Below are 72,089 nucleotides of genomic sequence, written 5' to 3'. Positions count from 1 at the left end.
ATAAAATCAGGACTGTCACAGTGATACGACAATGTGTTTACAGATAATGTACAATCGTACAACAAAGATTAATAAGAAAGAAATAGGTCTTACAGGAAGTTTACTACCAAAATATGATGAAGATTGCCAATGCAGAAGTACCAGATTTATATTGGTAAAATACTAAACCCACTTAGACGATAACGTTCACTTGCACAAACAAATGAAGCCGGAGCAGAAACAAGGTTACAAGATCGATATTTCTGAAGTTTTAATTCTTATAGAGGAATGAGGGGTGTGCGTTAATTGTACCTAGGTAATACATAGAGCTGGCAACTGTGCATAATTTCAGTAACCCGCCAACTAGTGTGTTAGTTGTAGGTAAACACAAATGGCGACTCGTTAGGATAATTGGCCTCGTTTCGAACACTGCTCAGTTATTCGATTATTGTGGGCGAAAGATGTTACCGCGCCTGATATTCACCGGCCGTTGATAGAGGTCTACGGAGAGACTGTAACGTTATCTTCCTTCATGACAATGTGCGCCCACATAAAACCCAGAAGACCACCATGCTGTTGAAGCAATTTCACTGGGACATCATCGACCATCCTCCTTACAGCCTGGACCTCGCTCCAAACGACTTTATCTTGTTGCCGCACTTGAAGGAGCACCTAAGAGGTTATCGCTTCCCTTCAGACGAGGAGCTAAAACACTTCGTGACAACGTGGCTCAACACACAAGCACAAAATATTTACCAACAGGAAATCTTCAAACTCAACCCATGATGCTACATATGCCTCAACCAATATGGAGGTTAAGTAAAAAATAACCTAATGTATGCATTATCTGTTAGCTGTATTGCTTGTATGAAATAACATATATACGTTTCACTGTAAGCTTTGTAATCCTACTTTTCGATCACTCCTCGTATAATTCGTTTGCACGACTTGAATATAAAGGATAGTAAGGATTTTTATGAACTATTAGATATATAGTCAAATTTTCTATATGGAGTATTTTAAGGCATAATTACTATGTGGAATTAACGGCTATGTGGAACTAATCAACACGTACATACTCGAAACACATTACTGTCCTTTTGGCTTCGCTGTACTCGGGTAAAAAGATAGATGAAACGTTCGATTACGCTACATAGTATAAAACACTTTCATTAAATGCGAATCGATTACGATTCTTGTGTAATCTTATTGACTAAGGCTATTCATTTAGGACATATCACAAAAATTAACATTGAAGTTCTTAAGAAGACATAATCAAACAGCAAAGCCAAATGAAGAAAAATAATACATTTAAACAAGATATCAAGAAACCACAGGTCAGTCAATGTTCAAATTCGAAGAAAGAACCAGCAGCACAATTGACAACAAAGTAAAAGGAACCCAAAAGAAACAAAGGAATACAAATAAGAATCAACGAATAACCCTAAAACACACAAAGAACCCCACCCCTAACAGCGTAATTATATACCAGGCAAATGCCTATCATGTTCCCTCATGTACATGGAAATGTGTCCAGTATGTGCCTTATGTACCTCTGAGAGTGAAATATCATGGATGGCAAGTGATAGTCAAAGTCTATGTCCGCCCTAGGCACATGCCAGACATGTACCTGGGGAACATGCCTGGTATGTTCTAGGCATGTTTCTCATGCCGTAAGCGTCAATGAACCACAAAATTATTCCTCCAAAATGTTAAATCCCCTATATGCGTAATGTGTTTACAATAAGATGAGTCCAAAAGCAAGTAAAAGAAATGTAGCTACCTCAGGGTGGGCGTAAACCGTCAACCTTTGGATTACTAGCCGCGTACCCTTCCGACTCGGTCACGGAGGCGATGAAAAGAACGACGTTTGTAGAGGGATAAATTGTTGAAGTCTTTTGAATTTGGCTAACCAGAGTGCTCCTTTAACCACGTATATTCGACGATAACCGTTTGGGACCAGATATAATCTGTTCGCCATTTAATTTTATAACAAAATGACGAGTGTCTATTTACCTTCTTCCACATTCACTTTCAAATGATCGGCGACAGTTGCCATCTAATAAAGATGATGCGTTTGTTCCTTCTAGTACTCAATCGCGTAGAAAAAGAAGCAACAAATGCATCAAATTCGGGAGTTGAATTTAGAACACCGTAATAGCGCATGCCTAGCATATCTTGTGCTGTTAGGGTATATGAAACAGTATGTACCTAAAGGACGTACCTAGAACATCTTTACCGACCTCCAGAGTCGGTAAAACAGTCGGAAAGCCCTCTTTCCGACCCTTTGCCGAGTCCTTATGCCGGTCTCTTTTCGACGGCGGCGCCTGCGCATTTAATGCTCATTTCAGGCTGTTTGCCGACTGCTCGGCGAGGCAACTATTCGTTGCGGTCGAAAATCGCACGGAAAGACGCCGGTGTCCGACGCCTTCAATCCGACCACGGCATCTGGTCGGCATGGAAAAATTGTTCGACTGTAGGCGGCAGGATCCTGATAGGGCAGTATCCATATTGACATTAACAAATGTATTATCTGTCCACAGGCTACCAAAGAAAAAAACGTGTATGTCAGTCGTTGGAAGGAAAAGTATTCTTCATGCTGCTGAAATAAGGAAAGATGTACTTAGAATTTATTACATTTGACAAACTAGTGTGTATTATTGTTACAAATATATTACATATCATAGTAACAACGATATTATTGTTACATGTAACTGCAATTAAAATGCATTACAAAGAGGTGTCGGTGTCATTCGAAGATTTCCCTTTGCGTATTGTTTTGCAACTGTGATAAACTTCGGGAAAATATGTCCAAGACCATAGAATACTGATGTCCAGGATTTCTTAAAATCTTCAGAATTAAGAATTCTATGATCCAAACAAAATTCTCAATTCAAAATAGACTCAAGAGTCAGTACTCTTGCACCTCATTGCACACTTGTTTCGTATAGCTTCAGCTAACTGACCAACACTTAGCTTGGAAGAATAAACAAAACTAGGTTCATTTTATCTGACCGGATTAGAAATTGTATATCAGGTCCAGAAGATTTTAGCAGATAAAGTTTGACTTCCTTGTTTGTTACCTTTGTTTCCTGGTTTATTTGCTCACGTTTTTCAGGTAGTGTCAAACCATTACCTTTATCTAGAATATCTTTAATTAATGGAAAAACATCTTACAGCATTTCTTGTGTGTTGATTACTTGTACTGACTTTTCTTTATTTTCATTTTCTTTCTGCTTTGCTCTGTACTTTATAATGTAAGTTTCAAGGCTTATCCTGTGATAGGACAGGTCAGCTCTAAAAGCAGATGTTTCATCTTCAAAGTCGCAACAAATGTTTCCATCTTCCAAGTATATACATCATCTTTCATACAGAAAGTTGCTTCAAGAAATACTGAAGCTCTCTGGAACTTTCACAAATACGATATTTTTCTTTGATACCGCCATGCGTCTTAAAAACCACATACTACAGAATTCATTTCAAATGGATTTATGTTTAGGGATGGGTTTTCTCGAGATGTGATATCTGATCGAGTTTTTTCTCTTTCCTGCTCAATATTATAAAGTCCATCAACACCATCTTATCCTTCTTCTCCAATTAAATTTTAATCGAACTTAAGCAATCTCCTTTAAAGTGTACTCTTTGTAACATGTATTACTGCAATCATAAATAAACTCTCCTGGTTGCAGAATCAGTGCAGAAATTCTTTGATAAACTATATATTTCCTTATTTCTGCAGCATGAAGAATACTTTTCCTTCCAACGACAGACGTACATGATTTTTTCTTTTGTGGCCCGTGGACATATAATACACTTGTTAATGCCAATATGGATCTAGTTTCGTGTTTGATTCTTTCTGCTCCCAATTTAATTCCGACTAATGAATGGGATAAATAGGGTTTTGATGCCATAGTACAGGATAATTATGATAGTTACAAGTACAGTATTTCATATAACCTGAAAGAAAGAAACATATAATTAGAATTATTGGAATATATATTAGCTGAATAAATAATATTAAACATAAATTGCGTCTCTCGCCTCATTCTGAAAATGGAAATAGTACCTTATAAATGTCAAAAGAAATTCCTAACTCCAGTAGCAATAATATTAACACGTTGGCTGCCGCGTCGGGCACGTATGCCCGATTCTAAAAAATCACTCCCAGCCGCGTCGGTCACAGGTGACCGACGCAACAATGGTTTCTTTATTTATTTCAACAATGGAACTGAATTCCACAAACTTTAAACTTGTTTCTGAGTACACACCATGGATTGTAGAAAAAAGTGCACTACGAAACTTTTCCCCCAATTATTAATTTGGCTCTCAAGAAGACAATAAATTCCGGAACGGTGTATTCATATTTTCCATACATTATTCAATATACAAATATTGTTTTAGATATTTTATTGACATACCTGTACTTGAAGCAATATTGTGTTACATAATGCTCACATAAAATTGATGTAATACTTGTGTACATGGTCCTATATGTGATAACACGAGTTATATTATATTGCGGTTCGATAATGATTTTTGATTGAATAGATTGTGGTGGACAAAATTTGATACTGAACAATACATGTTACATTTTCTGTGAATTTCATTCAAAACTTATATTTAAAAAAAATCATTTTTATATGAAATTCATAGAAAATATAACATATTGTTTAGTGTTTCTTTTATCCACACAAACTGCTTCAGATAATGTGTAAGCTTTCTGAAAATTGTCAATTAGCAAATCAATCAGACCCTGAATTTTACGAAACCGGTCTGCTGGAAGACACGCATTGTAGTTGTCAGCAAACTGGATCATACGAAGCAGCATTTCGAATCTGTTCCTCGACATGATAGAAGGAACGATACTGTTTCTAAGCATGTCTTCCTAGTTCCAATAATCTGGCAAGGATGGCATTTTCACTACTCTCATATCCAACGAGACCTAGAAAATTTCCAATTTCATTTTTGTCAGTTGGTACCCAATCGTGTAATCTTGAACAGGGTCCTACATCACAGATACTTGTTAATACCTGAGTGGCATATAGGGCTACACTGGTCTGATCTACTATCATATTTATCATCTTATCCACCATTCAAGAAAATAACTCACCAGGCTCACTCTGTGCTAAAGCTGCAGCACAATTTGGGTTCACACCTTCGTTTTCCATAAATTGCATTACTTGCGTGAGAATGTGCAATTGTTAGGCGCTAGATTGCGTATATTTTCTCCTTGAGACATAGAGGGAGAGGAGGAAAGACCACAGCTATGGAGAGCAGAAATATGTACTTTCTTCTTCACGTTGCTATTTATATTAGCACTTTCAGCTTCGCTGCCACTTGATATACACCAAGAATTCCCGAAACACTTTTGTATATAAGCGAAATCATTATCGGAAGATAATCAAAGTTCTCATCACACATGTCCTCATAAAATGTATCTTCAATTTTTGATGCTGATACAGACCCTTATCCACAGGGGACTGGGGGGTCGGGATCCCCGAAACTTTTACTGGTCCAAAAAACTTTAAAGAGAGGCTTGAAAATGAACTTTATAATATGGTGATGAACTATAATATGGTTTGATCGGGCCCCCTTACTTCTACTGGGCCCTCCCTACAATTTAGGGCTGGCTACGGGACTGTGGTGATACAAACAATTTGCGCAGATTTACTGTGCTTTTTAGTTTAGGCATATTGCAGTTTTATATATAACACACTATAATTCGAGCAAGCTAAAAAAGGTATCTCCATATCAACCAATAAATTCTTGGTGAAAAAGACAAAACTAATACTTCAATATTTTCTACATACCAGGTGACAGTAACAACATAAAGAAAAAAATCATCACAACCCGTGAGTTATTGAATAAAATAATGAATGTGCAAATCGGGACGGTGACCGACAGCCTGCCCGACGGGGCGCAGTCAAAAGAATTTTAAGTTCTACGCCGCGTCGGGCACAAGTGACCGACACTCAAAAGAATGTTTTTTTCTTCGTAATGGCCACTCTACATGAATAAATAAGATAACAAATAAATGTTTTAGAAGGAATGGGAATTTGTGGGAATAATGGCCTGAATGGAAAGTATCCATCGGAAGGCTTGGCAGTCAACGTGTTTTAATATAGACCTGAAAGAATGTAAAGAGATTAGTTTATTCTAAATATCGCGTTATTTTTCAGAAAATAATAATAGTTATGTCAGAATGCCGAATAAGTCATGGGTACTCTATGTTTCGGAGCGCAGTGTATTTTTTAGGAATTACAGCCGAAATTCGAAGGTAACTAAGACTAAAAGGCATTTAAAAAGGTTGGAAATGGTTAATCTTTTAAACATCTCTAACCGAACCTAATTTTGATTTTCGAGTTTTGCGGCTTAGTCGTTTAATGCTATTCTCAACCTAACCAACCCAACCTTACATCTCGTTTCCAAGGCAAATCTATTTCTAAACATTTTTGCAAACCTTACTTCTCGGAATTGTAGGTCTGGAACTGAAAGTTCATAGCGCCGATATCTATGCATACAATTTTAATACTTCTAACTTACTGAAGAAAATTTTACACTTAACCTAACATAAAATTGAATATCTCCGTTATTAATTGAGACACATCAATGATTTTAGTCGCGTTTGAAAGCTATTGGAATGCTCGATAACGTTTGTTTCAAAGTGGTTTTCCTTAAACATAGGCGTTTGAAAGTTATTTGGCATAAAATTTTTAAAATGATGTGAAAATTATCATTTCTCTGGTTTGAGCTGCCATATTTAAAAATGGCTTCATTAGTAGGCAAACTTTTATAATTACAATAAAAGCCCAATATATTCTCTGATAAATAAAAGAAGAAGGTAGTTTTCATTTTGAATAGTAAGAAAGTTATAAAATTTTAAATTTGGTAAGTCGAAATTCGTTGGTAGCCATATTGATGACGTGATAGAAAAATACCCGGAATTCAGAAAGTCTATCCAAGTTTTTTTTTTTTTTTTTTTTTTTTTTTACTTGTTTTTCATTGTAGATACCGGATCCGGAGAGAACAGCTCTCAGACATGCCGTTACTACGGTACCAATGGCCAGGGCCCGTACTACATTTAAAGAAGGGCGTGATCAAGTACATAACGAAGAACGATGTGGGCATTCATCTGTAATTTCTGATGAACTGATGAGTGCAGTAGAATAAAGGATTAAGAACCACCATAGATTTACTATTAATACTCTTAGTCTTGAATTTCCACAAGTTTCACGAAAAGTACTTTACGAGATTTTTAGTGAAAAACTTTTCACACGTTGGGTGCCTAAACTTCTTACTGAAAAACAAAAAAAACAACGGATGGGCAGCGCACTTGATTTTCTGACACGTTATCATGATGAAAGAACTTTTTATCGTAGATAGTCACGGAGGATGAAACTTCATTGCTCATGATACCGCTGAAACAAAATGGCAATCCAAGGAATGAAGGCACACTTCGTCCCCAACAAAGGTTAAACCAAAGTAATTCTTGACATTCCCAAAAGTCATGTTCACAGTGTTTTGGGACAGACAAGGCATTTTACTGATTGCATCTTTACCATGATTTCCAACAATCAATAAAAATGTTTATTGCGAGACGCTAGAGAAATTGCGCCGTAGAATACAGAACAAGCGCGGAGGTATGCTCTCAAAAGTTGTGGTTTTCATTCACTACAACGCCAGACCATACACTGCGAATATAACCAAAGAACTCCTTGAATGCTTTGGCTGGGATGTTTTTGACCATCCTCCGTTCAGTCCGGACCTCGCTCCTAGCGACTTCCATCTCTTTCTGCATCTGAAGTCTTTCTTTGGTGGTAAGCGCTTTAATAACAACGAAGAATTAAAAGACCGTATTACCACGTGGTTGACAACACACGCGGCAACAAACTATCACCACGCTATGAAAAATACCTGGAAAATTACGGGAGCTATGTGGAAAAGTAGTGTCAGTGCTATTGATATTTATGCAATACATTGCTTTCTTTATCTGTACTCAATTTCTTTTTTTATTACCAAAGGGAACTTACTTTCCAAACGAACTTCCTAATTATCAATGAAATACTACAGAAACATCTTTAAAACAAAATACACAACGTATTCCTATGAAACAAAGAAACGCATATAAATATCAACGAAATACACAGACAAACACATGTGAAACAAAATAAACAACGTATTCGTATGAAACAAAGAAACAAATACAAATATCAATGAAATACGTAGACAAATATGCCTAAAACAAAATACACGACGTATTCCTATGAAACAAAGAAACGCATATAAATATCAACGAAATACACAGACAAACCCTTGTAAAACAAAATAAACAACGTATTCGTATGAAACAAAGAAACAAATACAAATATCAATGAAATACGTAGACAAATATGCCTAAAACAAAAGACACAACGTATTCCTATGAAACAAAGAAACGCATATAAATATCAACGAAATACACAGACAAACCCTTGTAAAACAAAATAAACAACGTATTCGTATGAAACAAAGAAACAAATACAAATATCAATGAAATACGTAGACAAATATGCCTAAAACAAAATACACGACGTATTCCTATGAAACAAAGAAACGCATATAAATATCAACGAAATACACAGACAAACCCTTGTAAAACAAAATAAACAACGTATTCGTATGAAACAAAGAAACAAATACAAATATCAATGAAATACGTAGACAAATATGCCTAAAACAAAATACACGACGTATTCCTATGAAACAAAGAAACGCATATAAATATCAACGAAATACACAGACAAACCCTTGTAAAACAAAATAAACAACGTATTCGTATGAAACAAAGAAACAAATACAAATATCAATGAAATACGTAGACAAATATGCCTAAAACAAAATACACGACGTATTCCTATGAAACAAAGAAACGCATATAAATATCAACGAAATACACAGACAAACCCTTGTAAAACAAAATAAACAACGCATTCGTATGAAACAAAGAAACAAATACAAATATCAATGAAATACGTAGACAAATATGCCTAAAACAAAAGACACAACGTATTCCTATGAAACAAAGAAACGCATATAAATATCAACGAAATACACAGACAAACACTTGTAAAACAAAATAAACAACGTATTCGTATGAAACAAAGAAACAAACACAAATATCAATGAAATACGTAGACAAATATGCCTAAAACAAAATACACGACGTATTCCTATGAAACAATGAAACGCACATAAATATCAACAAAATAGATAGACAAACATCTGAAAATAAAATACAGAACGTATTCGTATGCAACAAAGAAACGCATATAAATATCAACGCTATATAAAGAAAAAAATATTTAAAACACACTAAACAACTTTCTTGTAAGAAACAAATAAATCCATAATAAATAAGTCAACAGAAAACACTAGACAAACACACCTAAAACATAATGCAGAATGTGAACGGAGGAAACAAAGGAACATTGATGAAAAGCCCTCTACAAACTTCTCTAAACCATATCAATCAACATACCCGTAAAACATCCAAGAGTCTAGGTGAAACTTCAAGAGAAAGAGAAAATAAATCACTCTATACAAAGACACGGGGAATCTACTTTTTTTTTTTTTTTTTTTTTTTAGCAAACATTGAAGAAAAGAAATAAACAAGACACTAAGGTTCTGCTGTCATCTATGAAACAAACGGTTCGGGTTCGAACTCTGTCATTTCGCCATTGTACAAAAATAAAATTCAAATATTACAGGAAAAGCTTAGTACAATTTCGAAAACTTCAATTGAAGGGTATTTAAAATTCTAGATTTAACGATTGTACAATGATATATTGTATTTTTAATATATTCTTTGGGCAAAATGTTGGATCTTGTCTATAAAATATGCACTAGCCAGTTAGGTTAAGAGTAACAAGGAAAGAAAAGATATATTATAAAATCAATGTATTAAATAAATGTTATGTGTTGTTGTTATCACCAAGACAACATATTTGGATATTGCTAAGGAAACAGAAGAAAGGTTAGAGATAACGTTAACTACCTTGTAAGGATCATAACGTTTATAAAAAGGAAGTATACAATAAACGATATTTTTGCATTATGTCAATGTAGTATATTCATTGTGTGGCTCAACAACGATAATAATATCGTTAAGGATCAGGAGGTGACAGTTATAATGGTATTAGGTTATTGACTGTTATTAAGCATAATGTACACAATCACTTATGATGTTACAATGAAAGGTTGTTTGTTATATATGTTAGTAACAGGTTCACTTTAATTTGATAGCAAGATTTCGAACCTGTAGATGTTGACCAGAAATAATTTTTTACCTAAACAAGAGCCATTTTGCTCGAATACTTCAGAAACACATAAGATTCAACTTTAAGCACGACAATTGGCTCCTATCTTTGAGAGTTATCGGTTGACATAAATGCCTCATATGTGAACATATTTTTCGTTATGCTCTTAGTGTTGTCCTATTGTAAAATACTTTGCAGAACAGTACTATCTTGTTAAAACAAGAATTTAAGAAATAGTCCAAAGAATTACATCAAAAGATTGCGATCTTGACCAATAATTACTTTTTGATTCACACACCTAAAAAATTTTTGAACGGTCCCTAAATCGACTTTTCGTATTTTCCACAGAATAAGGACATCGTACTGATATGTAGTTCTCCAGATATAAGCAGTACAAGATTTTGTTTTATAATAAAATATATTGGATCTTATGATATCCTCCCTCCTCCCCCCAAAAATGGCCATCAACTCCTCTTACAAAATCCTTGCACTCTTAACTACAGTTCGAATTAAATCAAACGAGTGTGGATTTTCTCTGGTAAATAGCAATTTGTATACTTACAGCCAAAGTATTTAAATTTCCTACTTAGAGTTGTCAGTATACTGCATATTAAATCAACGTAGGTGGGCAAGATCTTTTTTGAACAAGACCGGACCTTAATATATGAAGATAACATAACATAATTACTCAGGAGCCTGAGTGTGAGGAAAGATTTTACCCGAGTCATGACCTAAATTCATCTCTGTTTCTGACACCATGTTAATTTTCTATATAAAAAGCAGTTAAAATATATTTATTTATTTTTTACTTCATTCAGGAAATTAATATAATATAGAATAAAAACCAACATACGGTACGTGTGCTTTTTTATGTTAATATATAAAAAAATAATTATTTTCTGAATTCATTTGCTTGGGATCTCTTTCATAATTATTCAAATCTATTATAGAAACTAACATGACAGTCCGTAGAAGTGATGTAAATCAATACTAAATTGAATGCGTGTTTTTCACCAACCTATGTTCAACACATATTTTAAATTCACCTACGGGAATTAAGCTCATGTATTCTGATAACGAATTTCCAGTGTCAGAGCTTCCATATATGTCAGTCATATGTTTATATAGATATACCTTATCATACTATATGCCGTTCCATCCGAAAAGTCTTTATTTGGTGCAGATTTACATTGTGTTTGCAGAAATTTCCTATTTTTACTGCTCAAATGTATTATTTCTAATTAAGTATGCGGGTCATGAAGCTCAATGTTAACGAGTTCACCATTAGTGCCTCGGGACCAATAAAGTCATTTCAGATTTCACAGAGGAGGGAAGATAGTCTACCTACATAAGAGTTTAAACTTTTTTTTATTAGCATTTATATTATTATACATGTTGTGTGTCCCAACTCAGGGGAGCGGTAATTGTCCAAATTGCGGGGCTGAATTTGGGTTTAAACGGCATTGAAAGTGTTACTGTTCATCTCGGCGACGGGAGGGGGAACGATATATAAAAATGATTGAAAATGGCCAATATTTGTGTCGAATCCATAGCTTTCGGGGTCACTGAGATGAACAGTCATACTTCCGTGCCGTTTAAATCCAATTCAACCCCGCAAATTGAGGGAGAAGAAGGGGGATATATTTAAAAAAAAAAATGATTGAAAATGGCCGATACTAGTGCCGAATCCATAATTTTTATGGTCGCTGAGATGTACATTGACACTTCCGACACCGTTCAAATCCAAATTCAGCTCTGCAACTTGGGGGAGCTGGATGGAGAAATACACAAAAATTTTCGAATATGGCCGATATCAGCGCTTCAGTAATAGTAAAAAGTGACTGAATAACGAAATATATTACTATTTTTTCTTATTTTAACCCATTCAAGCGGGTAAATGACGCTTGTATAAAATAATTCGCCAGTGATAACAAAATTAGTTTTAAACTTTACCGTTATCTTTCATTTTAAATCTGGAAGGAATATTATTTTAGTGATCATTAATAAGATATGTTACTGAAACCTAATTGCAATCTGCGTTCCATGCAAATCAACTGATGAATATCTAACATTGATTGGAAGCCAGCCTTGCCGTCAGAACTGGTGCAATATTAATGCGGTTACTTGCTTAATTATTGAGGTGTAAATGACGTGTTTGCCATCATGAATATTAGATGTTATTTTCTAGTAACAAATGTGCGTTCTGTACAGAATGTTATGTGATGGTATCCAATAGTGTAGACGCAGTAGCTTTTCTATATCAGTAGAATTAAGTTTTTAAGAATTTTACTATCATTATATGTTTCCTCTGTTATTTCACATTTTGTTTATTTTATAACCTTTCGTGTTTAGTTGTACAATATTCTAAGCCAGTGGTTCTCAACCTATTTCCTATTACGAGCCACATTTTATCACATCCTCTTACCACTGACCCGCTTATAATTTCTGGTTTGTAATAAGCTTGTGTTGGTTATTGCGGAAACCTCGTGATATCCATCTATTTCTATAATAGTATAATACATTTCCTGTATATAGTGGATACAGTGATTTCCCTAAAAGCGAATGAATTAAAACCAAATTTGGCCAGCTTATTCATATTACAAATATCGAATCCGATCTATCATACTGCTTCAAAATGGAGGCCGTTTGAAAATTTTAAAACTTCATAACTCACTTAATTTTGGGTCATTGATAAAAAAAAATAAAATAAAAAAATAAAGTGATTTGTAATTTTGGTTTAATAAACTTGGATAATGGTTAAAAAATCTTTTGAGTATTTTAAATTACTTGATAATCTGCGTCCCAAAGATTGAACCGGACATTGGCGCACTAGTGAAATCAAACCATGCCCAGGTATCTCATTAGCTTTCAATTTTAAATTGTATTTCAATATGTAGGTTTCGTTCCATTGGTATTTTTCTGGTGTTTCAATATGCACTCTCATTCGTTTCATATCGAACTTCTTTCATTTAAATTCATCTTTAAAGAACTCTGCATCTGTTGAAAATGTTTAATGCACCTATTTTTTATTGTTCTTAACAGTATGTATAAATATAAAAATGTGCCTATCAGAAAAAATCAAAATAATATTTAAAAATATTTTGCAGTGTTAGATTCTAATTACATTTATTTCTTCCACTTACCTTCCCAATCCTCATAAAACCCTCTCGTGATCCCCTAGGGGTCGCAACCAGCAGGTTGAGAAACCTTCTTCTAAGCTTTGAAACGAATGTGATTGTTTTTTCAAAAAACGTGATACATATCAATCGAAAGATCTCAATAAGTTCAGCAAAATTATATGGGCGAGGACAAATTCTTCATGCGTAGTTTTTTTTTAACAAAATCGAGAAAATCTGTTTTGAAGCAAATAATTGATTATGTATGATAATTAACTCTAACACTTACTAAAATTCAACTGCTACCGAACTACACCCTAATGAAAGTTTCCATTCTAACTCTAGGAAGAAGATACCACGCAGTATAATTGTTTAGATATAGCGAAAAATCATTATTAAATCTTAATCTTTAATTTCCGTTCTACTCTTGGGAAGCAAGGGAGTCAGCGGTAGAACTTTTACTTCTGGTACGTGAAGTCCCTGGTTCCAAACTTGATCACCTATAAGCTTCTAGTAAACAATATCGTGTTTCATGGATTTTCTAGTGGTACTCCCGTTTCCTCCCATGTTTGCATTCCACCCATTATTCCATCATTTTTCAAAGTGTTTATCCATCCCAAAGCCAGCTGGTGAGAGCTGCCATCGAACTAGGGTTCCCAAACAAAGGCGCCATTTAGGGAGGACAGGGAGACAATTACCGCTCCTCTGAGTTTGAGACACACAACTTGTATACTAATATATATGCTAATAAAAAAAACGTGAAATTCTTATGTAGGTGGACCATCTTCCCTCCTCTGTAAAATCTGAAATGACGTTAGTGATCCCGAGGCACTAATGGTGAACGCTTTAATACTGAGCTTCATGCCCCGCATATTTAATTTGAAATAACACATTTGAGCAGTAAAAATAGGACATTTCTACAGACACAATGTATATCTGCACCAAATAAAGACTTTTCGGGTGGAACGGTATAGACATGATAAGATATATCTATACAAATGTATGACTGACACATATGGAAGCTTTGACACTAGAAATTCGTTATCAGAATACATCAGCTTAATTCCCGTAGGTGAATTTAAAATATGCATTGAACATTACGTTGGCGAAAAACACGCATTCAATTTAGTATTGATTTACATCACTTCTACGGACTGTCATGTCAGTTTCTATAATAGATTTGAATAATTATGAAAGAGATCCCAAGCAAATGAAGTAAAAAAATAATTATTTTTTATATATGAACATAAAAAAGCACACGTACCGTATGTTGGTTTTTACTCTATATTATATTAATTTCCTGAATGAAGGAAAAAATAAATAAATTGAGTTTAACTGCTTTTTATATGGAAAATTAACATGGTGTCAGAAACAGAGATGAATTTAGGTCATGACTCGGGTAAAATCTTTCCTCACACTCAGGCTTCTGGATAATTACGTATATTATTGTCATATATTTGAGTACAGCCTTGTTCAAAGAGATCTTGCCCACCCACGTTGGTTTAGTATTCAGTATACTGTCAACTCTAAGTAGGAAATTAAAATACTTTGGCTGTAAGTATACAAATTGCTATTTACCAGAGTAAATCCACACTCGTTTGATTTAATTCGAACTGTAGCTAAGAATGAAGAGGAGTGAATGGAAGTTTTATTTTTTTTAAATCAGAAGATCCAATATAAAATTTTCTTGTACCTTATATCTGGAGAACATATAGTGTAGCCAAACCCAAATTATCACTTAACTCAGTACGATGTGCTTATTCCGTGGAAAATACAAAAACTCGATTTAGGGACGGTTCAAAAATTTTGAGCCACCTGATGTAAAAAGTAATTATTGACCAACATCGCAATCTTTTGATGCATTTTTTCTAACACTACTTACATTCTTGTTTCAACAAGATAGTACAGTTCTGCAAATAGGACAACACTATTAGTTCAACAGTAATATCAAAGCATAACGAAAAATATGTTCACATATGAGACGTTTATGTCGACCCATAATTCTAAAAGATCGGAGCCAATTGCCATTCTTAAAGATGAATTCTATGTGTTTCTGAAGTTTTCGAGCAAAATGGCACTTGTTTAGATAAAAAAAAAATAATTTCTGGCCAACATCAACAGGTTCAAAATCTCGATATCAAATGAAGATGAACCTGTTACTAACATATATTACAAACAAAGTTTCATTGTAACATCATAAGTAATTATGTACATTATGCTTAATAAAATTCAATAACCTAAAATCATCATTAACTCTAGAATTTTAAATACCTTTCAATTGAAGTTTTCGAAATTGTACTAAGCCTTTCCTGTAAAATTTTAATTTTGTTTTTCTACAATGGCGAAGTAACAGAATTCGAGCCCGAATCGTTTGTTTCATAGATGACAGGAGAATCTTAGTGTCTTGTTTCTTCTTTTTCTCCCATGTTTGCTAAGAAAGTATGTCTTTGTATAGTGTGATTTATTTTCTCTTTCTCTTGAAGTTTAATCTAGACTCTTGGAAGTATCACGGGTATGTTGTGTGTTATGGTTTAGAGAAGTTTGTATAAGGCTTTTCGCCAATGGAGACAGACCACCCATGGATGAAAAGCTTGTAAAAATGGCCCATTTTGTTGTTACACTAATTTTGCTAGAAAAGGTTCAATATGAAATATTTTGTTTATTGTAAAGAGGGTGCTTGTTATTGTTGAAAGTAGTGCGTAGAATCAGGGTTGGCTGGTTTAAACCAAGGTGGTTTAAACCAAAAAACGAAAAGTGTCCGTAAAAGTGTAACTATTCGTAAAATCTTGATGAACACACATTTGTAAGTTATCACGTTTCACTCCCACATATTATTCGTACTATATTCAGACCTAAATTCCCCATTCTTTACTCAAAGAGATTATATTACAAAAGCAACTTTTTTTTTAATGTAACTTTATGGATGTTGTTTCTTTTGTGATTTTTTTTTATAGTTTGTTATTATTGTCATGCAACCAAAGGAAAATTATAAACATTGTTTCGTTTTAATAATGTTTACTATTGATAAAATACATCGAAATGCCGTACTTTTTGGGGAGGGGGTCATACAAACACCACGAGAGGCAATTATTGAAATAACAAGAAACTTTGGTAACTATTTATTTATAAATGGGTCAGAGCCAAAGTAGACTCAAATAATTCGTATCTTTATTCACTTTTCTTACTGATATGCAAAGTAAATCGTTATATTTCTTTAACTTGGACTAATAAAAGTCGTAGTGAACTGACTTGGACAAAATTAGTTCTTCTGTACTCTGTAGTACTTTGAAATTGTCCATATGTAATTCTGTATAATGGATCCACTTGTGCAATTATTTATCTTTTTGCCCTTCTGTCCTAATGACTCTTGACGATTATATTAACAAATATGTAAAGATCAGTCAACGTATTTTTATCAGGAGTCCTTCGTGAGTGAGTCGGCAGATTCCACTTTAAGCTTATTAGTATTCAAACAGTGTGATTAATTGATGAGAATGCTATAATTGAATGTAGGGATGTTTGATTGAGTCCTCCAATTGAACCCATAACTAAAGATAGGGTTAAGGTTAAGTAGATTAGATTTTTAGGATATGAGCTATAGGAAAGTAAACCAAGAGGGGCAAATTTTTGCCATGTTACTAGAATAACAGTTTACCCAGAACACAGCTTCTATTACTTCTGGTATTTAAAAGTGAAGGGGGGCAGCCCCTATTTTAAATAGGAGACAGATGGAGATTAGGTAATATGTACTTTGCAGTCCTATGTAAAGTAAAATGATTGCTATTAAGAGCAAGGCTGATCTTGCAATGGCTTAAACTATAAAATATATATATATATATATATTTTAGAGCAGATTCGGTATGACGTTGATTGTTGGTCTTTGAAATCAGGGGGATGAATAATAGAAGATTAATTTCAAGACCAATCCAAGTACCAAATCATGATGAAAGGGGAATAAGGGTTCCTAGGATGAGTGTTGTAGGGAATAGCAGAGTCTTAAGGGGGTAGACTACTAAATATTTTTGAAAAACTAATAATTTTTCTTTTGCCCGTTTTCCGTAAGTGGAAAGAGGTAAATAAAATGTAACTTACCACAATAATAGACAATGTTATTGTACACCCGAAAATATGAATCGGAAGAATTTTCAGTGTTGCCATCCATAGAAATTACAGTGTGACCAGAATTTGAATTACTCAAAAATCTAGGTAAAGGCAGCGACCAGAAAAATGAGCTCAACGATAATTGATGACATATCATGCTGTCTATGTTCCTTGTTTACTACTTTTTAAAACACGTTTCTATTTATTTTGTAATAACTTATTTATTTTGTAATAATTTATGTAAGTTTTATAAAATAAACAGAAATATTATTGAAAAAGTAGTAAACAAGAAAGCTAGACAGCATTATAAGTCATCAATTACCGTTGAGTTCATTTTTTTAGTCGCTGCCTTTACCTAGATTTTTGAGTAATTCAAATTCTGGTCACACTGTAATTTCTATGGATGGCAACACTGAAAATTCTTCCGATTCGTATTTTCGGGTGTAGAACAACATTATCTATTATTGTGGTAAGTTACATTTTATTACCTCTTTCCACTTACGAAAAACAGGCAAAAGAAAAATTATTAGTTTTTCAAAAATATTTAGTAGTCTGCCGCCTTAAGATTAGTGAGCATTAGAAAAAGAAGAGTGAATCTTCATATCCCACTAGCTTATCTTAGCTTATCTTTCTACATCTTGGTGTACGGCGCACCTTGATTTTTGATGTCAAAAGCGAAAGTTTGATTCTTTTAGATGCAATAAGAGTATGTTAAAATACTTGATTTATCCTATCACGATAACTCTTTAATCAGGCATCTTATTTAATTATTATTTAAAATGGTAAATGAGAATTTAAGAAGATTAAGGTTATGATAATAAGGAATACTATATATGAATAATAAATAAAACTTAAAAATCTATGAAATCCTATTTACTAGCCTGAAATACCGGCTAGAGGTACGAAACCAAAGGATACGAATACCTATTCGGAAATTAAGCCAAATTAGAAAATGCATGCATAAGCCTAACAACATTAAATTCCACTCCGCAATTTCAAACTAATTGATTCATTATAAGTAGTGATCTTTTGTTATATCAACTTAACCGGAAATACATAGAGCAACACTTAAATTCAAACTGTACTATGAATGCTGTTGATCTATGGATTTGTAAAAGAATACTACCGTATACTTGTCTTTTATCTCTGGATTTCTTACATGAAGTTCAACTGTTAAATCACTTTCTCTTATAAACAATTATGTTAGGAAAATGTTTATTTCTTATAAGGTTTCAATTTTGACGACCATTTGCTATTGTAATTTATTATATAATATGTATTCCGGCTTCAGTTTGAAAATTTACTTTTATAAAGGTATTATCTAGTGAAACTATATTTAAGTATCCATTCATTGGAATACCTTAAGTGTTGTGATTGCTCTTTGTATTAAGTTAGTTGTTTTATCCAAGGAGCTTTCGACATCTAATAGGTCAGATACGTATCTCAAGACACGGTGCTTAATCTGTTCAATGGAGTGTGATGTCAGAACTTTAATCGGTACTACATATACATTCCTCCGAACCAAAATCAGCGTTCTATTTCGCGGTTTTCTACACGCAGTGGCGAGTTAGAACTAACGCGAAACTTAGAAATACCTTTTCCGTTGCGAAATTGCCACGCTGTCGTTGAAGATTTGAAGGAACCTTCTTGTATCTGCTTTAACAAACCTGCTTCATATCTGCTTTGTATCAACCTATTAACACGATTCTTTGAAGAAGACAAGAGCACTACAATCTACTACATAACCTAACCTATTCCATACTCGAACTTACTATCTAGTCTTACCTTAAATAACCTAACCTTAGAAAAAGAGATGTTGGAGTCCTAATCTGATCTAGCCTAACTGTACTGAATCTAACCTAACTTAATCTATTACCAATGCTAATTTACTATCTAATCATAGCTTACCTAACCTATCCTTTATCTTACCTAAGCTAGTCCTAACCTGATCTAGAGTACAGTAACAGTACTGAATATTGACTAACCTACTACCTAACCTAACATATTCCAACCTATTAACTAATCTTATCTTACTTAACCTTACTATTGTATCATAGTTCGGAGTCCTAACTTAATCTAGCCTATAACTTATCCAACCATCCAAACTTACTACCTAATCTCATTTTATCTAACCTAACCTAACAAAACGCCATGTTATTGTATAATATTTCTGTGTCCTAACGTGATCTATTCTATGCTGAATCTAACCTAACCTAACCTTCACTATTGCAATGTCTAATAAATAACGAGACAAAAGGCATTATTGTATCTTAGATGCGTCGTGTTATTTACATTGACGCACTTAAGCGGAAGACAGTAAGCAGGAATGAAGGGTAGTGATTGGTTGCGTTATATGACACTGATTTTACGAGTATATTGCGAGTTGAAAATTATTCCAATTATGATCTCCTTCTGTACACCATTCTCTTAACCTTCTGTAACAAATATATAACAAGTAGACTCGGATTTGATTTTAACGTTTTCATCTTATTGTGTTGCTATAATACACTGTATGCAATTTCGCTAAGGTGGAAACATGATAGGGAGAAAGAAAATTGTGATGTTTAATTATACCGTTTTTTCTTGTGTTTCCTTTAGAAATTTCAGGAGAAATTTACATGAAATTATTTCAGGCTTTTGAATACAGGCAATTGAGACAACTGGGTGTTTCAAAGAGTTTGAATCAGTAGCCTACTCAGCATGATAGATATGTAATAACCAGACATTGGAAAAAAGCGATCAGGGTTTGTAGATGTTTACATTAAAAGAATGCTCAAATAGTACGCGCTTTTGGGACGTATTTTCAACTTTAAAGTGGGTTTTCTCGGCTTCAGTGATTCTTGACTTCCATAATTTTTCTCTGAACCCTATATTTGACTCAACCTACTTAATACCTGCATACATTTCTTTGCTATCACCTAGTTTACTTTAAGGAATTGTTGTTATAGTCTAGGCCAGTTTTTCTCAACCTGGGTGTCCTGAAGATAAGCGGAAGAAATAAATATAATTATAATCTAATATCGGAAAATATTTTTTTAAATATTATTTTGAATTTTGATCTGATAGGCATATTTTTTTATTTTATACATGCTGTTAAGAACAACAAAAATAGGTCTACTAAACACTTGCAACAAGTGCAGAGTTATTTAAAAATCAATTTAAATGAAAGAGGTTCGATATGAAACTAATAAAAACTGCATATTCAAATACTAAAAAAAATACAAATGCAACCAAAGCTGCATATTGAAACACAATTAAAATTGAAAGTTAATGAGAAACCTGAACATGGTGTGATTTTACTAGCGGCAATGCCCAGTTCAATCTCCATGACGCACATTATCAAATCATTTTAAATACTCAATATCTTTTTAATAAGTTTCCAAGTTTTTAAACAAAAATTAGAAATCACTTTTTTTATCACATGACCCTTTAAAACTCAAGGGAGTTCTGAAATTTTAAAATTTTCAAACGACCTCTATTTTGAAAGTATGACGGATCGAATTCGATGTTTGTAATATAAATGAACTGACCAAATTTAGTTTTAATCCATTTGCTGTAACTAATAGTTTACTGTATATACTATACACATGAATTGGATTCTACTATTATAGAAATAAATGGACATCGTGAGATCTCCACAATACATATATTAAAATTCCCAAGAAAAGCTCATTGCAAACCAAAAAAATATAAGGTTGTCATGATTGAGAATCACTGGTCTAGGCATAATATTTTCGTCCTAAAGGATCAATAGTAACACAAAAGATGGCACGGATATCAATGTAATAACCCAAAACATTTTTGTTGATTTTAAAAAATGAGCAAACTTTCTAAAATATTGTTACTGTTTACTGAAAAAGATTTTGTTTGAAAACCAAGACTCAATTAATTAGTAGATATAACTGACTAGAACATAATGATATACGTCAGTATAAAAGCTCGAGACAATTGGAAAAGAAAAACAAATTATTTCGCCAATCATAGATATTGATGCACAAAGAAGAAAATAATTATTGTATGTATGTCTGACACAGAAATATATCTTCATGAACCTCTCCATTGTGACGTTAGAAATTAATGTTTAATGTGATATAGCCAGGCCCGTATTTAGGTAAGTGCTATTCTGTGCTCGATCACAGGGCGACAGAATTTAGGGGGCGGCAAAATTTTGTATTTTTTAAAAAGATTCAAAATAAAATAATATTTAAAACTAGCAACTCGCAGAGCCTCGCGCAAGCGCGGGAAAATATGTTAATGTGTTTAATTCGCTCTAATTACAGTGGTTGCTAATTAGGTAGATGGCTATTTTAATATATATATTCAAAACGTAAGGGGAACTCGTACCAAATTAAGAACGCTGACCGAAAATGTATTAAGTAACAATTATCAGGCAATTGCATTAACTGAATCTTGGCTTACTAACAGTCATAATGACTCTGAACTCTTTGATTCGCGGTATGTCGTGGTAAGAGCTGACAGAAATATTGTTACTTCTGGTAAGAAATTGGGTGGTGGTGTTGTATTAGCTGTAAATAAAAAATATCGTGTGCAGAAATTTCCCTCCCTCCCCAGAAATTTCCCTTCCTGGTGTTGATTGTATTACAGTAAAAGTTTTTGTAGATATGGTTAATTGTATATATATTGGTCTTGTATATATTGCACCTGGGTCAAATCAATCAATATATAGAGAATATTTTGAATACATATTTAGTGTACTACAACCAAAGAGTAACATTCTTCTGACAGGCGACTATAATCTCTCACAGGTCACGGGAACTGATTTCAATTTTTTAACATCTACTGGAACCTGTCAAGAATTATTTCACTTAATGAATTTTTATAATTTACAAACCTACAATAATATTAAAAAATCGTATGGCAAAACGCTTGACCTAATACTATCGAATCTTACCAGCGTAGAGGTCATACATGAACACCCTCCCCTTTTACCGGAGGATGCTCATCACCCAGCCCTCCTAGCTGAATATAAATGTTAAGTGTACAAACGAAAGCGAAGTAAGAGACTATAATTTTTTTAAAGCTGACTTTGATAAACTGTATCGCGAAATATCACTAACAAAATGGGAACCTATCACAGATAGTTTGACTGTAGATGACTCTGTGGATTTTTTCTATAATATACTCTATTCTATTTTTGACCGATGCATCCCGAGAAAAAGAGCTAAATTCAATTACCCTACTTGGTTTTCAAGTGACATAATTAGATTAATTAAGAGCAAATCATATCACCATAAGAAATGGAAGCAGGGTTCTCGGGACGCACTTTATCACTATAATAAATTTAAAGAATTGAGAGCTCTTTCTAAAAAAGAAATTTCTAATGCATACAATATATATTTAAACATCTGTGAGGCCAATATTATAAATAATCCTAAGACTTTCTGGGCGTATGTTAAGAATAAAAAGAGTAATTCGGGAAGTAATATATTTCATTATGATGGTCAAACTTTGAGTGACGATGCTGATATTGCAAACGCGTTTATGACAAATTTTCAAGTGACACACAATAAATCGAGCTACAATCTTATTCCTATGGAGCAACACAATAATTCGGAAATCTTGGACAAATTAAACATTAACTTTATAGATATCGAAGATGTGGAGAATGCTATTAAAAAACTTAAACCACGGTCATCTTGTGGACCAGACAAAATACCACCATATATCATTAAAGGCTGCTCAGAAATACTGAAACATCCCCTGCAAGTTATTTTTAACAAGTCAATAGCTTCTTCTACATTTCCTACGAAATGGAAGATTGGTGACGTCTGTCCCATTCCCAAAACAGGCTGTCCTACAGACCAAATAAAAACTTATCGACCGGTAACCCTACTATCTGCCCCATCTAAGATATTTGAAATTATTATATACGAAAAAATTTATTCACATGTACGGTCAGTAATATCTCCCTTTCAACATGGTTTCATGCCAAAGAGGTCAACTGTAACTAATCTCTCAGAACTTACACATTTTATAGCTAATCAAGTTGATAAAAAGGAACAAGTAGATGTAATTTATACAGATTTCTCCAAGGCGTTCGACGTAATTAATCACGATATACTTCTAAGCAAACTTGTGACATTCAATTTTTCACAAAATCTTCAACAACTTATAGCATCCTATCTTTACCAACGGAAACATCGCGTTCGATACAAGAATATTTTAACTAAGGAATATTTCGTAGACTCTGGTGTGCCTCAGGGATCGAACTTAGGACCTCTGTTATTTATACTATTTGTTAACGATTTACCACCTGTAATAACATCTTCCCACAAACTTTTGTTTGCTGACGATCTAAAAATCTATCGCAGTATCTCCACGGAATTAGACGCAATTTCTTTGCAAAATGACATTAATGCTATTTCCCAATGGTGTAAATCAAATAAGTTGCTACTAAATATTAGAAAATGTAAAGTAGTGTCATACACCAGGAAAATAAACTAGGTACGCAATGCGTATACTATTAATCAAACGCCAATTGAGAGAGTGGATTATGTTACTGATCTTGGAGTCACTCTGCAGTCAAACCTATCATTCGATATTCAGGTCAACAGAGTAATTGGTGAGGCCTTTAGGAATCTTGGCTTTGTGATGAGATTAGGAGGTGATTTTTCGAATACTAATGCTCTCAAAACATTATACACTGCCTATGTGCGGTCTAAGGTGGAATATGCAGCGATAATATGGGGTTCTAATAGTAAGAAATATATAAATAAAATCGAAAACATTCAAAATAAATTTGTGCGCTTTTTGACATATAAAGAAACAGGTATATATCCCAAATTTGAGAACTACGAAGGTCTTCGAAACAAATATTTATTACAATCTCTTGAAAGCAGAAGAAGTCATTTCATATTATCTTTCTTACAGAAAATAATTCATGGTGCAATAGATTCAGAATATTTGTTATCAGAAATCAAAATTCGCGTCCCACATAGAGCAACGAGACCCCATAATGACATATTCCATCTTTCAGCTGAAAGGACTAATGCATTAGATGTATCACCTATCAGAAAAATGTGTATATTGTATAATAAGACGTCACAAGAACACCCAGATATAGATGTTTTTAGTTACAAACAAAATTTTCACTCTACATAAATTTGTTGTATCCTGTATATCGTGCTATTTGTATTTTAACGTATATTTTACTTTCATATTATTATTTTATTATATGTGTATTTTAGAGTGTATTATAATAGAATTGAGGTCATATTAGTATGTTATTATATATGTATTTTAAAGTGTATTAAATACACTTTACAATAAGGGAAAACTGTAATCAGGCATTTGCCTGTTGTTTTTCCGAAATAAATGAATAAATGAATGAATAAATGATTATCTTTAAAAAGTCATCCTATCCCATCCCCATCTTCAAGGGTGAGGATCAACTTGAACATCATGAAAACTAATACCGTTAAACTCAGCGACATCGAAAACTATGAATTCAACACTAAAAGCAGTCTTTTTCGATTACTTTTAAAATCTCGAATGGGGAGTGGAGTATGACCTCGAAGTTGAATCAGGGCTTATCCAGGATGGACTTCTGGGGAGAAGGTGGGTTGTAATACTGCTACTTAGACCTACTTTTAAGAGCTCCAAACTCTGGGATGGATTTTATTTATTTATAAAATAAAAAGTTCCTCTTCTGGGGGGCGATCGTCCCGATTGCCTCCTTGGATCCGCCCCTGAGTTGAATTGGATTAAAACTGTCACTATTCATCTCAGCAACCCAAAAACTGTGAATTCAACTCTAATATAGGTCGTTTTTGGGAAGGGCGCCTGCAAATTATTTAGAGCACAGGGACGCACAATATACAAATACGGACCTGGATATAGCCGAAATTATAAACAACTCTTACACTTTATTTTGCATTCAGTTAAAATATTTTCCGATGATAACAAACAAATTAATTGATACACCATATGGAGCGTAACAAAAATGACATGTTTAATCGTAAGTTTTGATGCGCAGTTTCTGAGACTAACCAGAACTAACTTTCGTGTTCTCGGTTAAAATCAGATTATGTCTTCTAACTGTGAACCACACACACACACACTATTAATAGCAGTTACTAACATACTACTTTAACGTCGTGCCACATTTGGTTACATTGACCTGCTGGGCGAATAGTGCCTTAGTGGTAGAGCTTTCATCTCTGCTGCAAGGATCCCTGGTTTAATCTCAGCTGTGTAACCCACCCAAGTTTCATAATAAAATGAAATTTTGTAAAGGAAAATTTTTGTGAGATGAAACTCCAGTTTACTGTTAAGTCGGTTCTTTCTCTTGGAGTTGGAAGCACTGCATAACCTTCGGTTGGATTACGCGAGTCGTCGATCGGGATGACGTCACGTTGCAGCCGAGGTTCTGGCTTTAAGACTGAAGCGCTTCGCAGTGTATAAAATGAGGTAAGAGTGTTAGGTCCTCTGAATGAAAAAAAAATGGGTCGTTAAAATTAATATTCTTTCCGTATTATCGTATAATTTTGTTAACTTCTTTTGAAATCTATAACAGTTCCTGGCTATGGTTATTATTTAGAAGACATTATTATTATTCAATATATTTTGGAAGCACTTATTTCTAACACATTGCGAAAGGAAAAGTAAGAAAGTAAAAATAGTTAATTGAATAGTTCATGTTACTGGTTGTGTGTAGGCAGAATTATGCCTTGAGTTAAAACATGTTGATTCTTGTTTTTCCTTGATAAAACTAAAGTAAAGTCGCTAGTCAGGAAGTTTAATATATTGAAATTACGGAAAATATTAAGGCTAGTGGAGACTTCAAATGAATGATTTATGTCTTTGGTCCGCTTTGGAAAGGAAAGAAAAAAAAAGAGGAATCTATAGAGTTACAGATGAGCTGTTGCTCGTAACTCATGTATTTTGACCCATATTTAAGGAATCTTTTCCTCCCACATTTTCATTCCAAAGAAAGCCACTTTGCAGTAACTTCGAGTTCCATACATTTTTAATGAAATTATTGTATATGTTTCTAAATTCTATATTTGGATTTACGATTGGCTATAATATTTCAGAAAATTTTGTCACTTGGAAAAAAAAATTCTTTTTGGGAAAAATGTTACTTGCTAACGGCGATTTCGATTAATGATATTATTACTTGTTAAAATTGTTGAATGTTTTCTATATTACTATTTATATAACACGTTTCGGATTTGTTATAATAAAATTTTCCATTTTGTTAGAAAACTTTTTACATTTTCAAGTAGTTATAGACATATACCTGATTATCTTAATAGTGACTTTTAGCATACAGTATAAGCCTTTTCCAGTATTGAACCTCACTCTTCACGTCGTCATTATTCTCAGCCGTGGGGGAGTGGAATTCTCCTTTCTCTCTCCTTTTAAAATTCTTATATTCTAAAGGGGGAAGTGGGGTGACGTCCGTTCTCGCAGGACTGTGGGTAGTGGGGGCTATTTAAAGATTATATGTGTATCGTTCATCCGTTACATATATAATTTTTAAATAAAAATAAATTTTATACACTGCCCTGGAAAGGCAAATTTATGCTGGCTTCGAGGTCCGGTTCGGGGAGGTCCAGCCAAAAGTGTTCCCCTTTATATTCTAAAAATTATGTGTATTTCTTTGGTCAAATTAACCTCTAAATTAAATAACATATTTTCATTATACTATGCCTTTCTTGTTGAGTTAATATAAATGTTGTATATGAATGTTAATGTAAAATACTTAATACAGTGTTGCCGGGGTCGGATACAAAATTTATGGTTTAGTAGGTCATTGTGTAATAAGAAAATAATTATTGATAAGGTTGTAAAAATAGTAGTAATTATTCTTTTGGTTTCTTTGTGCTCAATATTTTGGGGTGTGCTTGTAAGGATGGCACAATCAAAGGAGACGCATGTAAAGTATAGATTTTCGGATTCTTCAAGTTCTAGTGGGGATGAATTTCTTGGATATTCTTATGAATTTAGTAATCCTATGTTTGATCATTCAAGGCCTTCAGCCCATATTCAAGTGAATCCTCACGAGCCTTTACTAGGTGGTCAAAGTAGACCATTTCAGGATCAAAATTATAACGTGAATCCACAAAGTAATGTGGGACACAGTTCACGGTTTGCGAATTCCTCGCCTAATTTAAGAGCAGGAGGGAGTCAGAGCTTTCAAAATAAATATAGAGATCGACCATTTAATATGGCAGCTTCGTTAAATTTAAATTTTGAGAAATTTGCTTCGGAAGGAATCTATAAGTCTTTGTTGCATGATATTAATAGTCTACCTATAATAGATGGTACCAATACTGAGTCTACATTTCAGTTTTTATTAAAACTTGATAGTATTGTCAGAGGTAAGGGTTTGCCTTTAGATCTTGTGTTGGTAGCTTGTCTTTCTCGTACAAAAGGAGAAATGCAAGAAGTTATACAATCGTTCATTGGGGACGCTTCCCCTTGGCAAATAGTTTGTAGACATTTAGTGGTGCGATTTATTTCCACTATTGGTAGAACACAATTCATGCGATTATTTTTCTACGTTCCCATGCGGGAGGATCATTCATTATATGAGTTCGTAGATAATAAATTATCGATTATTCACGTACTTGATATGTCCTTTGATGAAGCCACCATTTGTAGTTTAATTACTAATATGGTAACGCCTTCTGCCCATCAATTTCTTGCTGGAAGAGGTATGCCTATCGATTTAAATCAATTGTATTTAGCTGCAGAACACTATGATGCTTTGCATAGGTATAGGAAAGATTATTATCGATTACGAAATCAAGGTAGTAGCGTACGGAACTTGGTACCACCCCGTAAATCATCTTCCTTTATCGGAGCGAAAAACACAAAACAGCAAGTAGTGTTGCAATCTCGTGAACCAATAAATTTGTATAAAAATTTAGTTTCTCCAGCTATGAAATCTTTACCATCTAATTATAAAAATTTTGATAAGGCAGGATTTTCTCATAACCATAAATTAGAATCTCAGTACTTAACTCAAAATAACTTAGACGTAAAACAAAATGGTAGTAAATTGGAAAATTTGTTAGCGATTCCTGTTTACATTACGGGCATGCGTTTTAAGTGCTTAATTGATACTGGGAGTACGAACTCTTATTTGGCTCGACATCTTTATGATGAACTTAGAAAAAAATGTAAAATAAGAGCAGAAAAGGTGAACGTTCAGACGATTGGCTTAGGAAATGTACAAGTAACAGTGGATATGAGAGTAAGACTATATTTTAAAATTGGAAGACACCAATTTAGTGAAATTTTCTTCATCGTGGACTCTAATGAGTTTGATCTTCTGCTTGGAAATGACTTTCATACAAAATACAATTCCGTAATAGACATTGCCGGTTATTTATATAATATAAAAGCTCGGAAGTTAGTGGTTCCTATGATCCGAGCTGATGAACTTTTGTGTGCCCAGACTTCTCTCGCTTCTGCATATACTTCTAGGAATGGGGTGAGTGGAAAGCAGCCGCCAGGCGACCTTGGTTGTCCGAAAGCTACACCTCAGCCTAGATCTTTTGGTAATTCTCATCAGATTTTGACTCCATCGACATCAGTAACCAGAGACAGCGGAGTTAATACCACGTTTGACCCAGGAGTGGAATTCGTTTTTGATCAGTCCATATTGCATCCACCGGAGACTAAACCGGAGGAATCTCAAGGTAATTATACGGTTCCTGATCAATTATTAATATGTGATTCTAATTTACAGGAATATGTTAATAACTTGTTAACTTCATATTCTGATGTTATTGGAAACAAAATTGGTAGAGTAAAAAATTTCACTTACAAAATTGAACTTGCCGATAAAACTCCCATTCGATTGCAACCTTATCAACTTCCAACGCATAAGCAAAAGGAATTAGATTCTTTTATTGCCCAGCTTTTAAAAGACGATATTATAGAGGAAGTAGATTATTCTCCCTACACGTCACCCTGCTTTCTAGTAACAAATTCAGACGGAAGCAGGCGGCTTGTAATTTCATACGGAGAGGTGAACAAAAAGGTGATGGTAAACAGCTATCCTTCTCCTAACATGGAGAATGTAATATCTAGTATTTCGGACAACAATATCTTTTCAAAACTTGATTGTAAATCTTGTTTTCATCAAATTCCTCTGTCTGAAGAGAGTAGAAATATTACTGCTTTTGTGACAAAAAACAAAATCTATCGATATAAATCGGTACCAATGGGATTAGTATTATCACCTTTTGTTTTAAGTAATTTGATGTCAAAAGTCTTTGAAGGGTTAATTGGTAAGAATTTAGAGATATATTTTGATGACATAATTTTATTTAGCAAAGATATTGAGAGTCATAAAGCTCTATTAGAGGAGGTATTATCTCGACTAAGAAATTGGGGAATTACTATTTCAGAAAAGAAGTCCTGTCTATTTCAAACTAGTATTAAATATTTAGGGTTTCGTTTTGAAAATGGCAACATGTCAATAGACCCTGAGAGAATTAAAGCTATCCAGGAGATACCAAAACCAAAGAATACAAAAGGAGTGAACAGAATATGTTCATTTTTCTCGTTCTATTCTAAATTTATTTATGGGTATTCAGAGTTAATTGCTCCCCTTCAAGAATTAAGATCTGTAAAAAAGCCTTTTAAATGGACTAAAGTTCATGACGAAGCCCTACAAAAATTAAAGGATGCCTTTTGTAGTCAGGTCATTTTAAAAGTCCCAGATATGAATTCCAACTTCGTAATTCATTGTGATAGCTCTTTGCGTCATTTTTCTGGGGTTCTCAGCCAATACGATTCGGAAGGGAATCTTAGATCTGTATCTATGTTTAGTCGGGCAATTCCACAATCTGATTGGAGTAAAAATATATACGAATTAGAACTTAAGGCTCTTTCTTTATCTTTGGAAAAATTCGAGTATTATTTGGCAAATCCCTTTGTAGTATATACTGATAGTAAGAGTTTAACTTGGTTACTTAATAACCATAAAAGACAAAGGAGATATGGAACTATGTTAGAGAAAATCTCGAGGTTTAAATTTCGTATAGTCCATGTAAAGTCAAAAATAAATAGTATAGCCGATTTCCTTTCAAGGGTTGGAAACCATCTAGAATTCTATACAAAAGATGAAAATACAATGGAAGTCGTAAAAGATCATAATAAAACAGTAAATTTGTCTTTCATTAATTTTTGGCAAAATCCTGTGTTTAATGTGCCTCTTACAGATCACCAGAGGAAGGATCCTGAATTAAGAGAGATTATCAATAGGTTAGAGCGAAAGGAAGAAGTTCCTCCGTATGTATTAAGAAATAAGATCTTGTTAAAAAAGACAAAAGGTAAAGGGAATAATGGATTTAGAATTGTAATACCTAATTCTTTAATTCAGTCGATTATTGAGTATTCTCATTGTCCAATAATTCATGGTGGGCATATGGGATATCGAAAAACCATTGCGAAGGTCGCTGAAAAATATACCTGGCCTACTTTATATTCTGACATTAAGAATTTTATACAATCTTGTCATTTGTGCCAAATCTGTAAAGATTCTAATCGAAAACCTATGGGTCAATATTTTACAAAAAAGGTAATGCACCCAAATTATACCTGGTTTATTGATATTGCAGGGAAATTGACTAGTAGTTCTGGATTTGAATATATTTTAATTGTCACTGACGCCTATAGTCGTTTTGTCTTTTTAGAACCTTTAAGACGACTAACTTCAAAAAACATCTGTAATAAGTTGCAGGAATTATTTCTTCGATACGGCTTTCCTGGTAAAGTCCTAAGTGATGGCACTTCTTATTTCGTGAGTGATTACTTCTTAAAATTCTTGTATAGCTATGGCATACAGAGTGTAAAATTCTCCCCATATAACCCACAATCGAACAGAGCCGAACGTACGGTGAGATCGGTTAAAAATTTAATTCGTATTTATGTTAATAAGTCTCAACAGAATTGGGCCCAATTACTATCTAAAATTGCTTTTACTATTAACATAAGTATGAATGAAACTACTGGGACCAGTCCATGTGAACTTTATATGGGACGGAAATTTTACCATCCATTAGATGTTAAATGGTTGATGGATTTAGATCTTTTAGACGACGACCAGGATAAAGAGCAAAAATTAGTCAATATAAATAATAACATTGAACGCGCTTGGAAACATAGTGCGAAAGTATATAGTCAAAAACACAATCCTGTTAATTTAAATATTGATGATTTAGTATTGGTTAAAAGGTTCATGAAAATTTCAGCAGAGAAACATTTCAATCCAAAAATCGCCCCTCAGTGGGAAGGCCCATATCGCCTTATTTCTAAACCTACACCAAATACAGTTTGGCTAGAAAATATTGAAAGACCATATGTTCATATAAAACGTCATGTTCGTTTTTGTAAGAAATATTTTCCACCAAGACAAGTTAATCAACCTAACCCCTAAGGTAACACAGAAAAAAAAATGATGATTTGATTTGAGAATTGAGGTTAACTAAATTATTAATATTGTATTTATATGTTTTAGGATGTTTGTTCGAACAAATTTTGTGTTTTGTATATTTTTTTTTATTCCTGCAGGAATGCCTCGTCCGAGAAAGTGAGAGGTCAACCCTTTTCATTTTGTAAATACCTCATCATCATCCTTTGTATATCTTATGTAAGGAATTGGAAAATTTACTGTAGCAGTTTGTAAAGAAGGCGTTAGCATTTTGAATATTTATGGAAGAGTTGGTAATGTATTGAAAAAATTTTATTATTCAACTTGGGATTTGTTATTGTTAGGAATTTTTTTTGACCAACCCTCGGATATTATGTAACCCACCCAAGTTTCATAATAAAATGAAATTTTGTAAAGGAAAATTTTTGTGAGATGAAACTCCAGTTTATTGTTAAGTCGGTTCTTTCTCTTGGAGTTGGAAGCACTGCATAACCTTCGGTTGGATTACGCGAGTCGTCGATCGGGATGACGTCACGTTGCAGCCGAGGTTCTGGCTTTAAGACTGAAGCGCTTCGCAGTGTATAAAATGAGGTAAGAGTGTTAGGTCCTCTGAATGAAAAAAAAATGGGTCGTTAAAATTAATATTCTTTCCGTATTATCGTATAATTTTGTTAACTTCTTTTGAAATCTATAACAGTTCCTGGCTATGGTTATTATTTAGAAGACATTATTATTATTCAATATATTTTGGAAGCACTTATTTCTAAAACATTGCGAAAGGAAAAGTAAGAAAGTAAAAATAGTTAATTGAATAGTTCATGTTACTGGTTTTGTGTAGGCAGAATTATGCCTTGAGTTAAAACATGTTGATTCTTGTTTTTCCTTGATAAAACTAAAGTAAAGTCGCTAGTCAAGAAGTTTAATATATTGAAATTACGGAAAATATTAAGGCTAGTGGAGACTTCAAATGAATGATTTATGTCTTTGGTCCGCTTTGGAAAGGAAAGAAAAAAAAAAGAGGAATCTATAGAGTTACAGATGAGCTGTTGCTCGTAACTCATGTATTTTGACCCATATTTAAGGAATCTTTTCCTCCCACATTTTCATTCCAAAGAAAGCCACTTTGCAGTAACTTTGATTTCCATACATTTTTAATGAAATTATTGTATATGTTTCTAAATTCTATATTTGGATTTACGATTGGCTATAATATTTCAGAAAATTTTGTCACTTGGAAAAAAAATCCTTTTTGGGAAAAATGTTACTTGTTAACGGCGATTTCGATTAATGATATTATTACTTGTTAAAATTGTTGAATGTTTTCTATATTACTATTTATATAACACGTTTCGGATTTGTTATAATAAAATTTTCCATTTTGTTAGAAAACTCTTTACATTTTCAAGTAGTTATAGACATATACCTGATTATCTTAATAGTGACTTTTAGCATACAGTATAAGCCTTTTCCAGTATTGAACCTCACTCTTCACGTCGTCATTATTCTCAGCCGTGGGGGAGTGGAATTCTCCTTTCTCTCTCCTTTTAAAATTCTTATATTCTAAAGGGGGAAGTGGGGTGACGTCCGTTCTCGCAGGACTGTGGGTAGTGGGGGCTATTTAAAGATTATATGTGTATCGTTCATCCGTTACAGCTGGCGTCAAGATTTTTATAAATGGACAATCATCGTATGAGTTTTCTCGGGTGTCTCTCGTTTCCTGCCACTTCTTACAATCCACTACTACATTAATTCTCCTCATCACATAGTTGATGCTAGTGGTCTACTACTGCCATGCTTACTTGCATGCATGGGGAGCATGACCGCGCCCGCTCGGCCTATTTGATTGACGGGCTCCGCTTAATTCTACACCCCGCCCGTAGTTCCTCGATACAGGTATTGTATCCTCGTGCATGTGGTGCACCGTCAGAATTTGTTCCCTAATCCTGACTCGCCTAAGCGATGTAACCCCCATTGTCTGAGGGAATTGGATACGCCCACTGCGCGGCCAGACCGAAGTCCTGAGTGCCTACAAGTTGAGCTACTGGTTGAGGCAGACTGCTAGCGAGCCAGTGCTATTATGCTCGGCAGGCATGGCGCCAGAGCGTTATAAGGCAAGCTCACCTCCCGCCTGTGTTCACCGTTACCCACATTCCTGGGATTGGTTCCCACAAGCTCCCGAACCCCACGGTATGACCACAGCCTGGCAGAGTCCAACCCAATCCGGGATCCCAGGCAATGCCCAAGAGGGCTTGTTCAATCCCGGCCTTGCCTACCTGTATCGTTCAACTGGCAACCGCCTTGTCGTGTAGAGGTACCACGCACACGTCGAGATACTCCCGTATCTCATCCCAGACGTGCTAAGTCACCATCTGAGTTTGGTGCCGGCCCATATCCTACAGAGTTGCCTCCCTTTAGTAGGATCAGAAACGTTACCCAGATTCCTGAAATTGGCCTCTCCCTCACCTCTGTTTCAGGCAAGAATCCGACAATCCACCCGGTAGGGTCGTCCAAGCAATACGGGACTTCCTCTAATTACGGTAGAGGTACACTGTACATTGCCAGAGTCAATGACTGATGGAGATCGTTTGCTCAAGACAGACATTGTCATTTTGGAGCCGTGTCTTCCCTGGTAGGCCCGCCCAAACAATACGAGGCTACCTATCGTTAACGTGTTTAGGTACCACATACACGATGTAGCAAGCTACTTGTCCGAAACCCAATGGTACGTGTAAGCCACAATTAGAAGGGATACTCATACCCTTCCTTCGGTATTGTCGTTCAAACAATACAGTACTACCTCTTCTTACGTGAGAGGTCAACCGTATATTACCAGACACAATCGGTGATGTAGACTGTCTACCTTTAAAGACAATGGTCATTTGAGAGCGGCAGTTCCTCTGGTAGGATCGTGGCTCCTGCACCCAGCGAACGCAGAAGACTGGGACGAAGGAGAGACCCACTTCCTCAGCGCTCCTGTCTCCGTTAGCCTACACGGCATAACCGAAGTGAGTAAAACTGAAAGATTTCATTTCATTTAAAAAAAAATGTTAATTTGACTTTCGCCAATGCTCGTGTATCTTTTCCAAAACTAGAAACCATGGAGTACAATTTACAAAGTAAAAAGAATTTTGTAGTACATGTAGAAACAACCCCGCAATATCCATCCTTTCTATAAGTTTTAAAGTATGTAGTTTAAAATGTAATATAAGATACATTATAGCCTACATATCTTAAAGATAAGAGAACATAAATACAATAAATTAATTAGAACCATCTGCAGAATTACACAATTGAACGTAAATAATTACAGTATGTAACATGGTTGATTTGACTGTTGCGTAATACTTTCATATAATTACTTTTTGGATTCGGATAGTTTTTTTTTTAATTTTTAAACGAAAGAATTCTGTAAACGTCATAGACATGTTGGCCAAATTCTTTCCTAAAGTTAAGCGTGTTCTAAATAAGGATATATATTCTTTTTATCCAGTGAACTATAGGTACCGAGATATTTGTAAAGGATCATTGATTGGACATTTTTGGTCATGTTGTATGATGACGTATGTAGAGGTTTAGGTGAGCTTGTAAGTAGAGTTAATTTGTACGTGCTCTTGAAATACAAAACTCAATTATCCAAACAATATTTGCAATTATTGACTTTAATTCCGTTAGAGGGCAAGAATAAAGAGCTTTTATTATGATGTAAAGTAGATGTCTGTGCCTAATGAATGTCTACATCATACATAATCTTAACTTACAATCAGAGACGGATCAAGAAGGTGAAAACTAAGGGGAAACTAGAGCCCAGATTATAATAGACATACTATAAACTTTCAGAAATACATGAATGATAACTTCAATTATTTTTCTCTCAAAACACGTGGGGCCTTACGCCTCCCGGCCCAGGGCTATATCCGCCACGGCTTAAATTATCATTAATACAATTCTAAAATCATTATTAGGCCCCTCGATTAATGGTAGACTCAAACGTTTCGGACAATTTCATTAAGCGTTTAAATTATATCTCCCCACAATTTCCTATATTGTACTACTTATAAAAATCTATTTCTAAAAAACGAGGTAAGGGAAAGAATAAAAATTTTAAAAGAAAAAGCACAAAATCTATTTCGTTAGAAAGCCATAAAGCAAAGATACAATAATACTAGTATTATTAGGCAAATATTGAATTTATTTAAACGGAAATAACACTTTAAACACACACACAAGATTCGATTTGTTTTCCCCCCGCCTTTTTTTTTTTTTTTTTTTTTACAGTCACACCACAATCATTTCCATTATGGTATCACGGTTTGCGCAAGTAAAATGGTTTGTTTAAACAACGAACGCATAAAAAGGTGAAACGTGAGAAAAAGGAAAAGCGAGAAAAACATAATAGCAATTCACGTAATAACGTTCAAAGTACATTGGATGGTCGTGGTAGATATACAGGAGAGCACAGATAAAAAAAAGTGAAAGAAAAAGTAAGACAAAGGGAATGTTGATTAGTATTTTCCTGATGCTCCTTTTTAGCTGCAGAAAAAAGTGTAATTTTTCCTCTTTCTTCGTGCAAATTACCTTTCGCACCAAAATTGCAAAGAAAGGAATGACAAGATAGAAAGAATGAGAGAGAGAGAGAGAATTTTTGCCCACGGTTGGTTGATTGAGAGAACACACGTGAGGAAAATGGTCGTTCTCATAAATGGCGCCCAGCGTGGGGCAACTCGAATTAAGGGTGCAAGACAGGGAAAGAGACTTTCTCCTAGTAGAGTGGTGTAGGATGGTTCGTTCAGGAGGCCAGAGCAGAGCTTCGGGGGACAACGGGCAAATACCATCAGTGCTGTATCGATCTGCTTAGTTAAAATGAGCCCCTTTTCCTCGCCGCTCTCACACTTTCAGCGACGCCTGGCGGGGAAAAGATGCGTCCTGCAGTGTCGGGTGCGTGGATACGATGATCGGTTTTCCCTTTTTGATTTCATTTCCCCTTTTTCTTACTTACTTTCTTCTCATACTTTCTCCTTCTGCGTCTCCTAAGAAGCCCCTCCTATACGTATAATCCATAACCGCAAGTGGTTTCTTTTCGTGTTCTATTTTGTGTCTTCCCTTTTCGTAGCCACAGTTTAAGAACGAGTAGCACTGTTATAGTGTACATCACATGAAGAAGTTTCGTTTTTTCGTAACTCAAACACTTTAACAATCTAAATTTTACAAAGCCTAGCGATAAATATAAATATAGCATTTCAACTTTTATTAAATAAAGTTTATTTTAAGGTAAATGAAAGTAAAAAATATTTGACAATGAAGTATACTTTACGGTAAATGAAAGTAGAAAATATTCCTCAATGAAGTATGCTTTAATGTAAATGAAAGTAAAATATATTTGTCAATGAAGTATACTTTAAGATAAATGATGGTAGAATATATTTGTCAACGAAATACACTTTAAGGTAAATGAAAGTAAAAAATGTTTGACAATGAAGTATACTTTACGGTAAATGAAAGTAGAGAATATTCCTCAATGAAGTATATTTTAATGTAAATGAAAGTAAAATATATTTGTGAATGAAGTATACTTTAAGGTAAATGAAAGTAAAAAATGTTTGACAATGAAGTATACTTTACGGTAAATGAAAGTAAAAAATATTCCTCAATGAAGTATACTTTAATGTAAATGAAAGTAAAATATATTTGTCAATGAAGTACACTTTAAGGTAAATGAAAGTAAAAAAATGTTTGACAATGAAGTATACTTTACGGTAAATGAAAGTAGAAAATATTCCTCAATGAAGTATACTTTAATGTAAATGAAAGTAAAATATATTTGTCAATGAAGTACACTTTAAGATAAATGAAAGTAGAATATATTTGTCAACGAAATACACTTTAAGGTAAATGAAAGTAATAAATGTTTGACAATGAAGTATACTTTACGGTAAATGAAAGTAGAGAATATTCCTCAATGAAGTATACTTTAATGTAAATGAAAGTAAAATATATTTGTGAATGAAGTATACTTTAATGTAAATGAAAGTAAAATATATTTGTCAATGAAGTACACTTTAAGATAAATGAAAGTAGAATATATTTGTCAACGAAATACACTTTAAGCCAAATGAAAGTAAAAAATATTTGACAATGAAGTATACTTTACGGTAAATGAAAGTAGAAAATATTCCTCAATGAAGTATACTTTCATGTAAATGAAAGTAAAATATATTTGTCAATGAAGTACACTTTAAGATAAATGAAAGTAGAATATATTTGTCAACGAAATACACTTTAAGGTAAATTAAAGTAAAAAATGTTTGACAATGAAGTATACTTTACGGTAAATGAAAGTAGAGAATATTCCTCAATGAAGTATACTTTAATGTAAATGAAAGTAAAATATATTTGTCAATGAAGTATACTTTAAGATAAATGAAAGTAGAATATATTTGTCAACGAAATACACTTTAAGGTAAATGAAAGTAAAAAATGTTTGACAATGAAGTATACTTTACGGTAAATGAAAGTAGAGAATATTCCTCAATGAAGTATATTTTAATGTAAATGAAAGTAATATATATTTGTGAATGAAGTATACTTTAAGGTAAATGAAAGTAAAAAATGTTTGACAATGAAGTATACTTTACGGTAAATGAAAAGTAGAAAGTATTCCTCAATGAAGTATACTTTAATGTAAATGAAAGTAAAATATATTTGTCAATGAAGTACACTTTAAGATAAATTAAAGTAGAAAATATTTGTCAAGAAAAATATTACTTAACTTCATTTTAGAGTTCAATTTCAGGGAAAGATCAATATTTTTATTCTTAACATTACGCAAAAAGTAATCTTAACTACACTGCAGGTAGTTTGTCAAGTAAGGAGAGTATCTTTAATTACTTCTACAACAATACAAAGAGAAGCTATTTTAATTGACTATGTCTTAAAATCAACCGGACGGGTCACTCAATCATCGAACACAATTCCTATCTTTTAATCCTCTACATCCTGGCCAAAATTTATGGTGACCCATCAAGTAGTTCTTGAAATTTTATGATTCTGAGATACAAACACACACATACACGAACAGACAAAGTAAATATGTAAAGAAATATTTCGCAAACAAAACTTCTTTAAATTATATGAAAAGCAAGGATTGTCATTTTGTTCTGACATTAAAGAGAATATTTTTACTTGATTTATTTCTGTAACATACAGGTAACAAAATTTACTTGATTTATTTCTGTAACATATAGGTAACAAAATTTACTTGATTTATTTCTGTAACATACAGGTAACAAAATTTACTTGATTTATTTGTGTAGCATACAGGTAACAAAATTTACTTAATTTATTTCTGTAACATACAGGTAACAAAATTTACTTGATTTATTTCTGTAACATACAGGTAACAAAATTTACTTGATTTATTTCTGTAACATACAGGTAACAAAATTTACTTGATTTATTTCTGTAACATACAGGTAACAAAATTTACTTGATTTATTTCTGTAGCATACAGGTAACAAAATTTACTTGATTTATTTCTGTAACATACAGGTAACAAAATAGCTTTCGTTAGTCCAATTTCTCCTAGATTCTTATACAATGCAATCCGGAATTTGGGATAGTAGAACTTTTGAACCTAAAACAATACACACATAATGATTATACCAAAATGAAGCTTTGTTCATGCACATATTTTTAAATTAGGAAGAAACAACTGAAGTATACTATGAACCACACATTGTTGCCAAATGTAACCAAAGGTGTAAATTAATCTTTTTGCAAAACGTGTAAATTGATTCATAACTCATAGTATGGATGTTATGTCGTTAATTTTCAGTTTGTTTAGTTGGAATAGCTTGTAAACTATGTAGCAGAAAAAAAATTTCACTTCCACAGATAACTAATCGATGAGGTCTCTGTAAGGGTGAATCTTAGTTTTCATAAATTTAAAACTCTGAATTGGCAACACTGCTGATGTTTCAGTGCGTATATTCTTTAACGTTGTTGTGGAGGAGAAGAGGCGTTCGATTGTCATGCGTGACGCGTCAGTCGAGTTTTTAGCTTCTTTAGGGCTTTGATGTGCCACTGTGAGTTCACGGTGATTCTCTTGGAAAGAAACTCGGCGTGGACAACGCCATTCATATCGAAAAACCGAGTCGGCGTGACTATTCCCGTAGATACAGGCCTTGATTTTTTGGAATGGGAAAACTTTTGGACGGTATTTCGTGGACTCCCTCTTCATTGTTGGTCATAGTGGTGGATCCATGATTCGTCGCCTCAAACGATTTTTCACAGGAAGGAGTCACCTTCATTCTCGTATCTTTGCAGATTTTCCTTGGACGTCTCTTTCCTCGTGTCCTTCAATTTATCTGTAAGCATCATTGGAACCCATCTTGCGCACACTTAAGGATACTTAAGCAGTTCTCTGATTATGAACCCAACTCGCTCCTTAGAGATGCCGAGCTGCAATGCAATTTTATTCTGCTTGATTTGTCGAGTTTTGAGGATCAATTTCCAGACCGAGGCTTATCAGTAAGGTTGGATGATTTGGGTCGATTCCTCTAACTGATTGGCCCACTTTCATCCTCGCGGGCCTCACCCTACACAATTTGCATCCGGAGGTAACTTTGGGAGGATGAAACTCTTTGCACCGACAAGAATTATATTACTGATGCTTGCAATCACTCAATTTAAACGTAAAGTTATCTTCTTTTTATATCGACAACTCGTTTCGCAGTATCATTTAATTATTTTCTTTAACCGCGCCTACCTTAGTTGATTGCAACCACGTATTAAAATATGAAGTCTTATTTGGAATTTTATGAAATTTCGTATGATACTATTTGAGATTAAACCTTCCATCAGATGATTGTCAAAATCTCAGTAAGGAAGTTGAAAGAGATCGAGTAGAATTGCCATAAGCGAACTAGAGGTGACGCGATCCAGTATTAGATTAGTAATCATTTATGCTTACTTGTTTCAAGTTGGACATTTTATTTCTAGAGATTGTACAAGACTATTTTCACCTTAGCGCGTTGATAAAAGAATATGTATTCCCACCGGAAGCAAATCCGAGTATCCTGTTCGAAGCAACAAAACGCTAAATATTTTGTTACGAGGATTGTATGATAGAATAGTATTGTTAAAGGTTTAAGCTTGAGATCTGCAGAAAAGAGAAATGACGCAATGTGCGTCGATCAAGTATTACGGGTAATCGGATAAATGAAGCATTTTAAATAACAGCTAAAGTATGTGTAAAATGTATGTATACGGGAGCATATTTAATGAAAAAGGATCATGAGTAGATTGAAAAACTGTTGAAACAGTTAACAAGTAGACATTCATTTGATGGATTACCACTTCCGGCGCGATTGATTCCTGGTTCGATCCCAAGCCAGTGGATTTGTGATGGGCAACATTGTGTCTGTTGGAATTCTTGAGGTTCCCCCGTTTCCTAGAACATTTGTATTCTATCAGTTATTTGAATCATTCAGTTCCATTATTCATTCGTTTCGTAGCCTACTGGCCATAACATGGAATGCAAAACCGTAATATTTCATTTTCTTTAATTTGTGAGGAGGCTTAGTGAACCGTGAATTTTGGGGATAGTAACACTGACTAACTTAACCTCTCTCTTTCACTCTCTAAGTGTTGGAAGGAAAACAGTGGCAACATTTTCTCACCAAGTGGACATATGGCCATAATTACTTTGGAGTAACAGCAAGATGGTACATAGATGTTAGTCTTCCAGAAGTGTTCGAGAAAATCCAGAAGAGACGACCAAGAACTGGCCTGCGGAGAATCATGCTGCACCATGACAATGCATCTGCTCACTGAGCGAACATCTCAGTTGAATTCATTGAAGACAGTCGTGTTAAAGTTCTCGGCCACCCACCCTACAGTCCTGACCTGGTACCAAGTGACTTTTTCTTATTTCCTAAGCTGAAGGATAAACTTTGTGGGCATAGATTTCTTTCTTCCGAAGATACTGTCACTGCTTACACAAAACAGTTAAGTGCATGCCGAAAACAGACTGGTGCCAATACTTCCAGAATTGGTTCAAAAGAATGAGACTTTGTGTGGAATATAATGGAGAATAATTTGAAAAAAAATGTAATAGCTATAATAAAATTTTGCATACACAGAGACCCACGTCACAAAATTTTCCTGGCGTCCCTCGTATGCGATCTGATAAATAAACTTTTTTAAATGTAACTTATTTGGACGAAATGTTTCCGGAATATTCAAGACTGTAGCAGACTTAGTGATTACAATCATAAGAAATGCGACGACTGCTGTTAATTTAAGTAGAACTATCATAGAAGGTGGGTAATGTATGATTAAAAATTATTTGTCCTGGGTGTACCAAAAAAGCTAATCATCTTGTTTTGTATATTTCAAAAGAAAAATTATATTGAATATAACAATCTTATATACAGTAGAATAGGTGAGAACTTGGTTTCTTCAACATCAAAGCTTTATCAGACAGAATTTATTGCTTAGAAGCTGATTCGAGCTGTTGTGCAGATTGATTAAGAATATGGGACAGCTGTTCTTTTGTTTGTTGCAAAATTTAGAAGAATAGATAGATTCATGTGATAATGCATTATTTTATAATATGCAACCAATATTTCTTCGCTGCTCTCCAGGTTGCATAGAAGCTAGGAAATATTATATGTTTTAAACAGGATATTGGTGGCCACTGTTAACGTTACTGGAAGCACGGTGACTCAGTTCGATCCTCGTAGAAATAAGTTTCTGGTGAACACCACCATGTCCATGGGTTTTCTCGGAGTTCTCCCGTTTCTTCCAACTTTCTCATTGCACTAATTCTTCCATCACTGTTCATTTGCTCTAATCATTGTCTCCCTTGTCCTAAAGAGCATAGTTGGGGGATGTTAAACTGAAAGATTTCATTTTAATTTTTTGTTAACGTTACTCTTGCCTATCACAGTGGTTCTCAAACTTTCTTGACTAACAACATACTTTATTGGAAGTCCAGGATTTCGCAATACACTTGTTTGATATTTTATTATTATTATTATTATTATTATTATTATTATTATTATTATTATTATTATTATTATTATTATTATTAATATCTATTACATATAAAAGTGAAACCAATTAGTTTTTATAATGATTCTATATAGCACTGAGCATTATTGCTACATCTGGAAGTGTTGACTGGTAAAATCTCTCTCAATTTTAACTGATTATTATTAAATTCTTCATGGTTTTTAAATTCTAAAATTTCGCGACACACCTTAGGAGACTGCGTAACATACCAACGTGTCGCGACACATCGTTTGAAAACCACTGGTTTATGAGGTTGTTAAGGGATTGGTTCTGTAGACGAGCTCTTCTGAGAGATTCCGTATCCGCTAATCGTTTAAAATATTTGCTACAAGAAAATAAAAATTTACTTTAATTGAGGAGTTGTCGTATGGAGTAGCTAACGTATGGATGGACACAGGCCACTAGCCAGCCCAAAAATATAGGGGGAAGGGAGGCGGCTGAAGTTAGGGTGCCCGATCCAACCATATTATAGGTCATCGCTATATTATAGTTCATTTGCAAGCCTACCGTGAAATTTTTTGGAGAGGCAGCAAAAATTTAGGGGTTTCCCGGCCCCCTAGACCACCTGGATACGGGCCTGAATGAACGTTCAAAATAAAAGTAGATTAGAATCTTACATTTCTCAGGTCATTACCCTAGTGAAGGATCATCTCATCAAGCTCGTGAAAAAAAAAAGTCTTATCAAGGTTAGGTAAATGAACACACTGACTATTTGCCTGTAGATTCTTTTAATGCGTCAGTGGATGTGACGCGATTCGCGACAGTGTTAGAGTCGAAATGGCTAGAAATTCATTAGGTCTTCATACAAAAGAGAAATGTTAGATCAGAAACTAAAAAACTGGTATACATTCCGTATCCGTTGGCATATTAATATGCATCTCCTTCGTGGCTAAGCGATTAACGTACGTTTCTTTGTCGTGAGAGACTCGGATTTGGCTCCCGGCAGAACCTCATGTGGTTCCGATTCCACGTTAATCAGTAGATCCACGTCTCATATACCCTCGCTGCCGAACGGGACATTAAACTCAAATTCAACTCAACAGGTATATTAATGGGGTCTAGGCTTAAAATAACTATTGTGTTAATTTGTCCTAATTGAGCTACGTATGATCATTTTAAATCGTTCCGACCAACTTTCGGCTAGATTTAACTATGAAATTATGTTCATCCATGTTAAACTATATTTTTTTTGTATAAAAAAGAAAAGTGTTTTCGTGAGAACAGTCATTTCTCGGAGTTTCATTCGTATGGTGTTCTAACGCCCTGTGTAAACACATGCCTACTCTGCAAGGTAATATTGTATATTATGCTAATTCTGTTGAATTCACTTCATTTGAAAAGACCTGTCTAGATAAACGAAATTGTTAACAGTGTTTCAAGTGATTAACAAGAACAAAACAAACTGTTTGCTCTTAATTTGACATTGTGTTCACTCGAAACAAGCTAAAAGCATTTGTACAAACAAGATTTTACGAGATTTTCCCAGCGTGCAACGTTACCCGCCCACTTTCACCAGAACACCAAAAAGTACTATTGTTAAAAGAATACGAGTATATATGTATATGGAAATTTCTCGTCAGCGTTTGCGTTTATCATTTTTACATTTTTTCTAAAGTTTCTTCTTGTATGAGCGTGTATGTGTTTGCTTTTAGAAATAAAATCGTGTATGTTTTTTTTTTTTTTGTATCAACAGTTATTTATTCATTACTATGAGAGATGTTCTATTAATCGCCCCTAGAAGTCGCGTTACAATTTTACAAATTTTCTAAACTAATAGTGCAATTATTTCCAACGGAATGCTCTGAGACGTCAGAGTTTGCTGCTCGTGTTCTCAGCAAGTCACAGAAAGATTACAAGGAGCAAATAAGATACAGTCAATAATTTTGCATATATAATACTCATGGATTCATAAGTAATCATACAGTGGCAAAACCTATTTTATTCATTCCTTATAAATGGTTCCCTCTCTTTCTTTGCTCATATTGTTCTCCCTCTCTCTCTCTCTTTCCTACCGCTGATCGTAAAAGCTCCTCGTATGTAATATGTTGGCGAATTGGAAATGACTATAATAACATAATAAAACAATAATGCTTGCCTTTTAATTGTCAAGGTCATTATTGCCTTTCCAAACCGTGCAGTGCATGAGAATGGGAAGTGTCATATAGCATGTATGGGAATGGATCCGATCGTCTGACTAACTGATTGTCGACAGGTGTCAGACTGAAAACAGTTAAAGAGGTATTGAGAAATAATTTCCTGATACTAATTCGGTATCTCAAGAACAGATCCCTTATCTATCGTTATTACTACGAGGGGGAGTCAAATGAAAATCATAATTATTTTTTTAAATATTATTTATTGGTCACACAGGGTACAGAAGTAAATCACTTTTCAACATAGTCCCCTCCTCGTTCAATGCAAGTCCGCCAGCGCTTCGGAAGAGCCTGAATACCTGCAGAAAAAAAGTCTTTTGGGCGACGGCGCAACCACTCGTGCACCGCGTTGCGTACCTCTTCATCGGAATGGAACTTCCTGTCGCTGCAATTTCGTCTATTGTCACACGGCGGTTTTCCAAAACGATGGCTTCAACGGCTGCAATGGTCTCTGGAGTCACTACGCGCCGAGCCTGACCGGGGCGTGGAGCATCGGCCACAGACGTAACACCATTTGCAAATTTCCGGCACCATTCATAGATTTGTGGCTGTGACAAACACGCATCTCCATACTGAACCTTCATTCGCCTAAAAATGTCAATCGGTTTCACACCTTCACTTCGCAAAAACCGAATCACAGAACGCTGCTCCTCGCTGGTGCATGTGGCTAGTAGTGGGGCTGCCATTTTGGAACTGTTGTTAGGTCGGTGTTTGTGCATCTGCCGGCTGCTGCCACCTAGGAGACATCCGGCATACTATCGTAAACAGGCATGCCAACTTACAGCTCACTGGCGCCATATGCGGATTTTTATTTCTACTTTTATGGTTTTCAGTTGACTTACCCTCGTATATTAAAACCGGTAGTTACTCAAATCTAACGGAAATTCCGGTTTCAATATTTAATCTTATAGAGCAAGAGCGGTAATAAATACAAGAAAATAGTGTTATTAAATTAATTTAGTGTCAAAAAACAGATTTTTTATCTCTTCTTTAAATCTTTTTTGAAAACCGGAAGTACTGTAATATATTACCACTTCCGTTTTGAGTATTAATCCACATATAACATAAAGGGTACTACTAATGAGGTAAGGTTCCTTGATACAGATCTATGTGTCAACAATAGGTTTAATTAAGGCTTTTTCTTTATATTAGAACCAGAAGCTGTATAAAGCAATCTCTTCCGGTTTTATTATTGAATATGCATGCAATATTTACTGTAAGAGATAACAATATTTAAAAAGAAAATAATTTTACATTGAGCAATTTCAGACTAGATTCTATTGGTGACATCCTCTTGTCTATGTGATTAGTGCATGCACCTTTGAAACGAGAGCCCCAGGTTCGATTTCTGGCGGAAACTCATGTGGTTCATATCCCACGTTCAGTGCCATGCCGTGAGGGGGGCGAGCGGGGTGACGGCCCCGGTCGCCGAAGTAAGGGGCGCAAAATTCGGGAGGAAACAAAAAAAAGAAATATGTATATAAAATGGAAGGAAAAAGTAATAAAAAGTGCTCAAAATCAAGGAGAGTAGGATTTATTTTTGAAAATTTTCTTGCGCTTGGTTGCTGTTCTGTTGACCTCACTCATATGTACGGGGGCACCGTCGTATACTCTCGCCCTGGGCGCTGATTTTCTACGGAACGATACTGACCACGTCTTATATAGTCTCACTGCTAAAAGGGAAACTAAATCCAAGTCTTTTTCTTTTTAGAAAAGAAGTGGTTATGTTTCTCTATTATGAGGATTTAATACCAAAACTGATAAATCCATCACTTTTGGTTAGAATAAGAAATTCCTATAGTCGGATAGTGTACTATAGTTTCACAATGAGAAATGAATCTCACTAATTTACTACTTACTGGAATAATTCACGCTGTCGATGTCATCATTATAAAAGATCGGTTTATTCGTTTCGATAAACAGTAAAAGGGCGCCTGGTTTTCTTGGTTTGCTTTATCCAATGTTACTTGAAAATTGGTTTTATAATTTTAGTTTTATTGGACTCTAAACATAATGGTAGATGCACTTAATATGCATGGTCGTAATTTTTCCAATTTTGGAGTTTTGTTATCCATTCCTCTCCCTGGAGGACTCTTTTCACGTCTAATGCTATTATTAAGACTATATTGTACTCATAAAGCCTTCGAGCTGCTGTATGCTCTAGAATAAAATTGTTCTTAATTAGATGTTATAACTGCTTACATTTATTTGTTTATTTTTAGTTTGCCTATCAACAAATTTGCAGTCACACAAAATATTTATGCAAGAACTTCAAGAGCAAATAGTATATATTCAGTAACCTCATACAGAGTTTTAGGTAACCTACTGTCGAAAGATTATGTTAGGTTTCAATTAAATCATTTGAAGACACTAAACTAATATCGTCGCAAGAGAACAAGAGGAACTTAACTCCGAAAATGCGGTTCTCGCTTTCTTCATGTTTCGACATAATTTTCAAAGCCAAGCGTAACGCCATCTGTTCTCCTTGTCGATTATCCTTGTAATGTAGCACAATTATCATCTTATTAAAAGCACATCTTTTTAAGAAAATAATATTTTTGTGTTCTCGTCTGTAAACCTACGAAAATGGAGTTACGTTCCTCTGGTTCTCACGCGACGATATGGTTATTAGATTTGTCTTATTCTGACATTATTAAATGGAAGCAATGTGGTAAATCGACACCATAGTTTTAAATCTACAAATTGATTTGCACACTACCGCCATCTACTGAAGTCAAGCCGTCAACACACGCAGTGAAATCTATTAGGAGACTGTGATCTACTAGTATTGTAATTAGGGTAAGAAATAGATTGAGACGTTCTCATAATTAGAATAAAGCTGATGGTTGTTCGTTTTTCATTCTTCTTTGTTGGAGAGCTCAACTCAGATTCTTTGCTGTTTTTGGGAGCGTCATGTCATGCTCGATAACGAGGAGAAGTACCGTAAATATTAAAATTCATCTCGAAATATCTTTATGTTTATTGTTGTTTTTGTTTAGTGTTTGCTTTCATTTGTTGTTTGTTTTTGAAGTAAGTGTTCGTTTTCAGAATTAAAGTTATATGAGGCGTATAGATACAGTTAAGTACCTTCCCACTACAAAAGAAGTAGAAATCGATTACAATGTTAATCAGCTGTACTGTAATAGAAACGAATTGTATTTATTAATATGTTAATTCGGCAAGGGGCATCGATGGTTCAGTGGTAGAGCGTTCACCTCTGGTGCATAGGATACCTGGTTCTATCCCAGCTCACGCCATGTGAACTTTGTGGTGGACAAACACCGAGTGCATGGGTTTCCTCAGGATTCTCTCTTTTCCTCCCCGCCATTTCATTCATTTCTCATCGTCACCGTCTCCTTTAGTCTAGCCGTCATAAACGTGGGACGTAACACTCAAAGTTTTCATTTCATTAACTTACGAAAGAAATCACCTGTAATGAGTGGAAATACCTGCGAAAGTAAGGACCACTTCGACAAAATTGACAAATCAGTACCACCCAATCTACACTTGGATACTACAGATATGTAATGAGGGAGATAATATACAAACATTCAAGTTTTATTTTTCAATAGTGTGTGTGTGGAGTAGCAACCCTTAAGAATAATTTACAAATATATGTTTTTTATGAGGCCTGCTTGAAAAATATTTTTATTATTTATTTTTATGAATCTGCCTTTAACATTTGTGAGCCTTTAGTCAAGTTTCTTTTGCGAAAATGATGCTATAAACTGATTTTTATATATATGTTGATAGCACAAAAGGAGTGTATATACGATTTCTTCGTTTATAGTTGACAGATTTTATGAACAGGACTCCGAAGTCTTAGGAGGTCATTAAACGCCTCGGGTACATTTGGCTGAACGCCACTGTTTATTAGCACTTTCTTTCGGGATAGATTCTTCTTTTAAGTTTCTACATTCGTATAAATGAATACTTGTGTGTGGTCCTTCATATATATCGCACTGGTTGTTTATCTCTTAATATTTATATAGTGAGTACTCTACTTCTCTTTGCCAAATATTTTGTACTTAATGCGTGTCAACCACGAACCATATTTAGTCCTGCTGTTAGAACAAAAAGATAAAAAGCTTTGATGTTCTCTAATTACACAAATTTACGGCAAAGATTGTAAAAGCATTCCTTGTGAGAATACTTTGACTGTCAGAAACTATTGGATAACGAGTTGTAAACATTCTAAGTGGAACACAATCCAATAAAAAAAAGTGGGATATATCCTTGTACTTTTTGCTTAGATCGTTATTAAGTGATCGGTCATTTTATTACTCACCTTTGTTTTAAACAAATAATTAAATGGTCGATTCTTCGTATTGCTTTCAAACATCATTAAACGTTCTGCCACGCCAAATACTTTTTTGTTTGGAGCGCCCCAACCTATGCGGGGGTCCAATAAGCCACTACGTGTTTGTAGTATTGAATGGATATTGTTCTGCACCCGAAAATATTGTAAGTAATTGTAAAATGATAGAAATAGATTGTTTTTATTTTAGGGAAAATGATAAAAATATATTGTTTTTATTTTAGGGAAAATGATAAAAATATATTGTTTTTATTTTAGAGAAAATGATAAAAATAGATTGTTTTTATTTTAGAGAAAATGATAAAAATAGATTGTTTTTATTTTAGGGAAAATGATAAAAATATATTGTTTTTATTTTAGGGAAAATGATAGAAATAGATTGTTTTATTTTAGGGAAAATGGTAAAAATAGATTGTTTTTATTTTAGGGAAAATGATAGAAATAGATTGTTTTTATTTTAGAGAAAATGATAGAAATAGATTGTTTTTATTTTAGAGAAAATGATAGAAATAGATTGTTTTTATTTTAGAGAAAATGATAGAAATAGATTGTTTTTATAAGAGGAAGAGTACGGATGAAGTGTAAGATCAAATCTCCATTCGACAGTAAGCATTTCCTTGCTAAACAAGTATAGTTTTGTTGAGAAAATGTAATACTGTATTTTAGTAAGGAAGTTTCTGAGGACCCCTGTGCCGGGTACTATACTCTTCTCGCTGTTTAGAAGTTTTCCTGTGACAACGGGGTTGATTTCTGTATAATTTAGAGTTGAGAGGGGCGATCTGGTATAATCAATTTGTTTCGTTATTAGATATCTAAGCAGATATAGGCCTATCCAGACTTTAAGATCCTAAGCAAACTTTATGAGATTGAGCATAGGATCCTAAGAATCGGGGTCCCTACCTGAGTTGTGTAAACTTATAATACGATAATATATTATAATTGGGATTTTTAATATTTAATTCTTAAAATATAAATTAAAATTTCATTTCATATTTTAAGAATTATGAAATTAATTTTACTAAATGTTTCCCTTCTTAATTTACATGTAACAAAATATTTATTGTTGTATGTGCAAATTATCATGATTAGTCTAATGTTTACAAACTGTGCTCAGGCAAGTGTCATTACACTATTTTGTTACAAGTGAGACCATTGTCCCAGAACTCAGGCCGGTAGCCAGCCTCAAAATTTAGGGGGACCCGGTAGAAGTTAGGGGAGGCCGATCCAACCATATTATAGTCCATCACCATATTATAGTTCATTTGCAAGCATACCGTGAAAATTTTAGAGGAGGCCAGCAAAAATTTAGGGGGGCGGCCCCCCTAAACCCCCCGTGGATACGGGCCTGCCAGAGCTGAAGGCTTATGAGAAACTTTATCATCCTAATAGTTCAGGTAAATAAAGGTTGTAGCTTACATGAAATTTACACCGAATCGAAGTCCTCTGAATTAAAATTTGTTGTCCATTCTCGTCAACAAAGGCATTGCAAGTTAATCTCAAAGTTATAATACACAGATTGATTCATTTGTAATTATCTGAATTTGAATGGGTTACTTTCCTAGTAAATGTGTTTTCATCACTGGATGTGTTCGATCTGCAGGTCACTACTCACTATTGCTCAGTATCGGAGTTTGCATTACAGAAGACTGAGTTGCAGATGGACAATCGATAATATATCCCATTCCTCTTTCCAGGCTTTTCACAGATTGGAGACGGTGCAGATCCGACGATGGGACAGGCACTGCTTCAGGGGTCAGAAAACACAATAGAACATTGGACTGGCATTGGACTTTTGGCAGAAATGTCAAAAAATATATATATATATACATCGAAATTCCAGTTTCCTTTTTCATACGACGATAAAATTCCTGCAGTTCCTTTCTCACTCACAAGGGAACATCTTATATTGATAGTAGCATTATCCAATCAAACAATATGCAATCGATAGAGGAATGAAGAAAAGTGAGAAATCTAAAATTTTTACGGGCCGACACCCAGAAACACAGGAGATACAGAAGAAAGAAGGATCTAGAATCATGTGAAAATAGCAATTCAAAAGATACACCGACACAGAAAGAACTTCAAAACGATTAAAGTAATCAAAATGACATTTACACAACAGTATAGTAAACAAATATTGTACCCACCGACATGCTCAATATCATTATATGTAATGCATTGTTGCCAACGGAGAAAAAAATAAGTTTTGTTAAATGGCACGGAACACAAATTATAACATCTAGAAAATCTAATTATGTGTAGAACCTTACCTGTGAAGTCTTGATGTACAGTGTTACCAACGTTTGCATTCAAGGGCATGGATCATTTCAGCTTATATGCTGTGTTTTGGTACTATTCTGACATTTTCCTTTCGCAAAAATGCTTCGACACTGTGCTTCGTCCGTTATTTTTGTACTTCAGTGATTATATTCTTGTTTGTGGTCTCATATTTTGGTTTCAACTAGTTCGAATCGTGTACTGTATGTACACTTCTACATCCAAATTCATATAGGAATTTATATAGTCCTATCTTCAAACGTTGGCAACACTGTATGTCACGACTTCATAGGTATGATTCTACTCATAATGTACTTTTCTAGATGTTATAATTTGTGTTCCGTGCTATTTAACAAAACTTCATTTTTTGCTGTTGGCAACACTGCATTACAAATGATGTTATTGAGCAGGTCTGTAGGTACAATGTTTGCTTAGTACTGTTCTGTAAATGTCATTTTGATTACTTTAATCATTTTTAAGTTCTTTCTGTGTCAGTTCATCTTTTGCATTGCTATTTACACATGATTCTAGATTCTTCTTTCCTCTATATCTCCTGTGTTTCTCGGTGTCGGCCTGTAAAACTTTGAATTTCTCACTTTTCTTCACTCCTCTATCGATTGTGTATTGTTTGATTGGGCAATGCTACTATCAATATAAGATGTTCCCTTGTCAGACACGGTTTCAGAGCGTGCACATCGCTCTTGCAAACGACAGTGAAGCGTAAATCCGTGTAATGGGCGGTTGATTGTTGCCTGCTATGTGCTGCATTTGCTAACCATGGCCCTCTATGTGAGAAATTTTCGAAGATCGACATATGCCAAATAACACGAAATAGCGGCACAGTCCTCTTTAAAGAAGTATGGTTTTTAGGTGCTCGCTTCGGTGTGGTGGGCCAGGACTCTATGGCGCATATTTCTGTATAATATGATTCACATTGACACGGCCTACACGAAAATTACGCACTTGACACATTTCTACGCTGCGCGACGCTGTGAAATTAGCGTCGGAAAATACCACAAATAACCCCCTCACGGAATCTGTTCAGTTTAAGTGGCATCTGACTACACTCAGACACACTATTTCACTGCATGACGAACGGGATACTGTTACCTGGCAGGCCCGTATCCAGGGGGTCTAGGGGGACCGGGCTCCCCTAAATTTTTGTTGCCCCCCCACTAAAATGTTCACGGTAGGCTTGCAAATGAACTATAATATGGTGACGAACTATATAATATTGTTGGATCGCCCCCTCAATTTACGGAGTTTTCACAGGTTCGTATGGCAGGTTTAAAAAACACATTTATTTCTCTTGAAGACAAGAGCATGTAATATTTATCAATTAAAGTTATTTGTAGATTTTGCCAAATGCATGACATCTTACGAAAACTGCAAAGAATAAAAAAGTAAATAAAAGGACTTCTTGTCACGTTAACAAACTTGAATTATTGAATGTTCAACAAAAAAAAAAAAAAAAAAAAAAAAAGAAAAGGAACACAAACAAGAGTAAAGGATTCAAAAAAAATACTTATTGTTACTTAAGACATCTTGGCAAAACATTTTAAAAATCAGTACAAAGTATGACATACACATGTCAAAACTTCCTGTTTCTCTCTTTGAGGTTTGTAACACTGATAGTTGCAAGTATGATTTGTTTCTGTATGATTGACGTGGCCCAACACAACAAACAAACAAAGAAACAAAAATAAACCTTTGTGTTATGTATGTACTGTTGAATACATTGTATGAGGAAACAGTATAATATCATATATTATTCAGAATTTGTTTCACAGAAAAGCATTATTTTCAACGTCCTGTACCACAAATAGCAATTTGCAACATGATAAATTATTCTATTAAATACTTGCCGCGCTCCCAGATTAACTTTGTTACCAGCCACAAAATATTGACTTTTATGAAGAACACATTCAAATTGGAAGAACAGTCGAGCTATATTTTTGTCTCGTATAGATGGAGAAACAATGAATGATAGTTACATTTTAACAAAAACGAAACTCGTACAGAAAATATGAAGGACAAGAGAATTATGTTTCGCTTGATAACATTTGTAGTTTATTAATAAATATGATATTTACATTGTCGGAAACTCTATAAATTTAAAGACTTTTAGATATATGTCTGTGTATCTGAGTGTTCTAACTCAAAGTATGTTATAGCCCACTTAAGGAGTGTATCGAAAAGTAGTTAGCAACATGGGGGGTGTCGGTCTGCACTTGCGAGGCTGCATAGACGGCAAAACCTGGAAGCACCTGGTCTGTTGAAGTCTTGTAAACGGATAACTGCGTGCTTGTTGCTGTGTTCCGGGTTGAATGGGAAATGTCGCGTGTGAAACGGGAAGTGAAGTGGGAAATCCTGCACAATTGGTGCACCGTCAAAGGCATAACATACAATCAGATAGGAAAAAAGTGTGGGGTTCATCATACAACTGTGAAATCGGTCATTGAGAAATTTGGTGAACATTACAGCTTTGAAGATATGCCGAGATCCGGGCGAAAAAAGGGTCTCAGAAACCCTGGAATCGACCGTGAAGTTGTGCGGTTGATACACCAAAATCCATCAATGTCTGTGCGGGATTTGGCTATCAAAGCGAGAACGTCCATAGGAATGATTCAGCGTATCAAGGCCAGACATAATTTGAAGACCTATAAGAAGCAAAAACGTGCGGAACAAACACCAAACCAGAGACGAACGGCACAAACAAGAACCCGCAAGCTGTATGACAACATCGTAAAGTCACCAGAGCGATGTGTGTTGATGGACGATGAAACGTACGTAAAAGAGGACTCAAAAACACTTCCGGGACCCCAATATTATACTGCACGCAATGCTGGGGATGTATGTGCTGCACAGAGGTACGTTGACGTGCAAAAATTTGGGAAAAAAGTACTGGTATGGCAGGCAATCTGCTCCTGTGGTTTCCGCTCCGGTATTTTTTAATGCAGAATCCACCATAAACGCAGAAGTGTACCGAAAGTAATGTTTACAAAAAAGACTGCTGTCATTGTATAAAAGGCATGCAATCCTCCCTTGTTTTGGCCCGACTTAGCATCAGCACACTATGCTAAGACGACAGTACGGTGGCTCAATGAACAGAACATCGAGTTTGTAGGGAAACACATGAATCCACCAAACTGCCCACAACTCCGTCCAATCGAAAGATATTGGGTAATTGTCAAACACAACTTCCGAAAGAATGATAAACCAGTGCGCAGCATGGCGGACTTCAAGAGAAACTGGGCTGCAGCATCGAGGAAATGCACCGTCGAGACTGTGCAACGGTTAATGGCTGGAATTAAACAGAAACTACGTTCATATGTACGACGGGACATGTAAGTTGTATTTTCTTTGTCATGTAGATACATAGAGGTTCTCTATTAATAACAATGTGGGTTTGCTTCACTTTTTATCTTTTTTCTGACTTTCCTAACACATGCAATGTTGCTAACTACTTTTCGATACACTCCTTACTATGAAGTACTTGAACGCAGCGGCGCAAATCTGTCTTCAACATTGGGGCGGGAGGAATAAGACGGTTCCCATAATCTCTCTCTTTCTTTTAAGTGATGTAGAAAATATCTATGAAGTTGAAAAACAAAGCTGTGGAGGATCAGGGGACCAGAGTTGTCTTTAACATTGGGAGTTGGGCAAATTTGAGGCTTATTCTAGGTGACATCAATTTCATCTCATTTTCCTTTGTGGCAATCAGACATAAATAATCACATTTCTTTCCTGAAAACACATTACAAATCCAATTATTGGGGATAACAGTTCCCCAGCTCGAAGATTGGAGGGGAAATGTCACCTTTCCCCCCCCCCCGAGATTCGCACCAGTGCTTAAATGGGGTCACTAATCAATATGAGTGCCCTAGGCAGATTTTGGGTCTTAGTTTGTATCTTTGAGAATATTTGAAGTGGAACTTAAATTTTTCATTGAAAATTGTACAATAAAAGTAGAAAATAATAAAAGTAGAAAATAATAAAAGTAGAAAATAATAAACTATGGGTTCAGAATGGTACATTTGAGGGGCACAATTGCATGTTTTGAGGGGTTAAAGGTAATTTGTGGGGCATAATGGTAAATTTTAAGGGGAGAAAGGTACTTTCGAGGGGCATAATAATAAATTTTGAATTGAGAATGGTACATTTGAGGGATATAATGGTAAATTTTGAGGGAAGGAAAGTAGATTTGAAGGGCATAATGTAAATTTTGATGGGGTAAATGTACATTAGAGGGGCATAATGATTAATTTGTGGGTGAATAATGGTAAATAGTGAGCAAGTAGAATTAGAAACGATTGTATCCAAGGCCTTGGAAAGGAAGATGGGCCAGCCATTCGTCATAGCAAGGAGATCTAAGGTGGAATGATAAAGAATAGAAAGGAAAATTTCTACCACAAAATTTATAAGTAACTCTATCTGCAGAACGTTCACTATTTTTCGATCTCACTGAGGCTTGCTTTAGGATTTTACTTAACTTCTTTGGAGTTAACATTACTAAACAACTATCTACTCAAATGGCAGAGCGTTTCCATGACTTTTTAAAACAGAAATCATATTAGGCTCTTCAACTCGATAATGTAACAGATTTAAAATATTTTACACAAGTTATTGTGACGTAAAAGAAAATGCGACTGGTGTAAAAAAAATACTTATACATCGCAAGAGACATAACTTCTAGTTATTTACCGCAAACATTTCCTTTCTTTTTACATGAGGTCCTAAAATAAACTATAATAGTGTTTTCCAGCACAAGTGTTCCTCATAGTCCGTCCTCTAATAATTTTACACTACACTAATTTTACTTCATTGCTTTGTGTTTGATATGTTCTGTTTGCTGGGCTGAGTTTGTGTTTGATACCTCGAAAACCTATAAGCCACAGAATCTTGGAATGTTTAGTAAATGTTTTTCTTTCGCCTAGGCTGCAAATAAGGCATAATTTTGAGAAATACATATTGTAAGGGGAATGAGAGATTAAATAGTGCATTTTTCCCGTTCCCCTAACCTCCAAAACTACAAGAACTAGTATCTTGAAATTTTGTGTAAATGTTTGCCTTGTACCCTATGCTGTAAATTAGAATTTTTCGGAATTGAATATCTTTAGGGCTAAGGAGTTAAAATGGTGTTTTCTTTTTTTTATTTTGGCGTATTCATGTTATTCACTTGCATTCAATATCGAAGAAGAAGAGGATTTGAAAGCAGGGAGTCAAAAATATTAAACGTTTTGTTTGCGATAACACGCGGGAGGTAAACGTTAGTTAAAACCTCTTATTGGTTGCTTTTAACATTTTTTAATCTTTTATTCCCCCATTAGACATACCAAACTCCATACCATGTTTAAGCAGTTGTTAAAGGACTTCGTTCATTACACCTAATATTGTGTTGATTCAACGAACTTAAAAAGTTCGTTACTGAATTGTCTATGTCTTGTTTGCGTGTTATTTGCGAATTTCTCAATTTTGATCCGTCCATTCGGTAGAGCATTAAAAACCTACCTTGGGAATTTCTCAAGTCACTCTTACCGTTCCCAAGATATTGGACACAAAAAGGTCCGATTTCGGGAGATTAAATCAGCTATATTTCAGAAACCGTAAGAGATGGAGAGATGATATTTTGCGAATTTTTCAATTTTGAGCCATCCATTTTAAAATTGGGTTCTCATAAAACAGCATATGGTAGAATGTTTTAACAGAACTCTTAAACAAAACCTGTGGAAAAATTTAGTACTCAAGGAAATTATAAATAGATACATACATTAGAAGAATTGTTTAATGAGTATAATAATAAAGTACATAGAACAATTCGTATAAAGCCCGTAGAAATTAATAAGAAAAAATTAATTCTTTTTAAGTTCGTTCTGACAATGTTCTTGGAGCATTCTCAGCTGGTTTAAGGTGGATCACTAGGTGTTCTCGATACTATTCTAAAAGCGCTTGAGTAGCGCGGCATTGCCAGATAGTGTCGAGTGTTTACTGATGCCAGATAATAAAGGGAGCAATCATGGAATTCTTCTTAGATACTTACTGGAGAAATTATTTTTCGATCTTTACCGCGATTCCTCTTCTCGAACTCCAACGTTAGAATCCAAGAATTTCCTTATTGTGACTACTACAGTAAACGTACAAATTTGGCAACAACGCATTATGGCGTTCTGCGCAAGTTTCTTCTCAAAATCTATTTCCTTAAATGTAAATTAATTTTTAAATAAAATATGAAACATAACTCGAAAAACGGTCAAACAATATATCTACACCGTGAGAAGTTTGTTACTTTAAAGTACTTTACACATACAAATAAATATTTCATAAAAAGAGCACTTCTAGTAAGATCTAACAGCAAGTGCCATCTTGTGTGCTCATTGTAAAACAAATCAAATATTTTCTTTTATTTGTTACATTTTTCGATATCAGGAGACAGAACCAAATGAATCAGTGTCTTGTGTTGTAGCTAAAATATAACTCTATTTTATAGTACAATATTTATAATATGTAACGTTTCATTGCGAAATAGTTAAGGGAATGAGCTAAAATATGTATTGACTTCGGATGGTGATCCACCTTAATATTGTTTTTCATGATAATGCAAGGTAAATAATTAACTTGAAACAATACAGTTTTTAAAGTTGCAATTAAGTCGTCGCAATAGTTTTGTAATCGGCAAATTTCCAGCACAACTTAACACCCGATATTAGCATTTGTAGCGACATTTGTTAGTGCGTTTAACAGCCGATGCCAGGTAGCTAGATAGCCAGTGGTGCCCCCCCCCCTCATGTCCATGACGCACCCCCCTCAATTGTCTATCCGTAGGTGTTCTTCGATGAAAAAAAAAATATTTTCGATTAATTTTTACACCTCCTGAAACATATTTATATAGATTTTTAACCCCCCCAAATATTTCAATGACGCAGTTTGCGTCATAGCCCCCCCTTGTGGGCACCCCTGAGGTAGCTACCTATTAGCATAACTGTTTGCTACGTAGTATGACGCAGACTGAAATATTTGTGACTTTTTATTAGGATTTTACGCCTGGCGCTTATGCAACCATCTTTTCTTATAAATTTGGAGGGTTGTATAGGCTTTTGGCAACAGAAATACAAATAAAAGTGTTTTTTAAAAAGTTATTACATAGATATGGACATTTTCTTATCCAACGAAGGGCAAATAAGCGAAAACAACGTCTGGGTAGAAATTCCGTGCTTTGAATATTTATTCAACAGGAGAAGGGTGAAAGAAGCTTCAGCCTAAAGCACGTCAGAAACAAAAGCGGCGGCGAAAGGAGGAGAGAAGAAAACCGCACCCCAGAAAATATACGGATGGTCATGATAGCATTCCAGAACCATCCATAAAGTCACTTCATTTAAGCCGCAAAAGAAGATTGTCGAGTTGAGGCGACTCGAAAAAGAATTAGGCACACGGAATATTATGAGAGAGAGGGAGACGGTTAAGGCAGAAACTTGCTGAAATTAAGTCCGCCCTTTTGCTTTATCCACATTCCTGATGCGACTCAAAGGAGTCGGAAGGCCAGCAGAAGAGACAGCAGAGAGGAAAGAAGCAGGGAATGTGGAAAATTAAAATTCCACCGACACTTGCACATACTTGTCGTGGGTCCAGCACAGCAGCAGCTGAAAGCTAAAAGATCTTAAAAACGCATTTTCTCAAGACACAAAAGTGTTTTTAGCTATGAAAAATAACCACGTGATACGAATTTTTTCCCGACACCTCCTTGGACTTTCATATAGTCACTGTTATTAGATAAATAGATCTTATCACAATCCAAAAGAGTATATTTCTGCACAGACATAAACAAATATGGTCTAATAAAGTATAGACCTGTAAAATTAGTTGCGTATATGACAATCATTTCTTCAGAAAATTTATATTTTTTACAGAATTCGATTTAGCAAATCTCCTGCTTTCCTGTGCCCATGCATGTGTTCATTCGTCCGAAAGACAAAAGATAAACTCAAGAATTACTTTGTTCATCAACATCAATTTTCACCAGGATGTAGAGGGTTAATACTTAAGAATAGAGTTCGCTGAAGGAGGTAATCCACCCACTGGTAGTATTTGAAATCAACCATTTACTATTTTAACGTTGATCATTAGGGCAACCCAAAAGCATGAAAAGCATAAAAAGCATAATAGCAATTTACACGTATGGTTGGTACGTTGAACATGGTTGTGGTTGTTGTCTAAAGGCCCAGAAGAAACTAATTTTAAAAGCATAATAAAGCATAATTTTAGAAACTAAAGCCCAAAGCGTAATTTAAAATATATAACACAATTCTTGGAAAATTCTGTTTAACTGCAAGCTTAACGTACTGTATTAATATTTTGTACAACCAATATTTACGATGCAAAATCTTTGAGAACATAACAATGCAACAATGAAAGGCTTATTTTTTATTTCTGTAAACATTTGTAATTCTTTGAAGTGGATTAAAGAAAAAAGAAAAAAAAAGAAAACTTTCCGCCAACAATGAATAGTACACAAGAACTCCACACTATATTGTTGTGTGTAGCTCTTGAACTTGAGCACTTTTTGGTGGTATCTTTTACTTTCCCTTTCTGTATAAATGAAGCTCTAAGGCACACAAAGAAATCCACACTATATTGTTTTGTGTAGCTCTTAAACTTGAGCACTTTTTGGTGGCATCATTTACTTTCCCCTTCTGTATAAATTAACCTCTAAGGTGCACACAAGTAATAAAAAAAAACTGACGAGTTGAGTTGAGTTGATTTTGAGTTTAACATCTCGTTCAGCAGTGAGGCTATATGAGACGTGGACCCACTGATCAACGTGGAATTCGAACCACATGAGCTCAAATCGGGTGAAGGATATCTCTTTAAAGTGCATTAAGTCGAAAGTGCGTTAAATATGAAAGAAACTGGTTGCACAAAATATTAATAAATAGTTCAAGATATTTAGAATATTTAATATATAGTAAATACTATACATTATACACGATTAATGTAAAACAATGACTGAAATTAACAATAAAGCATAATTAAACAAAAAATAAAGCATAATGTGTGTTGATATATTGATCATTATGGAGTAAAAACAGTCATAGATAGCAAGACGTAGTTGTCTGCAATCGATTTATGCGTCCCAAGAATACATTATTCATCTCCAGCTTTAACTTTATACTAACGAAATGCGTAAATAAAAGAAATCTATTACAAATTCTAGTTTCAATATTGATATATACACTCAGGTCCAAAATGATTGTCGCATATCTATAAGTGTCTTCTTGTAAGAATATAATTTGATAATGATTTTGCAGGGTACTTTTAATACTGATACTATGTGTTATAATTGGGAAATGTATGTTTGTGGTAAATTTCATAGGAAAAGAATAATAAATACAAAAATTGGAATGAGTAAAACAAAATGTTACCAAATGAACAAGAAAGTTTTATTTTCCTTTTACTGTTCTTATTTACTGCTCTTTTGACATGAAATTTGGCACATACATGTCTTTTCTGAATATACACATACTAACATTATAAGAAATATCTGGGAAATTCGTTATCAAATTATACTCCTAGAACAACAAGCGACAATAATTTTGGACATGAGTGTACATAGAGCCAAAACAATAAGACACAGGCAGGCACCCAGAAATGTTTGGTGGGAGGGGTTCAAAGAACTGTATTTTGGGCGGGATCCAATACGTCTATGTAATACTGAACCTGTCTTATTTTGCATCCGAAAAGACAATAAATAATGTAGATTACTGCCACCTATATTTTTAGAAAAAGAAAAATATTTTTATAAGAAAAGAAAAAGTACAGATGAGGCGTAAAATCAAACCTTTAGCATACGTCAATCATTTCTCTGTTAAATAAGTATAATTCTGTTAATGTTAGTCGAGTTAAGAAATTTTTGGGGTGGTGGGTCCGAGCCTGGTGGATCCCCACCCCCATGTGGGTGCAGTCCTGATAAGAGGTAACAAGATAACGTTTGTTTGGAACCGATTTGCCTCCATAATTTAATATCCACGCAAAAGGTAATAAGATTGCAGCATCACCAATTCGATTAGTCAATTACAAAGCGAGGTATCTAGTTCTCTCTTAACCTTCTATTCAAACCGGAAGTGGTAGAAAACAACCAATTCCAGTTTTAACCAATTCCATATTTTGTATGGGATTCATCTCAGGTGAATTTGGAGGTCATGATAATGTTCGAATTTCTTCCATCTCTTTGAACTGTTTGACACGTTTCGTTGTATGGTATATTGCGTTGTGCTTCTGAAAGTTCCAATAATCCAGATTCGCCTAATTAAAATGATCTGCTATCGAGTTCCTTGATTCCTTGTTCAAAGTGGAAATATAGCTCTCCTAATTCAAGCTACTTTTTCAAAACTTTAAATCTGTCAACTCATCTTGCAAAAAAAAAAAAAAAAATCCCCGAATCAAATTGGTTGAAATATTTCTGTTTCCCCCCAAAAAATCATAACTATGACGCTCAGCACGTTATTGTGCCCCCTCTGGGCACCAGGGCCGGATCAAGGGGAAGCTTAGGTGGGCTGTAGTCCAGGTGGACGGGGACCTCCAGTCTGATTAAAAACTCAACTAGCTGTCTCAAAAGAATCATATAAAAATACAATCATCATCACAAGATAAAATATGAACAAACATATAAAAGATATTCACATAACTTTGCTACTGCACTTTCACAGAAATGTATTAGGCGAAGTAAACAGAGGTCACATATTTTTTTTTTAATCCTCGGGCCTCCAAATTAATTAATCCAGCTCTGCTGGGCACCCCTCATTGTTGGCCCACTATCATCCCAAATGAGACGTGCTCGAAGGTATTATACAGTACTATTTTGATGGCAGATTGTAGATCTAGTTGTTAATACATGATTTATAGAGGGGAATTACATGTGACGTTTGATTGGCTATTTTTTTTGGCGGAATTGTAAGAAGAAAACACTAAAAGGGAACGGAAGCACACATTAGATTTGCAAAACAAAAAACGCATATTAAAAAAGATGGGAAATGTAAATGTCAGGAACGAGTAAAATGTAACTAAAAGAAAAAAAAGCAATAGGTTACTGGTTGCTGTAAGAAGAAAGATGTAAACAATTCCTGATTGAAAATGACAGTTCTACATCAACAATTTTATATATTTCGGAGAAAAAAGAATGCCTTCAAGGAAGGAAAGATCAGTCTAAAAGAAAGAGATTCAAAATCGAAAGAAACAAGAGAATGAATATTAAATCCCCATTTCCCTTCCAAATGCATAAAGGAAAAAAATATATGTAGCGTACGTAAAAATGTAGGTTGCATGTAAATCCTGTAGTTTTTGGACTTAACGTACAACAAACGTATACTGTAACTGAAAAACTATATTTTATACGTCCTATCCGTATAAACATTCCGAATCAACGTACTTTCTGTAAGAACGAAAGAACTGTATCTAGAGGTTGGATGTCAGACATCCTGAAGTGGCATATTGTAACACGTGAGCGGGAAAAAAAAAACAGTACGTATGTAGGATATAGATAACGTATGCTCTGTTTAATTTCCGTAGTGAACTTATGTGTTCCTCATATTTATAGAATATACCGCAGTTCGAATAACGGATTTTTCTCAGTGTAGCAACTAGAAATATCCTAAGAAAAGAACTACCGTCCAGGCTAAATGTAAAATTGTCCATGCATGAATAATTTTGTAATGGTGATTTTTATGCTGATTGGAGTGTTCAGAACAAAATGGAAATATTTTTAGACATATCCGTCCACGGAATCACGAAAAAGTGACCTTAATTTTCGAACACTTAGAAATATATAATCTCAAACTTGAGGTTATTTTTCTCGTAACACTAAGGATGAATATGTTTAAAATACTTCCATTTTATTTAGCACCCTAAATTTATAAACGAATCACAAATCGAAGTGTATCAAGTATCTGAACTTTCTATAGTACACACACTTCTTCATAACGTTGGTGGAGCATGAATAGCATATTACTTAGCGAAAAAGTTATTTCTTAAATTCTGGCTTTATTAAAAGAACGCTTCTTCCACTGTTTCATCTTCGTTTCAGGTTCTCCTTCCAGTCTCTGGTTTTTGGTTTCAACTTGTTGTCTCTGGATTCTGGCACATCGTTTCCTTTTTTCTTCTCTCTGCAATTCTCAGAAATTAGAGAACTGTCACGGTGAAATTAAAATATCGCTAATTTTAAATTAATTATGTGATATCTTCAAGTAGATAAAACGTAATTGAAAAGTGGAACAAGAGCTCGCTAGAAAATATTATTTTACATGAGATACCGTTAACACGACTCACTTATCTGCTTTCGATTTTCAGCCATTTAGAAAATCGGATTTTATTTTCGCGTTTCTAAATGGCTGCAAACGGAAATCTCCTAGGTGACTCATGATAACGGTGCCTGATGCAAAATAATATTGTCTAGGGCGGTCTTGTTCCACATTTCAATTATATTTTATCTATCTGAAGATATCACATAGTTATTGTAAAATTAGCGGTATTATAATTTCACAGTGAATAGGTCTCTACCGCTAACACCAAATGTAAAAATGGACGGATGTCCAAAACGTAAAACAGAGTGCATTTGGTGCTAAGAGAAGGCAATGTTTCATGAACGTAAGTGTGTCACCTTAAAATAGGATAGTATATAAAAAAGTAACTTTTAGATAGAAAAATTTAAACATTTTTTATATTAATGTGTCAGCGCCAAATACGTCCTACAGAAAACAGTATGCCTACTTTTCAATAAAATCTATTTTTTATGATGTAATATGACGTAAGTTTCTAAAGAATTAGAATTTAAAATTATTTCAATATATATGTGGGAGCAGATATAGATTCTAACGGTACAAATTAGTTTTCGCTATAGGTAAGTTTTATTTTCCTCTACTGCCTCTGTATGTACTATATGACCCCTAACTATGAGTTGCTTCTAGGCGATCACAACAGCATAGCGAGTTTTTATGTATTGTTACCAGAACACTAACAACCTTTGTTTTATAACAAAATACTTTGGTTTGTGTAATATTTACCTGTACCTTGGGCAGAAAGTACTCATACATATGCACTATACTTAGTAGAATGTTCATTTCTTATTAACAAAAGAAGAATGTTTTTAATATATGTAAGTGATTATTATGGGATAGTTGTTGATATGGACATGTTTTATGGTTACCTAGTCAAGCAAGTTAGTGTGCTTGACAGTTTGAAGGAAAATATATTATAAAGTATATCAACTAATAAACCATTTTAGCAACGTTCATCGACGTTATCATTCTAATAGAAAAGGTGAGAATAATGGTATATAATTATTAAAGATATTTTTACTTGTCAATGTATACTACCACTCAAGATATATATATTACTTAGCCGAACCAGGTTGACGAATATCCAGTGATAAGTCGTTGTAAAAATTTTGGTTTACCTCACCCGGGATATACTGTAAATTCTCATCCCGAAGCATAGTAGGAGTGAATTTACTTTTTTAGTTAATGAATACAAATTTGACCGTATTGAGAAGTGGTAAAATAATTGTAAGAAAAATGGTCAACGAAACAACGGAGCATGAATCAAATAATAGTGACAACGGTGAAACTAGTGTAACACCAGGATTGACATCGGAAGACCGAATCTAGTTAGCTTTACAGCGACAATTGATTCAGATGTCTACCGAGATAAAGCAGACCATAGAACAGAACTCCGAAAAATCTAACAAGCAATACGAAGAATTGAAGCAGACGATAGAACAGAAGATAGAACAGAAGTTCGACGAATCTAACAAGCAATATGAAGAATTAAGTACACGGATGGAACAAAAGTCGGATGAAACGAAACAATTAATTATCCAGACGATGAGCGATATCACCTCGCAGTTCGAGGAAAAGTTAAAAGGAATATCGGAGGAATGCCAGGGTAATCACAACTACCTGAGCCAAGAAATCAGTGATATAAAAAAGGATTTAGAAGTAACCGAATCTTCTGTTCAACAACAAAAGATCCAGGTCATCAATAATGCTAACAACATACGAGCAAATACGCAGTCGATAGCTACGTTACAGGAAGAAATTAGAATGCTACAGGTTAAGGACAACACATACCGTAATAACTTGGGTAGTGATCGCTTGGAGTTTCCCCACTCACCAGTGATGAACTCACCTTCGCCGGGGTCTGATGAGGATATTATATTGGACGAAATACATCCGAAGAGTACAGATGGGCGAAACATAGATGGTGTAACAACACATCACGTAATGGATAGGAACTATCACTCAACAAGTACACGGAATGATAAAAGGAAGGTAAAATTAAGTGTTAAGATGAGTGAAATACGAGCTATGAGCAAATTCAGTGGTAAGTGTAACGAGAATGCTACTTCTTTCTTAGAAAAATTCCAGGACGAGTGCAATATTATGTGTATAGATAGATCACAATATATGAAATTAATCCCTCATGTATTACTCCCACCTTGTTCATTATGGTTTAAAGCAGTACGTGATCACATCAGTACTTATGAAGAATTCAAAGCGGCACTAATCGCAAATTATGAAAATGACTTTTTGCTGGCAAATAGAGATGCCACCATTAGAAATCAACACTTCAATCCTCGATTGCATAAATCTGTTGTAGAGTTTGTTGTAAATACATACAACGAATTAAAGGTCGTTAATCCATTGCAATCGGAATCAAGAATAATAGCATCGATTCGAAATTTGCTTCCATTTAAGTTACAACAGATCTTATTTTCCACACAGTGTATGAGTTTCAACCATTTATTAATGCTTGTCCAATGCTATGAAACTCAATACCATGCCATGAACCAACAAACAGGAATGGGTAAAAATAAGAATAATTCAGAGCATTTTGTGCCAGTTCGGAATTTAAATATCCGAAGTGTGAATAATACGGAGCATAATCTAAGCCGAGTAAATTCTAGCAATCAAAATGAGCAAAATAGGCAAGGTTATGTAGGGAATCCGCCTAACCTAATTAATCGTAGCAATCCATATGTTAGACAATATAATCAAAATAGGTTTAAAAATAGACGTAATGTATGGCGAAATTCCAGGAATACAGCGAACTACGTGGATAGACGTAATGGAAGGACAAGAGATGGCGCTTCGCATCAAGATCCAGGTATTGAAGTAATTTCTGTACAGAACAATAATACGGGACATAATCATGATTGTGCTGTACAGTGTACTTTATTGGAACCATACACGAGTATGAATTTAAACTAATTGCGGCTGATGTGGTAGGGGTTAAACCCATGTCAGCTGTAGATTCTCATGAACATTTATCTAAAAATTTAAGTGATAATTCTTATGAACATTTATCTTCCAATTTACATGTTCATGTTAATGATGAAAATGATCTTTCACATGACGTCCCTGTAAATAATTATTCGGAAATAGCAATTAATAGATGTCAGTACCAATTTATACGTGTTGTAAATCGTTGTTGGTTCGAAGATGATACTGTCAATGATGGTTTTAATATTGAAGAAAATTTTGTATTTTTAAAATCATATAGTACAGCTAAAATACCTATTAAAGTCAATGGGTTAAGTACCGAAGCTTTACTTGATACAGGAGCAAATGCCTCTCTGTTATCGTATTCATTGTGGAAAGCAATTACTAGTAATTATTCGAATCCTAAGCTACAAAAGGCTGAGAACCTTATTATAGTTGATTTTACCGGTAAACATAAAAAGAGAGTAGCTGGAATTACTCGTGTGACAATAACTATTCAAGATTTTGAAATATCAATCCCTATTCTGGTAATAAAGGAACTTAACGAGAAATTAATTATGGGTTTAGATTTATTATCTCAATTACGTGTCATGCTTGATTTTAAAAAACAAACGTTGACTATACCGGGTATACCTCAGGAAATCGTTCAGAAACTGCTTCCAAAATTAGATAATCTTGCTTGTCAATATAATGATATTTCTCCTGTAGTGAATAATGTTTCTGTCAGTGCAGAAAGTGATAAATTAAATGATCAACGATTGGAAGACACACAAAATTTGGTGGATTTAAAGGACGATGTATTATTTTCTGAGCGTGTTAAATCACTCGAAAGCAGCCTTGATTTTGCTGATAATACAGTAAAAGCCGACTTTAAGGACATCTTATATAAACATAGAAATGTCTTTTCAGAACGTCCTGGACGTTGCAAGGATTTTGTTTATTCTTTTAAAGTTAAAACAGACAAACCCATAGTAACCAAGAGCTATATAATTCCATATAGATACAGGGAGAATGTACGGCAGCAAATTGCAAATATGTTAAGAGATGGGATCATTAGGCCTTCAAGAAGCGTCCACCTTAATCCATTACATGTTGTTCCCAAGAAAAATGGTTCTCTACGTGTGGTATTAGATTTGAGACGCACTAACAGTCACATTGATCTGGAACAAGTGAGGTATCCTCCAGTAGAAGAAATACTAGCTTCTTTACAAGGGAACACTGTATTCGGAAATCTAGATCTAGTGATGGCGTATAATCAGGTCGAGTTACATGAAGATTCAAAACCATACACAGCATTTAGTTTTGAAGGTCACTTGTACGAATACAATCGTGTAGTCTTTGGGCTTATCAATGGTAGTGCAGCATTAGCATCCTGCTTGAACAAAGTTCTAGGTCAAGACTTACGTAGCAACGTGATAACGTATGCTGATGACATCTTAATCATGGGGAAAAATCCACATGAATACCTGAAGTACTTAGATATAGTTTTAGACAGATTGGAAAGTTCAGGCCTTACTATCAATCTACAGAAATCCAAATTTCTGCAGAATTCTATAGAATTTCTTGGGTACCAAATTGATGCCTCTGGTTTACAATTCAGTCAATCTAAAGTTCAAGCCATAGAAGATCTACCTGCGCCAGTAAATGTGAAACAGACACGACAAATATTAGGACTCTTCAATTGGTTTCGCAAAGCCATCCCGCGATTCGCTGAGATAGCCCAGCCTTTATTTATGATCATAAAGAAAGGGGTACCATGGCAATGGGGTCCGATTCAAGAACACAGTTTTAATAAGTTGAAGGAGTGCGTAAAACGAAACATCCATTTGAACCACCCCAGATACGACGTTCCTTTCTATGTACAGTGTGACGTTCTCAACTTGGAATCTCTGCAGTACTCTGGCAACCTAACCCAACTGTTCAGGAACCAGCTGTTATACATTGCGCTAGCCGTACTCTTAAGAAAGCTGAAAAGGGATACACCACGACAGAAATTGAACTTTTGGCTATACGTTTTGCAATACAAAAATTCGCTCCATACCTTAGCGGATGTCATTTCATAGTACTTACCGACCATAATTCATTGCGATATCTTAATAGCGTACAAGGATATAACAACAGATTACTTCGCTGGTCGTTAGATCTTCAAACTTATGATTTCGAAGTACAACACATTAAAGGGGTAGATAATGGACCCGTAGATACCTTATCACGTCTGTTTCCTGGAGAAGAGCAACATATTTTGTCCATTAACGAATTTAAGATCTTACAGGATGAAATAGCTACCATTTCGATAGAAGATTTAAGAGAACATCAAATGAAGTATCATGAATATAAACAAATCATGGAACATTTATCTTCATGTGGCGAGGGATGTAGTTGTCCCAAACACTGGAATTCCAGATTTAAATTAAATAACGGAATTTTACTTATTAAGGATTTTAAATTCAAATCTAGGAACAAAATTTGCATTCCACCTACGTTAACAGCACGCATATTAAAGGCCTACCATGATGATTTCGGACATTTTGGGTATGTGAAGGTATGTGTCTTGGTTAATAAATCTTTTTACTGGAAGGGAATGAGAGCTCAAGTCAAAAATTATATCAATGACTGCATTGAGTGTATGCAAATTAAGCATAATTATCAGGCTATACAAAAACCGATGCTCTCAATAACACCTGAGAGACCACATTCATTTCTATCGATTGATTTATATGGACCGTTACCCAGAGCAGCTACTGGAGAAGTTTATTTGTTAACAACTATGGATATCTTTTCACGATATGTGGTAGCCTATCCCTTGCGTAAAGCAACCTCCGCTGCTATCGTGAATAAAATTCTGAATGTATATATTCCACATTGTGGCCCTATCGAGCATATATTATGCGATAACGGTTCACAATTCAAAAGTGATGTGTTTCTCAAAGCCATGAACAAGGCCAACATTAAAATTCATTTTGTGACTCCGTACCATCCAAGTAGCTCCGTGGTAGAAAATGTACATCGCAATTTTGGTATGTTGTTTCGGCACTTTTGTAAGGATAAACATGCTGAATGGATTAAGCATGTCAACCAAATTACGTACCTTTTGAACCATTCTATATCAGACACTTTAGGTGTGTCTCCTGCTAATGTTCATAATGGCTCTGATCTGATTTTCCCTGTGGAACAACATTTTGATGTCAAATTGGAAGATTCGACAATTATAGATTCATCCAATCTAGTGAATATGGTAAAGATCCGAAGACATAACAAGTTTTTGAAACGTAATTCGCAAGTAGAGTCTTTACAGGAAGGAAAATATCGGATCAAGGTCAATGACTTAGTTTTTGTTAAACAACATCCGCAAAGTAATATGTTGTTAAAGAAGATTTACAAATTTTGTGACATTTTCTCAAGTCCTTATTTATGTTTTAAGGAAATAAATCCTAAAGTTTTCGAATTGTTGAACGCTAAAACGGGAATGTCAATTGGACTTCGCAATATAGATGAGTTAAAGGTTTGGAAACCTACTCTGTATACAAAGGAAAAATGGATGCATCTAGTGAAGGAGTTAGTAGCACCTGACATTCTTGCTCAAATAAATAGGAATGAAAAATAATAATAATAATAATAAAAATGTATTTATATAATAACAAAAGGGTGTCTTTTGTTTCTGTAAAATAGATTTATTTACTTACATGTGCTTATTCAAACGTAGATTGTGTTTAATTTTTGATTTTTGTTCAATTATATTTTCTTTGATTTTCATTCATCAACGATAATTTTTCAATGACTTGAATTCTTTCTTATTAACGTGGGGGATTGTAATTTAATTCATGATTAATCAAGCACAAAAATTGTTTTCATTATATTAATTTGTGTTAAAACTTTTTTGTTAAAAATAGGTATTGATGAAGTGTAAGATTTGTTTAATGTATATGTGAAATGTAATGAATAGATATACAAGGTGCGATCAAAATATGATGGACATATACAATGTAAAAACACTAATGTTAACGGACCAGTGGTTCTTGAAGATAAAGGCCAAGCCTACTCATGACTTTTATATTCAGTCCCTTTGTCGAGCGACATTTTTATATAACAAAATACTTTGGTTTGTGTAATATTTACCTGTACCTTGGGCAGAAAGTACTCATACATATGCACTATACTTAGTAGAATGTTCATTTCTTATTAACAAAAGAAGAATGTTTTTAATATATGTAAGTGATTATTATGGGATAGTTGTTGATATGGACATGTTTTATGGTTACCTAGTCAGTGAGTTTGTGTACTTAACAGTTTAAAGAAAAGGATATTTAAGTTATATCAAATAATAAACCAGTTTAACACCATTTATAGACGTTGTCATATTTATTAAAAAGGTGAGATTAATGGTATTTACATATCGAAGCTAATTTTTACATGAGGAAGAAATACTACCACTTCGAATTTTTATTTTAGCAAACGAACCAGGTTTACGACTATCTTTTTGATAAGTCGTTATAGTTTTGGGGTACTTTTCTTTTGAATGTTTGTTTAAGCTGTATGATTTATTTTTATTGTATCTGTTTAGCTACGATTAACATGTACGTACCTAAATAATATGAGTAATTACCACTATTTCAACTTCTACATTTGGACTGACAGACTAAGACATATGGTTGTTGCCATATTAGTTGCAGCATAGTTGTGACGACTTTTTTAAAACTAACTTACGTAGAGGCAGGGATCATTGGGTCCAAACTCCCTCAAAACTTCTTAACTCAACATATGGCTGGTTCCGGTGAATAACCGGCTAAGTCGGGAAAAATAAATTTTACAGGAGAGCAGTTTAAAGGTAAATTTTACAGCAGTTACCTAGTTAATTTTGACATAACCAGTTATGTAAAATGCTGTAAGTTCCTCAATTTTATGAATTCGTCTTAGCCGCTCCTACACAATGTAGAACTCGCCAAAAGAAGCTTATACGTGTACAATCTCATTAAAAAAAAAGTAGACTTAGCCGGTTATTCACTGGAACCAGCCATATATTTTTCACTTTCTCAATAACACTATACTTGTCTAATAATGAAATGATTGATGTTGCATGAAAATTTAATGTTGCGCTTGA

General features: G+C 34.5%; 1 long non-coding RNA gene across 1 annotated transcript; it reads left to right on the top strand.

The window, feature by feature from the left end:
• Positions 1–28,841: 28,841 nt before the first annotated feature.
• Positions 28,842–32,093, top strand: LOC145665874 (uncharacterized). The gene is made up of 2 exons (XR_014127671.1): positions 28,842–29,163; positions 32,045–32,093. It is a non-coding gene; the product is annotated as an uncharacterized LOC145665874 (long non-coding RNA).
• The last annotated feature ends 39,996 nt before the right edge of the window (positions 32,094–72,089 follow it).

Source organism: Thermobia domestica, chromosome 12 (assembly GCF_964235325.1).
Source record: "Thermobia domestica chromosome 12, izTheDome1.hap1.1, whole genome shotgun sequence".
Taxonomy (NCBI): domain Eukaryota; kingdom Metazoa; phylum Arthropoda; class Insecta; order Zygentoma; family Lepismatidae; genus Thermobia; species Thermobia domestica.
The sequence above is the reverse complement of the archived record's forward strand: the minus strand, read 5'-3'. Positions and strand labels throughout refer to the sequence as shown.